This window comes from Physeter macrocephalus, chromosome 14 (genome assembly GCF_002837175.3).
Source record: "Physeter macrocephalus isolate SW-GA chromosome 14, ASM283717v5, whole genome shotgun sequence".
Taxonomy (NCBI): domain Eukaryota; kingdom Metazoa; phylum Chordata; class Mammalia; order Artiodactyla; family Physeteridae; genus Physeter; species Physeter macrocephalus.
This window is the reverse complement of record NC_041227.1, coordinates 116,736,001-116,803,259: the sequence shown is the minus strand read 5'-3', so window position 1 is coordinate 116,803,259 and position 67,259 is coordinate 116,736,001. Positions and strand designations below refer to the sequence as shown.

General features: G+C 50.7%; 5 protein-coding genes across 23 annotated transcripts in view; 2 read left to right on the top strand and 3 right to left on the bottom strand.

The window, feature by feature from the left end:
* LOC102994624 (uncharacterized protein C17orf113) overlaps window positions 1-14,209 on the top strand; it is a 31,099-nt gene extending 16,890 nt beyond the window's left edge. For 2 of the 13 annotated variants that reach the window (XR_008619111.1, XR_008619110.1), the window contains exons 2-6: window positions 1-344; window positions 1,764-3,068; window positions 5,035-5,180; window positions 6,983-7,093; window positions 8,524-8,612. The exon at window positions 1-344 is cut by the window's left edge and continues 394 nt beyond it. Coding sequence is in view for 11 of the 13 variants with exons in the window: in XM_055089914.1 (XP_054945889.1) it covers window positions 1-344; window positions 1,764-3,248 (1,829 nt within the window). In the remaining 2 variants the exon portion in view is untranslated. Of the gene's footprint in view, window positions 345-1,763; window positions 4,013-5,031; window positions 5,181-6,982; window positions 7,094-8,523; window positions 8,690-12,005; window positions 12,300-12,828; window positions 13,026-13,323; window positions 13,435-13,967 lie in introns of those variants that run through there. The other 11 variants (XM_028498332.2, XM_028498333.2, XM_028498334.2 and 8 more) reach the window with 11 other exon arrangements.
* Window positions 14,210-16,934: 2,725 nt separating this feature from the next.
* Window positions 16,935-22,050, bottom strand: NKIRAS2 (NFKB inhibitor interacting Ras like 2). Of its 2 annotated transcripts, XM_007129052.4 has the most exons (5): window positions 21,983-22,050; window positions 19,584-19,991; window positions 18,479-18,586; window positions 17,838-18,079; window positions 16,935-17,195 (listed from the first exon to the last, which is right to left on the bottom strand). In XM_007129052.4, the coding sequence occupies exons 3-5, from the start codon at window positions 18,570-18,572 to the stop codon at window positions 16,956-16,958; spliced, it is 576 nt and encodes a 191-aa protein (XP_007129114.1). In that variant the 5' UTR covers window positions 18,573-18,586; window positions 19,584-19,991; window positions 21,983-22,050; the 3' UTR covers window positions 16,935-16,955. The 2 variants fall into 2 exon arrangements, with proteins under 2 accessions (XP_007129114.1, XP_028354137.1); XM_028498336.2 differs by lacking the exons at window positions 18,479-18,586; window positions 19,584-19,991; window positions 21,983-22,050 and adding an exon at window positions 18,273-18,472.
* A 107-nt stretch (window positions 22,051-22,157) lies between these two features.
* Window positions 22,158-50,117, top strand: DNAJC7 (DnaJ heat shock protein family (Hsp40) member C7). 3 transcript variants are annotated; one of them, XM_024130231.3, is made up of 15 exons: window positions 22,158-22,269; window positions 30,134-30,172; window positions 33,192-33,280; window positions 34,618-34,742; window positions 35,113-35,226; window positions 35,874-35,948; window positions 40,352-40,470; window positions 41,181-41,334; window positions 41,868-42,032; window positions 43,079-43,170; window positions 46,232-46,305; window positions 46,681-46,827; window positions 47,060-47,212; window positions 49,309-49,371; window positions 49,779-50,117. In XM_024130231.3, the coding sequence occupies exons 1-15, from the start codon at window positions 22,193-22,195 to the stop codon at window positions 49,814-49,816; spliced, it is 1,524 nt and encodes a 507-aa protein (XP_023985999.1). In that variant the 5' UTR covers window positions 22,158-22,192; the 3' UTR covers window positions 49,817-50,117. The 3 variants fall into 3 exon arrangements, with proteins under 3 accessions (XP_023985999.1, XP_007129115.1, XP_007129116.1); XM_007129053.4 differs by lacking the exon at window positions 30,134-30,172 and having other exon boundaries at window positions 22,188-22,269; XM_007129054.4 differs by lacking the exons at window positions 22,158-22,269; window positions 30,134-30,172 and adding an exon at window positions 30,200-30,331 and having other exon boundaries at window positions 49,779-50,116.
* Window positions 50,118-51,533: 1,416 nt separating this feature from the next.
* On the bottom strand, window positions 51,534-58,763 carry CNP (2',3'-cyclic nucleotide 3' phosphodiesterase). Of its 4 annotated transcripts, none has more exons than XM_007129055.4 (4): window positions 58,658-58,763; window positions 56,707-57,376; window positions 54,453-54,592; window positions 51,534-53,107 (listed from the first exon to the last, which is right to left on the bottom strand). In XM_007129055.4, exons 1-4 carry the CDS (start codon window positions 58,658-58,660, stop codon window positions 52,658-52,660), a joined length of 1,263 nt encoding a protein of 420 aa, XP_007129117.1. In that variant the 5' UTR covers window positions 58,661-58,763; the 3' UTR covers window positions 51,534-52,657. The 4 variants fall into 4 exon arrangements, with proteins under 4 accessions (XP_007129117.1, XP_028355351.1, XP_028355353.1 ...); XM_028499550.2 differs by lacking the exon at window positions 58,658-58,763 and adding an exon at window positions 58,488-58,554; XM_028499552.2 differs by lacking the exon at window positions 58,658-58,763 and adding an exon at window positions 58,501-58,533.
* A 1,219-nt stretch (window positions 58,764-59,982) lies between these two features.
* ODAD4 (outer dynein arm docking complex subunit 4) overlaps window positions 59,983-67,259 on the bottom strand; it is an 8,962-nt gene continuing 1,685 nt past the window's right edge. The window contains exons 3-5 of the mRNA XM_055089799.1: window positions 65,107-65,207; window positions 63,377-63,461; window positions 59,983-60,931 (exon numbers count right to left, since the gene is read on the bottom strand). Of these exons, the coding sequence (XP_054945774.1) occupies window positions 60,393-60,931; window positions 63,377-63,461; window positions 65,107-65,207 (725 nt within the window). The 3' untranslated portion in view covers window positions 59,983-60,392. The remainder of the gene's footprint in view (window positions 60,932-63,376; window positions 63,462-65,106; window positions 65,208-67,259) is intronic.

The following is a 67,259-nucleotide window of genomic DNA, read 5'->3' as shown; positions in this document are numbered from 1 at the left end:
GCACCGACAACTTCCAGCGCCATGCCCTGCTGCGCCACGTGACCTCGGGGGCCCACCGCCAGGCTCTGGCCGTCAACCGGGGCCGGCCCACTTTTGAGGGCCAGGCTGAGGGTGGAGGGACCTGTCCGGGCCTGGCAACCACCGCCAGCTTCAGGGGTGTCAAGGTGGAAGCGAACGCGGCCAAGGTGGCCGTGCTGACCACGGTGTACTGCATGGCCAAGGAGGACGTGCCTGATGACCGCTGCTCTGCCCTGCTCGAGCTGCAGAGGTTCAACCTGTGTCAGGCGCTGCTGGGCATGGAGCACGGCGATTATTACAGTCCCAGGAGGGTGAGGGACATGCAGGTGGGTGGCAGCCAGGGCTGTGGGGAAGGGATTGAGGAGGGAGAACGTTGAGCCAGCTGGGCATGGCACCAGCATGCCAGGCCCCCGGGCAGCGGCCAGAGCACTTCATTCACACCTTCGCCCACGAGAGCCTTCACTGAAGGCGTACTAGGTGCCAGGCCCCTGGCCAGCTCCTGGGTGCCCAACAGTGAAGAGGCCGGACCAGGCCCTGTCCTCAGGGGCTCAGGTCCGCTCCCCTCACTACCTAGGTCAGAGGTTGCAAACTGGTGGCCTGGGAGCTTGATTGGCCCACAGATGTGTTTTGGCGGTTTTCACAGTGTGTGGTTTTTTTTTTTTTTTTTTTTTTTTTTTTGGCGGTACGCGAGCCTCTCACTGTTGTGGCCTCTCCCGTTGCGGAGCACAGGCTCCGGACGCGCAGGCTCAGCGGCCCTGGCTCACGGGCCCAGCCGCTCCGCGGCACGTGGGATCTTCCTGGACCGGGGCACGAACCCGTGTTCCCTGCATCGGCAGGCGGACTCTCAATCACTGCGCCACCAGGGAAGCCCTTTCACAGTGTTTTTAAGAAAATTTAAATTAGTCTCCAAGATAAACAAAAAAAACAACAAAAAAACCAAGAGATTACATATAGAAATGGGGATTTGTGACTTCTACTGAAAAGCTAGGTCCTGTGCAGTCAGGGCATGAAGTTCTGGAGTTGGAGAGCAGGGCATGGGCTTCCCCATTCCCTTTGGTTTATCCCTGGCCCACTTCAAGGTCAATATCACCCATGTGGCCCCTGGGGGCATGCATATTGCAGCTCTGTCCTCGGCACTGGCTGTATGAGTCCTGGGGGCTGGTAAGCGGGTGGGGGATTTGGATCTCATCTCCCAGAGAGATGATAAACAGCACACAGCTGGGGCCCTGTGTAACTGGTGGGGAGTCAACGTGTCTATCAGTTAATCCCTGAGCAGCACAGCAGAGGGAGACCCCCAGGAATAAGGCTGACAGGGGCAATGCTGTAGAAACACACACACACACACACAAAACGCTGTAGAATCTTCATGGTTCCTAAAGCATTTTTACACTTACAAGTACAACACAAAATTACATCGATGGGAATTCCCTGGCGGTCCAGTGGTTAGGACTCTGCGCTTTCACTGATGAGGGCCCGGGTTCAATCCCTGGTCAGGGCACTGAGATATGAGTCACAACAACCTTTTGAGGAGCTTGGGGGCAGGTATTAGCCTGGTTTTAGAGCTGAGGAGACAGAGGTGAACAGTGAGGTGAAATGATTTGCCCAAGGTCACACAGTCAGTAAGTGGCAAAGCTAGGATTAGTCCGACCCCAGGCCTGTGCTCTATCACCCCACCCTGCCTGCCTCCCCTTCTCAGGACAAGCCTAACTCTGTCCTCCCTCCCTTTCTTTCCCTGGCTGTCCCAGGTGGCCATTGCCAGTGTCTTGCACACAGAGGCCTGCCAACGCCTGAAGGCATCCCCGTATGTGGGCCTGGTGTTGGACGAGACCCGGGACTGGCCTGAGTCCCACAATCTGGCCTTGTTTGCCACTTCGGTGTCCCCCAGCGATGGCCAGCCTGCCACCACCTTCCTGGGCAGTGTGGAGCTACAGGAAGGCGAGGCCACCGCTGGCCAACTCCTGGACATTCTGCAGGCTTTCGGCGTGTCTGCATCCAAGCTGGCCTGGCTCAGCTCAAGCCTCCCCAGTGACCGCCTGGGGAGCGTGGGCCCGCAGCTCCAGGCCGCCTGCCCACTGCTCATGGAGCTACACTGCCTCCCCGGCCGGACAGATCCCAAGCCCCCTGCCTACCTAGGTGAATATGAAAGTGTGCTGGATGCCCTATTCCGCCTCCACAGTGGCCCCAGTTCCCACGTGGTCCCTGAGCTCCGGGCGGCACTGGACCTCGCAGCTATTGACTTGGCAGGACCACGGCCAGTGCCCTGGGCCTCCCTGCTGCCTGTGGTGGAAGCAGTGGCTGAGGCTTGGCCTTGCCTGGTGCCCACACTGGAGGCCTCTGCCCCAGCCTCACCTACAACCAGGGCACTGGCCCTCGCCCTGCGCCAGTTCACCTTTGTGGCCTTCACCCACCTCCTGCTCGATGCTCTGCCATCCGTGCAGAAGCTCGCCCTTGTCCTGCAGCCAGAAGAGCCGGACTTGGCCTTGCTGCAGCCGCTGGTGACGGCAGCTGCAGCCTCCCTCCAAGCGCAGCGCAGCTCAGGTGGGGTGCGTCTCCAGGGCTTCCTGCAGGAACTGGCAACCTCCAGCCCTGACTTGGGCCGTGGCCGCTGCACCTACCGCGGTGTGGAGCTGGTGGGCTACTCTGAGGCTGCGGTCCAGGGCTTGGAACGGCTGCGGGGTGCCTTCCTGGACTCCATGCGGAGGGGGCTGAGGGACTCCTACCCCGGGCCCTCGCTGGACGCCGTGGCCGCCTTGGCGGCGATCTTCGACCCCCGCCGCTACCCGCAGGCACCCGAGGAGCTGGGCGCGCACGGCGAGGGGGCGCTGCGCGTCCTGTTGCGCGCCTTCGCCCCCGCCGTGGTGCGCCAGCGGGCGCTGGGCGACTTCGCGCTCTTCAAGCGCGTGGTGTGCAGCCTGGGGCGGCTGGGCCCGCGGGCCCTGTGCGCCAAGCTGGCGTGCGCGCGCTCCGAACTGCACGAGCTCTTCCCCGACTTCGCCGCCCTCGCCTCCCTGGCCTTGGCGCTGCCCGCGGGCGCCGGCCTCCTGGACAAGGTCGGCCGCAGCCGGGAGCTGCGATGGTGGGGGCCGGGCGGGGCGGGGGAAGGCCGGGGTGGCCCCGCGGTGAAGATCGCGGTGGATGGGCCGCCGCTGCACGAGTTTGACTTTGCGCTGGCGGTGGAGTTCCTAGAGAGTGGGTGGGGCGAGGGGCTCCTGGGCTCGCAGCTCACGTGAGGGCGGCCTCCTCTCCTCTGTCCAGCCAGCCCGGGGCCCTAGGCTCTCTAAGGGCCAAGCCGGACTTGACTGTGCTGCACCCAAGCTGACCTCCTAGCTGTGGCCTCCCACCCACCTTCCCCGTGCTTCCTCTGCTCCACGCTGAGTACTAACCCGGCCCCGTGGGCTGTGGAGGAGGGGCTGGATCGGGGCGGGGGGCGGGGCTCGGGCCAATGGGCAGAGGTGCTAGGGTCTGGGGCACCCTAAATATCACTCCTGACCTTTCCAGAGTTTGGTGAGAGTAGCTCACCCCTTTCCCTCTGAACTCAGCCCAAGTTTTGGTTCTAGAAAAGTTGAGGGGCTATTGGCTGGAGGGAGGAAGACCGGGTCTGCGCAATTCAGGGGTTGAAGGAGAGGAGACTGGGTCCTTGACTGTTGGCCCCCACTTCTAGCAACATCTCTTCAGATGTGACTGGAGAGCAGATGACCACCCTTGTTTTTGACACACAGCACAGCACCCTCTCTGTGCACAAGCTAACAGTTCAAGGGAAGTGGTGGTGCCCTCCTCACCAGTAGGCTGCCTGAGGCTTTTCTGTATATGGCTGTGTATATCCATATAGACATCTATAAATGTAAAATAAATCTATCCTATCTTTTACAGTGTTAATACACGAAATCTAAAAGGACTTCTTTTCGTTTTGTAATGACAGGATCCAAAAGAGTCCCAGGTGGACTAAATTTATTTCTAATTTTTTTCTTCCTTAAAGTCTGGTTGCTCTCTAAGTTCCCAGTGTTAATACACGAAATCTAAAAGGACTTCTTTTCGTTTTGTAATGACAGGATCCAAAAGAGTCCCAGGTGGACTAAATTTATTTCTAATTTTTTTCTTCCTTAAAGTCTGGTTGCTCTCTAAGTTCCTAGCCTTCCCCTGCCCTTGCCTCAGACTTTTTTTTTTTTTTTTTTTTTTTGCCACGCCGGGATTTTAGATTTTAGTTCCTCCACCAAGGATTGAACCCGGGCCCTTGGCGCAGAGTCCTAACCACCGGACTGCCAGGGAATTCCCAACAGATTTTTTTTTTCTTGCCCACTGCTTGGCTCGTGGGATCTCAGTTACCCGACCAGGGATTGAACCCGGGCCCCTGCCTCAGACCTTTGAGACCAAAGACTGTAAAACCACAGTGCTGGACTGGCTGACTCCTAGGGACAGCCTCAGGCCCAAAGCAGGGATGTCGGAGGGCTTTTTGCCTCCTGAAGGAAGCAGCTGGGGCCTCACCAGAGCTGGGAACACATCCTTTCAGATTCCAGTGGGTTTCCTATCCCCTCTGTCAGCCCTTGCTGTGAACCATGTGGGTATCTGGACAGGGTAGGTAGTGAGAGGGGAGGGGGCTGGCCTCTCCCCAGGCCTCCTGGGTTTGGGTTTAATTTGCAATAAAGTGGAAACTTTATTGTGCAGTCTCCGTGGTGGTGTGTGTGTCAGGGGCCTGACTCCCTTGGCCTGACTCCCCTCTGGGCTTCATTTAGGTCGTTATGCTGCCCCTATGGGTGGGGTGGTGGTCATCCTTCTGGGCTGGCAGCCTGGAACTGTGGACTCCCTGCTTCTGCTTCCCCAGTTGTGGAGAGGAGAGGCACAGAAATGCGCTGTCATCGCCCTGGACTCGGCCAGTGCTACTTTGTGAACAGGGAGACAGGGGCTTCTGTTCTCTCTCTACACCCAAGAAGCCCATCAGCCTCTCGTTCTGGCTGCAGAGGGAGGAGTGAGCCCCATGGCTCCCCGTTTCAGACCCTGCCCTTCTTCCTCCTGCAGCAGGCCCGGCCTCCAGCACCCCCAGCCCCCTGCTGGCCTCCCTGCCCCTGCCCGCCAGGCCTCTGCAGCCCCCGCTGGACTTCAAGCACTTGCTCGCCTTCCACTTCAATGGCGCCACCCCGCTCAGTCTCTTCCCCAACTTCAGCACGGTACGGGCTTGGCTGGCGGGTGGGGGGCATGCAGCCGAGCGTGGGGGTGGAGGGGAAGGGGGGCTGCAAGGGCCCAGCTCTCAGAAGCTGGTCACCAGAGTGACCAAGTGCTCCTGAAATGGGGCCCAGCTCCCACTTAGGCCAGGGATCCAGGATGGTATCACCCCCTCCCCCAGCAACTACTGCTGGGCCCCGGCGGGGGGGGCCTGTGAACTGCAGGTTTCACTTGAGTTTCTCTATAGGGATGTCTGTGTGCACTTGGGGTGTGCCTTTCTGTTTCAGTTTGTCTCTATAGGACTTTGTTGTTCGTGGGTGTGAGTCTGTGCATGTGTGTTTATAAACTCTTTGTGCCTGGGTAGTTGTCTGTGATTAGTGTATGTGCCTGTGTATCGGAGAGTTTTTTCGTGTCTTTGTGTCGACTGTGTATGTGTTTGGTGTGTGTCTGGCCTCTGAGTGTGTGTTTTTCGTGGTTTGGGTGACTGTAAGTTTGTGGATGCGTGCAGTTGAGCATGCCAGTGTGTATCTTTCTACTTGTCTCTGTAATTTGTAACTGCCTGTAAGCTTATGCGCGGTGTGTCTGCCTACCAGTCTGTATACACGGAAACATGTATTTCCATGTGTGTATGTGTGTAAGTATGAAAATTACTTCACTACATGAGCTATAAGGTATGTCCCCTTTTTTAAAAAATTTGGAAAATCAAATATAATCGTTGATGAGCCCCACCCCATCCTGACAAGATGGTAGGAAATTCCGTCTCAGTCACCCTTAGGAGCTCCTTCCTTCCCACCCTCCAGGGTTGTGCAAACGTCCTAAGGAGCCTGAGACATTTGGGGAGGGTCCTCTGGTCTTCGGTCCCTGCTGTCACTTGCTGACATGCTCACTGTTCAGGCACATAATCCCTAAGAGGGGGTCAACCCGCTCTCGTCCTCCTACTGGGGGCCCTGCAGGCCACTCTCCTCTGAAGTCCTGTCATCTGCACACCCTCTCCCTGGGTGCTGTGGGAGTTAGAGCCTCTTTCTCGTCTCAGGGAAGTTTCTCTCAAAGTTTCTGTTCTCTCTCAGGAAGGTTTGGAAAATTCCTCTTGACAAGCAAGCCCAGACAGCTTCTGCTTTGGGCCCAACAACCTAGCCCCTGAGAAAAGGGAACATAAAAGCTTGGTTTGATGGAAGAAAAAAAATTTATTTAAAATAAGGAAAAGAAAAAAACACGCAAATGAATATGCCAGAGAAACGACCCTACTACTCAGGGAACCCTCCTCTGGCTTCCACCTGCTGCCCCTGCTGCCCCCGCCCAGCCCCCCACCGCCCCTGGGCCATGGCTGTCCCTCTCAGAGCTGGTGACGGTGGCAGAGCTGATAAGCCTTATCTCCCCCAGCCCGAAGGTCCAGCACAAGTCTGGGTTATGGGAGAGGAAATTCCAAATTCCTTTCGCTGCTTCTGCCTGCCCCCAACTCTCTGTCCCAATAGTTGTGATTCTTGCGAATGAGAAAAAAAAAGAAACCAGAGGGGCGGCAAGAGATGCCAGTGTGATCACCAGCACGTGGTTCTGTTTCGCAAGGTCATGGAGGTCATCCTGGCCATCCCCCTGCCTCTAAGCAGAAGCCTAGGCTGACACAGAAAGTCAGCCAGGGAAGAGGCTGTTTCTTTTTCTCTGTCTAATATCCACAGACATGGGAAATTTCTTCCTCTGGGCTGATCACTGCCCTCCTCAGTAGTCTTAGTTTTTGGCATTTTGCAGTGCCCGCCCCCAGCCCTTACTGAGCTGACCCCAAAGTTATTGTGCACCCCCACCCCCTTCACAGATGGACCCGGTCCAGAAGGCCGTCATCAGTCACACATTTGGGGTTCCCTCCCCTCTGAAGAAGAAGTTCTTCATTTCCTGTAACATCTGTCACCTGAGGTTCAACTCAGCGGTGAGAAGGAGTAGTGGAAACAGGCTGGGGAGGGGGCCTGGACAGGGAGCGGGCTGGAGACTGGGCTTCTGGGGTCTTTCCTGGAGGAATAGGGGTGGTAGAGGGACTGGGGTCCGTATTTTCTGTCCTTCGTTGCAGAAGAGCCGCTCCTGGTCCTTTCTCCATCCCATCCTCTCCTCTCTCCAGATTCCTCTGCCCCGTCCCATCCCATCCCCCTGGGATTTCAGTTCCCTCCCCTATGCCTCTCTCCTGTGTTCTGGACCCTTCTGCCAGAGAGAAGGCTGCCCTTCCCTACTCCGGGTCCCAGGGGCCACCATCGGCTCCCGGTCCGGAGCTGAGTTCTTAATGCACCTGAGAGTTTCCAGAATGTGTTCATGCCCATCCTCTTAATGAGTTCTCATGATACATCTGTGAGATGGATAGAGGTGCTATCATCAGCCCCACTTTTCAGATGAGGAAACTCAGCCTCAGAGAGGTTAAGTGACTTGCATGAGGCCACACAGCTGGTAAGTAGAGCTGGGATTTGAACCCAGGCCTGGCTGACCCCATAGTCCGCATGCTTTCTACCATGGCCCGCCCCTAGAGAGCGGACCTTTCCTGCTCTGGCGAAAGTGTCCAGGGAGGGGCCACCGGGGCCTGTCTTTCCTACTTTGGGGAGCAACAAGAAGGGACCCCTAGTGGACAGGCCAGATTTGGAGGGTCCCTCCAGGCCTTCAGGTCATGTGAGTCATGCAAGTGATGGACAGAGAGACTTCACTCTGAGGGAGGAACCGTTATCTTCTTCATACCGGGCCCAGCACAGTGCCTGGCACATAGCAAATGTTCAATAACTATTTGTTGGAAAAATGTACAAAGGGATGGATGATCTGAGGTGCACATTCCTGAAAGTGTGGGGACTGCTCTGTTTTTCCATTTGTGCATTTATAAATGCACATTTATAAATGCATTTATAAATGTTTTTCCATCTGTGCATTTATAAACGCATTTATAAATGTTTTTCCATCTGTGCATTTATAAACCTGTTGGTTACTAACATTCACTGAGCACCTACTGTTTGTACTAGGCCCTTGTCATTCATGTTCTCATTTTAATTCTCACAACTCTGTGAAATCAGTATTATCATCACAGAGCTTACGAGCGAGGAAACTGAGGCTCAGAGAGGTGACGGGACCTGCCCAGAGATGCACAGTTAATAAGCGGCTGAGGCAGAATTTGAAGCCAGTGAGTGGCTGCTTGCCTGGGAGCTCGTGTATGAGAATGCATTCTGTAAACCTCAGGGCCACACACACGCTGTGATGATGACAAGGATGCGCCCCCTGTGTGGCCGGAGCCGTGCCTCCCTCTGACCTGCCCCCTGCCCAGCGCCAGCTCATGGATGGGGCAGGTGGACTCAGCCAGTGAATGGTGACCCCGTGCCCTCCCCTCCCCAGAACCAGGCCGAAGCACACTACAAAGGCCACAAACACGCCAGAAAACTCAAGGCTGTCGAAGCCGCCAAGAGCAAGCAGAGGCCGCAAACCCTGGCCCAGAATGGGACGCTGGTGTCCCCATCCCCGACTCCAGCCAGTGGAGCCCCTGAAGAGCCACAGAGCAAAGGTCAGTCCTGCACTTTTCTCCCCCCATCCCACTCCAAATCTGGCTTCTGACAAGGGGTTGAGCGATTTCTGCTTATTATTATTCCTGCTTGTGTTGGAGTATTTCATACGTACAGGGAAATGCACACATCACATGTGTAGAGCACCACGGATTTTCCAGTCTGGATCTGCTGAGATGAAGAAATGTGTCACAAGCACCCCAGAAGCCCCTCCTTGGGTCCCCTCCCGGTCACTACCTTGTTGTTAGCTTCCTAGGGCTGTGATAACAAATGACCACAAACTGGGTGGCTGAAAATAACAGAGATGTATTTTCTCACAGTTCTGGAGGTCAGCAGTTTGAAGCAAGGTGTCAGCAGGGTTGGTTCCTTCTGGGGGCACGGTGTGTGGAGGGGGAAACCTGTTTCATTCCGCTCTTCTAGCTTCTGGTCGTTGCCGGCAATCCTTGGCGCTCCTTGGCTCGTGGATGCCTCATTCCGATCTCTGCCTCCGACTTCACATAGCATTTTCCCCAGTGTCTCTGTGCTTTCACATGGTCTTCTTATAAGGACACCAGTCATTGGATTAGGGCCCACCCTAGTCCAGTATGATCTCGTCTTAACTAATTACATCAGCAAAGACCCTATTTCCAAATAAGATCACATTCTGAGGTTCCAGATGGACATGAGTTTGGGGGTGATGCTATCCAACCACCTACACCCCTCCCCCAGAGTAACTATGAGCCTGACTTTTCTCACCAGAGATCAATTTCACCTGGTTTTGGTTAATGATATACAGATGGTCCCCGACTTCATGGTGGTTTGGATTATGATTTTTTGACTTCACAGCGGTGTGAAAGGCATATGCATTCGGTAGACACTGGACTTCCAATTTCGAATTTTGATCTTTTCTGGGCTAGCAATATACGGCAGCGGTCCCCAACCTTTTTGGCACCAGGGACCAGTTTCACGGAAGACAATTTTCCCACGGACCGGGGAGGGAGGGTTGGTTTGAGGATGATTCAAGCGCATTACATTTATTGTGCACTTTATTTCCGTTATTATTACACTGTAATATATAATTAAATAATTATACAGCTCACCATAATGCAGAATCAGTGGGAGCCCTGAGCTTGTTTTCCTGCAACTAGATGGTCCCATCTGGGGGTGATGGGAGACAGTGACACCCGAAGTGTGTTGCTTATGTCCTGTCTACTCCGTAAGATGCAGCTTAATTGTCACTTGCCACTCACTGATAGGACTTTTTTTTTTTTTTTAAGAAATTTATTTATTTTTGGCTGCATTGGATCTTCGTTGCTACGCATGGGCTTTCTCTAGTTGCGGCTAGTGGGGGCTACCCTTTGTTGTGGTGCGCAGGCTTCTCGTTGCGGTGGCTTCTCTTGTTGCGGAGCATGGGCTCTAGGGTACTCGGGCTTCAGTAGTTGTGGCCCACGGGCTTAGTTGCTCCGCGGCATGTGGGATCTTCCTGGACCAGGGCTTGAACCCCTGTCTCCTGTATTGGCAGGCGGATTCTCAACCACTGCGCCACCAGGGAAGCCCACTGATAGGGTTTATTTTTAAATTAATTAATTAATCTGTTTTTATTTTTGGCTGTGTTGGGTCTTCGTTGCTGTGCATGGGCTTTCTCTAGTTGCGGCGAGCGGGGCTACTCTTCGTTACGGTGCACGGGCTTCTCATCGTGGTGGCTTCTCTTGTTGCGGAGCATGGGTTCTAGGGCACTTGGGCTTCAGTAGTTGTGGCACACGGGCTTCTCCGTGGCACGTGGGATCCTCCCGGACCGGGGCACGAACCCGTGTCCCCTGCATCGGCAGGCGGACTCTCAACCGCTGCGCCACCAGGGAAGCCCACTGATAGGGTTTTGATGTGAGTCTGCAGGCAATTGATTTATTGTGGTCTCTGTGCAGTCAAACCTCTCTGCTAATGAGAGTCTGCATTTGCAGCCGCTCCCCGGCGCTGGCATCACCGCCTCCGCTCCACCTCAGATCATCAGGCATTAGAGTCTCATGAGGAGCCCACAGCCTAGATCCCTCGCACGCGCACTTCACAGTAGGCTTCGTGCTCCTATGAGAATCTAAGGCTGCCGCTGATCTGACAGGAGGCGGAGCTCAGGCGGTAACGCAGGAACGATGGGGAGTGGCTGTAAATACAGATGAAACTTCACTCGCTCACCCTCCTTTCACCTCCTGCTGTGCAGCCCGGTTCCTAACAGGCCACGGACTGGTACCGATCCGAACCGTGGCCTGGGGGTTGTGGACCCGGATATACGGTAGGTGCGTACTCTTTTGTGATGCTGGTTAGCAGCGGCCATGTGCCCAGGAGGGTAAACAACTGACACAGTTACAACCATTCTGTGCCCATGCAAGCAATCTGTTTTTCACTTGCAGCACAGTATTCAATAAATGACAGGAGATATTGAACACTTTATTATAAAACAGGATTTGTGTTAGATGATATTGCTCAACTGTAGGCTACCGTAGGTGTTCGGAGCACATTTAAGGTAGGCTGGGTCAAGCTATGATGTTCAGTAGGCTAGGTGTATTAAATGCGTTTTTTAAAAAAATTTCCTTCCTTTTTATTGATTGATTGATTTTGGCTGTGTTGTGTCTTAGTTGCGGCACGCGGGATCTTTTGTTGCGGTGGGAGGGCTCTTTGTTGCGGGGCACAGGCTTCTCTCTAGTTGTGGCACGTGGGCTCAGTTGCCCTGCGGCATGTGGGATCTTAGTTTACCGACCAGGGATCGAACCCACGTCCCCTGCATTGGAAGGTGGATTCTTAACCACTGGACCACCAGGGAAGAACCTGCATTTTCAGCGTATGATATTTTCAACTTACGACGGGCTTATCAGGATATAACCCCATCATAAGTTGTTGTTGCGTGTAGCTGTATTTTGTCCTTTTTCATTGCCATGTAGTATTCCATTGCATGACCCATCAACTCTTTTCACTATTCTGTTGACAAATATTTGGATAGTTTCCAGTTTTCTGCTGCTATGAATAGTGCTCCGTGAATATTCTAGCACATCTTTTTGGTGACTTCCACATATTTAACAGTTCCCTAATGACTGTAGAGCATCAGGGCTGGGTGGGCTCTCTGAGACCACTGGATCCAACTTTATCATTTCAGGTGGGAAAGCTGAGGCCCAAAGAGGCCCAAGTCTGCCCAGTGATTTGGTGGGGAGTCTGGAATTCAGTGCTGGTTATCCCTACACCAGGGACCCTTCCAATCTGCCGTGCCACCCCAAGAATATCTGTACTTAAAATCGTGGTCTCGAGAATCATCTTGGGCCTCACACTCTTATCCCATGCCTTCCATCTCCCCAGCAGTTCCTGCAGCCCCTCCTCCTGGTCCCAAACTCCAGCCACCCCTGAGTTCGGAACCCACGCCCAGGGAGCCAGCCCACTCAGACCTCTTGGATGCTACCTCCTCTTCCTCCTCTTCCTCTTGCCCACCCTGCTCCCCAGAGCCTGCGAGAGAGGCACCAGGGCCTGAACCAGCGGCGGCTGCTGTGGAAAGTGGTGTGAGTGGGGAAGGCAGGAGCGAGAAGGGGCGCCTCTACTGCCCCACGTGTAAGGTGACCGTGAACTCCGCCTCCCAGCTTCAGGCTCACAACACAGGTCAGTGCGCCCCCCCACCAGCTCGAGTCCCGGGGAGGAGATGGCCCTCACCAGATGTGGGCAGGCTAGAGCTTCTGGGCACTTTGCTCCAGGGCTAGGTGACAGAGGCGCTGTGCTCAGCTGTGGCTGGGCGGGCATTTCGGGTCCTCCCGGTAATGCTTGAGGAGGGAGGATCGGGAAGAGAAGTCTGAGGCAGCAAGAACTGAAGGGTCATCACAGAAGACAGGAGACACCCACCCCACCTCTCCTTGGATCAGACCCAGGGGAGTTGGGTTGGAATGAGAGCCAAAGAGAAGCCGACCTGTTCCTCTGCAACGAGGCCTTCCTTGGGGGATGCTGGCACAAAATGAGAACGGCTGGGAGGAACTTTGGGAGGGAAAGAGAAATCTCACATGGCTGGAGGGGCTGGCAGTGCTGAGCAGCCTGGAGGCTTCAGGGGGCAGCCAGACTGACCTGGTTTGGAGGGGGTCTCCGTGGCCCCTGAAGCCCCTCTTTGGTGCTGGCAAGCTGTCTTCTTTCCTCCCTCCAGGAGCCAAGCACCGGTGGATGGTGGAAGGTCAGCGGGGCACTCCCCGCAGGGGCAGGGGCCACGCAGTGCCCCGGGGAGGAGGTGGACACAAGGCCAGGAGAGTGACGGGGGTCCGCGGGGGCCGGCAGGGGCCCAGGCCCCCTTTCCACTGTGCTCTCTGTCAGCTCCAGGTCAATTCAGAGACCCAACTCAAGCAGGTGGGGCTAGTGCGGCTGGGATTGGGGGTGGAGCAGGGGTGAGGGGGGTGGGCCCAGTGCCAGGGGAGGAGAAGGGAGCCTGCGGGGAGGAGGTGGGTAGAACAGAGCCGGGAGCAGTGGAGGAAGAGGTGCGAGGCTCCTGGAAGGCGAAGGCCAGTTCTTACCTCCCCTTCCCAGGCCACTCCAGGGCCATGTGCATTGGGTGTGTGAGTTGTGGGTAGAGGAAGGGTGAGCTAGCCATAGTTTTGGGGTCCTTGGGTTCCTCATCTTGTTCCCAGTCTGTCTGTCTGTCCATTAGCACCTGAGCAGCAGGAGGCACAAAGACCGCCTGGCCGGGAAGCCCCCCAAGCCCTCCAGCCAGCACAGCAAGCTGCAGAAGCACGCGGCGCTGGCTGTGAGTATCCTCAAGGTATCTGTCTCCGGGCACAGAGCTGGGACCCAGGTCCAGAGGGGAGAGGGTTAGGGGAGAGGGTAGGCCGGAAGGGAGGGCCAGCTGGGGGGCTGGGAGGAGGGGCAGGAAGGAAGCCACCCCCTTGGAGGCTGCCTGGGCAGGGAAAGAGCTGGGGTTGGGTTTTTGGCTGTCTGGGGATCTGCTCAGAAACATTTCCGGGGGGCGGGGGAGGTGGGCCCAGGTAGTAACCTCAGGGGCAAGAGCGAGGCGTGGGCGTGCATCTCCTGGAGACCATCTCCACCCCCGGCTCCCCGTAGCCTCCTCCCTTGGCCGGTCCTAAGATTCTCCTCCCTCCAGGCAGGAAGGCAGGTGGTGGAGAAAGCCCTTTGGAATGAAAGTTTGGGGGTGGGAAGGGAGGAGGATTTAGGTTTGGAATCCTGACCGTCACGTTTTCCCCCCGACCGCAGCAAAAAGCCCAAGGAGGGGGCCCAGGGAGGGGACGGGATTTTCCTGGCCTCAGAGACTTGAGTCCTTTCCTCTCTTCTCTGCAGACTAAACTGGCCTTGCAGAAGCAACTCACCAAGACGCTGGCAGCCCGCTTCCTGCCCAGCCCGATCCCCACCGCGGCGGCAACCATCTGTGCCCTCCCAGGGCCCCTGGCCCTCCGGCCTGCGCCTACGGCAGCCACCACCCTCTTCCCGCCTCCGATCCTGGGCCCAGCTCTGTTTCGCACCCCAGCGGGAGCCGTTCGCCCTGCCACGGGACCCATCGTCTTTGCCCCCTATTAGCCCTCCCGGGGAGCCCGGGGCTGATTTCCCAGCAGTTGCCCTCCCCCTCCTCCTCTCCCCAAGATGCCTCGGTTCCCTACACCCCACAGGAGACTGCCTTTTACAGCCTAGGGGTTCCTGCCCAATCTAGGAAGAGCTGGGCTAATGCTAAGAGCCCTTCACTCAATCTGCACTGGGGATTCAACTAATGCCACCTGGCCCAAGGACCATCCATCTGCACCCTCCCTTCCCCAGGCTTCTAGGGCTAGCCCTGGGCTCCCCTCCATTTCCCATCCTGATTTATGGGGAACAAACTGGAAAATCCAAAGATCTATGTAAAATCCTAGCCCCAGCCCTGTGGTGCTCTCATTCTCCCACTCAAGACCTATACCCATGTGGCCCGAGGTCCGAGGAATCTTACCTTCTCCTAGCCCGACCTCTATTCCCATGCCCTGGGGGCAGGGAGGGGAGGCCCTCCCCATTCACTGGATTCTCTAGAGAATCACTGGTGTTGAGGGGGCCCTCTCAAGGGAGAAGCTAAGGGGACAGTCACAGCCAGCCCAACCACAGGGTCTCAAGATGGGGTGGGTTCAAGGTCACCTGGACGAGCTGACCATGGGGGTGTGGTGGAAGACTGTGGAGGAGGAAGAGAGCAGTGCTAAGTGGGGTAAAGCCAAGGGGTGGCTGGAACTGCAAGCCTCTGGGGCTTTCCATCCGCTCTGACAGGATGGGGCTACGACGGGGAGGTGAGGGTAATGTGCTGGCCGGGCCCAGTTTTTAACAGAGGAAGTGATCAGTCCCACACACGTTCTCCCCTCTTAGCCTTTCATTGATTCCTCCTGAATCCCAGCTCTCGGGGCGGGGTGGGGGGCGGCGGGAAGGGGGTGACACTGGGTCTCCCTCAGACTATGGATCCAGCTAACACTGAATCCCCCCAGGGCTCCCAAACAAAGGCTTTCCCTTCCAGCTCCTCACCCCAAACTGGCCCCTAGCACTCAATTCAGCTTTCCCTTCCCCCACGAGCACCCCAGGGCCCCCTCATTGTGACTCAGTATTGGGATCCACTCTGAGCCACTCTCAAGACCCGTTTTCATGCTGTCAAAATTAATGTCGTAACCTCCATCCCACCCCAGCAGCACTGCCACCCTCACCCCACGATATGGGACTTTGCCAGTATCCACTTGTTATCTTTTTTCTTTTTTAAAGCTGTTTCCGATGGGAGAACAAGAAAAGGGGGAGGGTGGGAAACTTTTTGATAACAGTTGTGGTTTTATTGTGTCCAACGCATCAATAAATCAATTTAAGCCCAAGCCTGTACACGCCCTAACTCGCCCAGCCTGGGCCACCTGACCCTGCTCACCTCTCCCATCTTGGGGAGAAGGGGCGTGTACTGGAGGTCACCTGGCTGTAGTGTCTTCACCTATGCTAGGTGTGTACATCAGAAGCACGAAGTGGGCACGGGAAGTTGTGGGTTACCAGCTCACTTTACAGCGTGTTGGAAGCGTAACCACCCTTCTGAGTCCCCAGAGATCTGGCAGCTCCTGAGAAGCTGCTATTGGTCGGCTTTATTCTGTTCAGGCATCTGAGGTAAGAAGGGAGGGCTAGACGAGCACCTTGCCCAGCCTCCACCATGGCGGCAGGCATATAAACACAGGTAATTTATAAATAGAAGTCCAGCTATCAGCTGAAAACAACCATAGGAAAGGGTGATGACCAGTCCCCAGGGCTGTGAGGTCCGCTGATCGGGCACTGGGCAGCCACTCTGGCAACTAGAGTGGGGAGTGCACTCCTGCCCCCTGGTGGTTGGGGGGTGGGGAGCAGTGTCCCAGCCTCCAGGGCCACAGGCATAGCACCTTGAAACAGGAGACGCTAAGGGAACAGTGCAGCCAGCCCAACCATGGGCAGTATACAACCCACACAAGGCTGGAGAGGATCCAGATCAGCTAAGCAACTGCTGTCACCTTATAGATGAGAAAACTGAAGCCCCTAGAGGGGAAAGGCCTCGCGGGGCCACAAAGCCAGCTGGTGACTCCCAGCCCAGTTGGCATTCCATTCCACCTCAACCAAGGAAATGCTCCCTGAGCAGGAAGAGGAAGCAAAACAGCTGGGGGAAGAGTTGAAACAGAAAATTATGCTCCCAGGAGGCTAGCTTCTTTCAGCCCAGGAGAGGACAGGAGAGAGGTCAGGGTGTTGGATGAGGAGGCGCCCCGAACACCAGCACACACACCTGTGCACATCCACACACACACACACACACACACACACACACACACACACACACACGATAGCTGGATGCCCTTTCTCTAGAGTCCAGGCTGGTGCCGTAAGCGTGTGAGTGTGTGTGTGTGTGAGATTGGCAGGAAACCCGGAGGTGTAAGACCCCTGCGATAGGAATCAGACCCTAGACTGGGCACTTCCACACACAGCTCTGTTTCCTGTCCAGGGCCAGTAGAAGGGACAGTGATCCAAAACCACCCTAGACCTGCTTAAAAGCAAAAACTGATCACGTCACTTCGCTGGCATAAATCCTATCAATAGCTTTCCATTACTGTTAGGATAGAGCAGGATGGGGGCTGGGGGGCTTGGGGGCCGCTAGCCTAGACTATTTGCATTTCCCAGGGTTGGGAGGGAGCAAAAGTGACCTGAGCCTGGGACAGCCCAGCTGCCTGGCCTAGTGGGGAGCTCCCCCCTTGACTGGGAAGGACAGCTTGCCTAAAACACCCCCCCCGCCTTTCCCCTCAACCCATCTTCCAGGGCTGGCAAGGCAGCTCTTCAGCCATCCAAGGAGCCGCTGCCCTTGTTCTTGCGGCTGAGGGGGAAGGCAGACTTGCTCTGGGGCTGGGTCATCTTGCTGGCCAGGTAGACGAAGGGCTCCAGCAGTGAGCGGCGGTCAGCCACCGACACCTCCCAAAGCTTCACCTTCTCCGACTTGGCCCAGTGCTGAGCCACATCCGGGTCTACACGCCGCTGCTCCTGCAGGTCACACTTGTTGCCGAGGACCACGATGGTTACCTGGGGGAGAGGGACAGAGCAGAGGCCCGTGGCTGTAGCATGGACCTCAGGAATGGTTGTGAGGGCCAGTGACCACCTTGGGCTTGTAATGGAACTACTGGAGGGGGTGCCAGATGGAGGCCAGAATTTGAACAGAGGAAGGAGAGGAAAAAGCCACCATTTTCACCTCGGAGTCCTAGGAGAGGGAAAGTCTCAATGGCTGATGTCTCATCTCTTCCTATATTAGAAACTGTGGACGGGGGCCTCCATCTGGAGGAGTTCCATTATAAGCCCCGTGTTACCAATGCCTGATCATTACTGGCAGTCAGTTAATTGCTGGCTAAGTAACGGGTGAGGAAGCGCTCCCAGAATGCCTGCAGCTTAAAGCGGGATTTGAGAACAAAAGGGCCTTCACAGGGGAGAGCACAGAACCGTTATAAAGAAAGACTAGTGGGGACATCTTAAACTGGAGAAGCCTCTTCGGTTGAGCTGCCTCAACCTACGGCCACCTCTAGGGGTGAAGACACCCTCCAGTGGCCTCCATCTCCGCCCTCCAGCTCTAAACCCACATCCTGGCAAATAAGTGAAAAACAGAGCCTTTCCAGGCCTCCCAAAGCCAGCCCAGGGCCCACTCTCTCTCACCACCAGGGTTCCCCCACACACCTCCTTCTTGTCTTTGGATTTGTCAATCTCCTTCTTGAGCAGCTCCACGCGCTGAAAGGACTCTCGGCTGTCCGTGCTGTAGACCAGGACATAGCCATCAGTGCAGGAGAAGCAGTGCCGGGGCAACTCAGCCCCATCTCGGAGCCCCCGGGTGTCGTAGAAACGCACCTGCTCCCGCACGCCCCGGTCAGTCTCAATGGAGCCCACGTAGATGTCCTCCTGCGTCTCAATCATCTCAGAACCTGGGACAAAATGAGGAGAAAACTTGTTTCTAGGGAGAAAAGAGATTGGGAACATGAGTGACTGAATATGTCCTAACAGGCCAACCAGACAGGGAGAGAAAGGAACGTGGGGGCTGAGGAGAGAGGGCCAAAGACTGTGAGTCTGGCCAGACTGGAATAACTTGCGGGAACAGCTCTAATCTCAGGCTGATACCTTGCTAAACACAGTGTGACGCGGAAGTTTTTCCTTCCTATCTCGGACATTGGGTTTTCTCTTTCCAGATGTCCTCAGTGTTGTAGAGTGGGGATCTTTCGGTGTAATGACCAGCAGGAGCGATCTTTAGCCTTTTCGTGTTGTGATCAAATCCTCTCCTCATTCTTCCACTTCCTCCACCATGCCTCACGCCCAGCAACACTCACCCACTACGTGGTTTCCGTACAGAAGCTGCTCCAGGATTGAAGTTTTGCCCACAGAAGCCTGGCCACACACGACCACCTTGCAGCTCTTCCCCATGCTTAGCTTTCGACCTTGAAGAACGGAAGCACACTCGGTGAGGCAGGATCAAAACCGAGGGCAGACTTCCCTTGACTGAGCACGCAAGTTCTGAAGTGGATTCATGGCCTCAGGGGTTCGGCCCTGTCTGCTACCCTAGGCTGGGTGTACTGAAGTGATGTGTCTATATCCACTACTGGACAGTTAGCTGTATATTATTCATCTTATTCCCAGTACGAGGCCAGTAACTGGCAAAGAGCAGGTGCTCAGTAAGCGTTGCCATAAAGGGGGAAGAGAGTCACTGGTTTAAAGGACCCACTAGCCAGGTTCCTTTCTGTGCACAGGATGTGGAGGACCAGTTGCTGAAGTGAGCTCTGGCTCAGCTCCCTCTCTAACCATGACCCCATGGAGAAAGAAGCAGGGCTATTATGTCGTGTGGATCTGTCTTATACCACTCTTCCTGGGGAGAGTGAACAATTAGGAAGGACATTTTGCTTTCCCGTATGGCTTATCAGACAATTAGTTCCCTCGAATTCCCAGTCAAGGCCATGGCTAAGATGAAAAACATCAGACAAGAAACAAAAGAGTGAAGGAATCTAAGGAAAAAAACGCTTCAGAAAAGAGAAAAATTTCGTTTCTCTTGGACTGACAAACCCAGATAAGGCCTAGACACAGAAATCCCTTCTCTGTTTGGAGGTCCCAAACAGAGATCTCCTCGAAGGCATCCCAAACACGGGCTTCCCAGAAGGAGCCGCAGACAAGGATCCCCCCGCCCCCAGAGAAGAGATACAGAGATCACTCCCCAAAGGGATCTTAAACAGAAACCTCTCCAGAGGAAACTCTTAGTACAGCTCCCCCTCCCCGCGAGGGGCCTCATATAGTGAGCCCCGCAATTAAGGGATACCCCAAGAGAGACTGCTAGGCGGGCCTCTGGAACAGATTTCCCCACGAGAGGGCTCCCAGAGGGAATCGGAATCCTGCCACCTAAAGCGTCCGGAAGCAGTGGTCGATCCCGGCCTCCCAGCTCCGTACCTCCTGGGGCCCTCGCAGCAGCCCGGCCAGGCCCCTCTACGCGCGCCGGGACCAGGGGTGGGGCAGCACGGCCGCAAACACTCGGATCTTCCTCCGGGTCCCTCCGGGCTCCGTCTGGCCCCGCCCCGTAGCTTCCATCCCGCAAGACCTATTTTGGCGGTGGAGAGCGGGCGCCAGCCGAACAGCGCCTCCAGAGGCCGGAGGGGAAATGACGGCCGGGACCTGGGCTGGGTGGTCGCCAGAGCACAGGGTTCTAGGCTCCCTTGACCGGCCGGGTGCTGTTTTGGTGCCTCAGATGCCCATCTGTTCTTTCTCTAAAGGCTACTACAGTAACACTTTGTTTACTCAGTCATTTATTCATCCAGTGTCTTCTGAGCTCCTACTCTGTGCCAGCTACAGGACCACGTGCTGAGAAAAAAACGGAGGAATTAGACACCGTTGCCGCCCATTAGAACGTCACCATCTAGAGGAGCTAGACATCTAAACCAACAATTACAGTACAGCATGGTAGGAGCTATTACTGAGGTGCTATGGGAGCACAACTAAGGGCATTGAACTTGGGGGCAGTGGGCATCACGTTCTCCGCGGAAACTTCCTAGAGGAGGTCAGGTCCGTGTTGAAGTTTGAAGGGTGTGGGAGGAAAGGGTGGAGGAAGTACGGCAAGAGTCATGGCATTTACTGGAACTACAAGTATTTGGCTTCATTATTGATGGTAGAAAGGAGCCAAATAATCAAAGGCCTGTGTGTTGGCCAAAGAGTTCAAACTGTATCCTAACAGCAGTGGAAAGCCATCGATAGGACTTATGCCAGCGAAGTGGCATGATCAGTTTTTGCTTTTAAGTGGGTCACTCTGGTAAAAGAGTGAAGGTTGGAGAGAGGTGAGACTTGGGGTTAGTTAGACTATGGTAGTATTCCAAGTTTTCCAAAAAATGATGAGAATCTGAATTGGGATGGAAAGGAGATAGATTTGGGAGACATTTGGTAAGAGAATCAACAAGACTTGGTGATAACTTGGGAGTTTTAGTTGCTGAGAACACAAAGGAGGTAGATGGTTAAAGACAGATGGGCCTCCTGCATTAGACTGTAGACCATGAGCCATTGGCTGGCAGGTTAGATGGTCTGAGTACGCTTTCCCAACCCAGCACAAAGTAGGTACTTTGGAGAGGGCTGTTGAATGACTGGCTGGATGAATGACTTCTCTCTTCCAAACCCCTGAGCCTCTCCCATCCTCCACTCCCCAGTGCTAGGTGTGATTTCAGCTCCCTCAGCACTGTGATAGGAAGAACCATGCAAGCGGCCTATGGACAATGGCACAGACTGTTTTACTGGAGAAGCAAGGGCGTCAGGGGTCTGGGGGGCGGGGTAAATCCTTTTAAAATTCCCTTGACCCATTCTTATTTTAGTACCCTTTAACTTTAAAATTTTAACCTCAAACTCCCCCAGTTTAACCTCAGGAAACCCCAATTTAATTCAAGTCCACAAAAATTATTGGTTTAGGGGCTTCCCTGGTGGCGCAGTGGTTGAGAATCCACCTGCCAATGCAGGGGATACGGGTTCGTGCCCCGGTCTGGGAAGATTCCATATGCCGCGGAGCGGCTGGGCCCGTGAGCCATGGCCGCTGAGCCTGCGCGTCTGGAGCCTGTGCTCCGCAACGGGAGAGGCCACAACAGTGAGAGGCCCGCGTACCATAAAAAAAAAAAAAAAAAAAAAAAAATTATTGGTTTGGGTGAAGGGAAGTACCACGAAGGGCTGTGTCCTTGCCCTCTCTGAGTTCCCAATCCAGACTGCATTCGGCAAGACAAGCGTGCTGAGCACAGAGTTTATATGAGGGTTGGGAGCACTGATGACACTGTGGAGCAGGGACCTCACCCCGCGAGCTGCCTTATAAACTTCAGGGCAGGGTCTGGGGCCCTGTGCCACCCTCCCTAGGCTTAATGCTGAGATGGCATTCCCAGGAGGCTGACATGAAAGCAGCCTCATAAAAGGGTCAGTGTCATTAGGGTGATGAACCAGTTGGTGCCTGGAGATCCAGAGGGGATGAAAGGCGCGGTGTGAAGACGCCCTGCGTACCCCTGGCTTGGTTGGTCAGAGCTTCCAGGGGCCAATGAACGCTGGGGAAACTGGATTCAGAGTGTCTCTTCTTGCCTTTCGCAGGAGGAAGCTGTGGACATACTCCAAGGTCGGGAAGGCGGTAGTGGGGGGCTCTTTCTCTCCAGGGCCCTGGGTCACCGCGTCCCTACCCAACTCAGACTCCCCGAGCCTCACAGGAGACTCTCTAGGATTGGAAGTTGTTATGGCAACGAGGCTCTCAGAATACTGAGGAAAACCAAAGCCTAGAGAGGCGACACCCTCCTGTATCCCCCTTCCGACCCACGGGTAAAGTGGCGCCCCCTACGCACAGAAACCGTCCTTGGGCCCCCGCTCCGGCGAGGAGACCACCCTGGACCTCCGGGGGCGGGAGGCCGCTCTGGCCCCAATCAGAGCCTCTCGCTGGTAGACGGGCCCGAGGGCGCCGCTCTGGGCGCAGCGCCGCCGAGCTGCTCGATGCTCCGACCGGAAGTGCTCTTCACCGCCGACCTCCCACCCGGCTCTCTGGTCCCGGCGGTAAGATGGCGGCTGCCGCGGAGTGCGATGTGGTAATGGCGGCGACCGAGCCAGAGCTGCTAGACGACGAGGAAGTGAAGAGGTAACCGGGTGGCAGGGTAGGGGAAGGGGCGAGCTTCAGCTCCATGGCTCCGGGAACCTCGTCTTGTTGTGGTGCAGCCCCTACAGAGGCGATGCCCCGCCCTCTGAGAATCCCCCCTCCCCCATCTGAGATTGAGTCCGGATGGACCCCCTGAAGGGGCGCTCTCGGAGGTTTGCCCTTCCCTCCTGCTTCCGCCTGGCTGCGGAGCTGAGGCATGGCGTTGTTGCCCAGCAGAGGGGAAGGTTGTCCTCATTGTAGAGGCCGGGTCTCTAAGGGGATCTCGGAGGTCTATTGCGGGGTGGGGGTTGGGGCGGCGCGGCTGTGATGAGGCCTTCTTACATCGCCCCCGACCCCTTCCTTCTCTTGTTAACTTCTGTATCTTGTGTCTCAGCCCTTTGCGTCTCCGAAGCTCTTGCTGTCCTCACCCCCTTTCCTCCGTAATTATACCCCAGCGAGCGCTAGTCTGGGCCCGAGGTATTGTGCGTCTCCGTTATTGACCTGGTGGCCCCTCGGTTACCCCAGAAGTCGAACGTGATAGAGAAAGAAAGGTGAGGGGTTTTGTCTCGTGCTCTACACGTCAAACCCTCTCCTTCCACCCTTTCTAAGGTCCTCGTTCTTTCAGGGCTGTTTCTTAAATTAAGTAACAAGGAGGAGGGCAGCTGCTTGGGCGCTGTTGGCTCTGCTGGGCAGCCGCAGTGGCTCGAGATTGCCAGTCCGGACTCGGCAAGGGAGCTGCAGAGTGAGTGGTTTTCGAGAACGCTCTGGATTTTGGCTACAGCTAAGGCAGGTTTTTGGAAGTGGGGTTGGAACACAGTTGTGGGTAGTCATACTTGTCCTAATTCTGGAGCAGAGTTAACGAAAAGCTTCTGAAAGTTTGGAGCCCTGTCCTCATCAACCGCGGATTAACTGACTACAATTCTCTCAGTCTCCTTCCCACATATTTCATGTCTTTATACCAAGCCCATTATGGCTTCAGTCTGGAGGATTCGAGGTGGTGATTAGTTCATGAGATCTGAAATCAGGATTCCGAGAATTTTTTCCTTTTTTAACTATCCAGGTTTGAAACATCAGAGGTACTCAGGGAGGCAGAATGAATAGTTATCAAGCTTAAGGGTAGTTACTACAGCCAGTGTCCCAGGTTCCTGACCTGTTGGGAGCAGGAGCTGAGAGCTTTGACAAAGTGTAGTAGGTCCCTGGGATAGCAGAGAAGGCAGGAAACCAGAGTCCAGTCTGTGTCTGTTTCTGGTTTTGAGGTTTCACAAACCAGTTCTTTCCAGGTATTTAGAATTAAGCATCATCAGCATCATTAAGGAACTGCAAAACAGGACGCAAAATTCCCACCAGTACAGGCAGAACTTAAATTAATTGTCGGGATTTACTTTACTTGTGTTTGGAAGGAGTTCAGTGGTTCTTTGTTCTATAAATAGGGAGTTGGGCTATATATGTAATTTTAAATAAACTCAGCCTACTTAGTATAAATCTCTGACGTAGGCACTGTCCTTAATTTGAGTTTCCCTTCAAAGTTCCTATGTAAAGCAAATTCTTTTCCTTAAAAAAAATCAGCCTTTTTATGGTATTCTGTCATAAAAAACATAAAACAGGTGATGCCGTAATGTGACCACATCAGACACAAAAAAAGTACGGTATTTGGTAGCAGTAAACAGAATGAGGGAGGGTGTTGACTGATGTTAACTGCCGTATTTCATGGAGTTTTAAGATGTCATTGGTTGTAAAATGCACGATTGTTTTCTTTGCCACCAAGAGAAAATAACTGTAAAACGCATTCTTTTGAAATAGACTTATATGTAAAACATACTTACATAGATCTTTTTTAGACATAATAAAATGTAGATGTTTATTGTATACCACTTATGTGAAAAAATCAAAAGGAAAATATAGTGAAATAAAAATATCACCACTTGACTTTCCGCCATATAACGCATCCATAGGAGGGTAAATACTGGGCTCTGTTAGTAAGAAAAAGCCTTGTTTATGTGTAGCTTTCCAATGCTGAAAATGGAGTGGTGACTTAGAAGTTTTGGAGGAAGATTGTTTTACATTTTTCACATATCCTGGAATCCTCCCGTGTAGCCACAGCAGAGGGCAGGGATAGGCACATCTCTTACAGATGCCCTTTACTATCTGACTTGGTTAGTTATTTGGCCAAGTTCGTGTCTCTTGTTACAGTCCTACTCCCAGTTCACTTGGGGACACAGGAGTTGATGGGTCTCTTGGGTTGTTTTTGTAAAATCCAGCAAGGAGCCCTTCCTTGCATCGTGGCCCAAGGGCATGCTGCTGCTGCTGCTGCGTTGTCACAGCCCCACGGTGGGGGCGGGGGGCGCCGAGTGAGAGGAACTTTCAAGAAGTTGGACCTCATGGTTGTAGCATTTTGAATGGCTACATGTTTTATTTCCTTAGCTTTAGAGTCTCTACAGAAAAAGAAATGGACTTCAGTTTTTTTGCCTGTCACTCTGGACAAAGTTCTTTTTCCCTCATAGCAGCTGAGAAGCTAAAATAAAAGATGTGTTAGTTGGCACTCCAAAATAGATCAGGGTTCTGGACATGAAGATGATTATTTCTCTTTGCCCACCAGAATAGATAAAGCTGCTTGGGGAGCCAGAGGACTAAATTTCAGAGGTTTTACATTTCAGCTAATTTAAGAACTTACATTTTCCTGGGAAGTTGCTGATTGTTTTACCTAATATATGAATGCCTGTCTTGAGTGAAGGCTCTCTGGTCACATTTCCTGGACTGGGGAGCAGTTTGTTCTCCATAGGTGGTCTTTATTATGGTAAAATAGAAGGATTTCAAGTTGCTAATCAATAGAGGCAGTACTTCTGTGTCTCAGCAAATATCTGGCCTGACTGGGCAGTGAGGTCCAAAAGAACCAACGGGAGCCGTCGACTTAGGAGCCAAGGGCATCCTTACCGGGTTCCTTGGGCTGATGATCTTCGCTTCTCAGTGTCTGTTTGCCTGGTGGAGGAGAGCAAGAACAATTATTAATAGGCCCTTTCTAAGTACCTAGGTACTGTAAACTCTTTGGGATTTTGCCTTTTATTTTTCTATGAATATTGTTGGTGGGAAGCACTGAACCCTGAATCCATATCCCGGGGGCTGCTGTAGTTGCTATTAACTGCAGCTTCTTGGGGTGTTTTGGAGTTTGTGGCCTTAACTGCAGAGCTTGTGGGATTACTTTTCCCCCTTCTTCCCCACTCTGTTTCAGATTCTTAGGTTTGTGTCCCCCTAAACTTCCTTGAAGTTCCAGGGCAGGCAGCTAGACAAAGCCTGCAAGCTGAATGGGAATTTGTCTTTGACCTTGAGCCCAAATCAGTGAGAAACAGTGCTTTCAGGCTTCACTTTCATTTTGGTATACTTTAAGTGTGGGGTCAGAGATGAAGAAGTGGGACAGAAAAGTCACGCTTAAGAAAAGGATAAAGCTAGGAATACAGAATCCTGAATACCAGAAAATAATTGATTGAACCCTGGTATTAACAAGTGGCAAAATTGTTAAATAGTCTTTACTGGAGCAAAGGTAGAGCACAGAGAAAGGGTCTCTCTGTTCCTTGCTGGTTTAATTCAGATTCACGTATTAACTGAAGCCAGGTAAATTGAGCAATTTTAATAAAACGTTGGGCCAAGTGAGTGGCAGTTGCTCTAGTGTCTAGTTCATTCCCAACGACCAGAACTCTGATTGGCTTAAAGATCAGCCTTATTGTACATTCCAACCAATCAGGAATTGGCTTAGTCTTTGAAGCTAGTATTTTTTAAGTTTTTAAAAGCTGCATACTGGGCAGTTGCCTTTGCTTTCTTTCTCTAGGACTTTAGAAGATTGGAGAACAATGGTCGGTGGCTGCCTAGGTGCCTTGTGGTCTGACACAGAGTCTCTCTGAGAGCCCATTTCTCCCTTACTCCACTAATGTTTGGTCCCCTTTCTCCAGTGCTGAGTGATGTGGAAGTTACTTAGAGGTCGTTCCAGGTATTCTTTTAAATTGTCTGGATTTCAGCATTAAGAACAGGATTCAACATGCAAGTTTTTTCAGTAGTTTATTCATTTTATTGGATTGACAGTTTTTTTCTTTCCCATGCAGATCCAAATAGCAGTTTCTATGTTTATCCCACCTTGGCAGGGGTATGAGTGATTGAGGCTTTTGAGAATGGTAATATGATCAGGAATATTTGACTTTCAGAGTCCGACTCTGAGACCTAATACTCTGTTGGCCTATGACTTTGTGTGGGGTGGCCAGATTGTCAGATAAGCAAAGTGTTAACTGTCTTTTCTGATTCTAATATTAGGCTTTTGGGGAGGGTGTGTGAGGCAAGCAGGGCCCTCTCTTATTAGAGTTTCTGTCCTGAGAATTCTTCCTCGGGCAGTTTGCTCTGAGACAGTCAACCACCTGATGAACTAAAGAACCGCAAAAACTTGGGAAGCAAAATAACAGTTGACAGTCTAGACTCCTGACTCTAGTTCCCATCTCCATCTCCCCCCGCCTCTCCCCCACTCCCACCAAAAAAAACCCCCCCAAAAACTCAGAAAGCAACCTTTTTCCTGATTATAGTTCCTCAGTTCTAGATTTTTTTTTTGGCCGCACCACATGGCTTGTGGGATCTTAGTTCCCTGACTAGGGATCAAACCCGGGCCCTCAGGTGTGAAAGCACAGAGTCCTAACCACTCGACCGCCAGGGAATTCCCCGGTTCTGGATTTTTGATGAGTGCTAGTGTCCCCATGAGGGTAGTGGACGATGTCACAGAATGGGAAACCAAGGGATAGAAAATGGTGCGTTTGGGGAGATATTATGAAAACAAGTCTCTGGCTAATGCCAAAAAGCCAGTGGCTTGTGTCCTCAGAGTAGCTTCTGAGAAGCTTATTTCTCAGAAGCAATTTCTTGGTTGTGTTTCCTGTCCCCAGGGGTATATGAAGGTTAGGTAGATGCCACAGATTGTGATACCTCCCATTTAAGGAACTAGCAGAAGTTTTTAACACAGTTGAGGCTGCTACTTCTGTGTGAATGTCCTTCTGCCTGCAATGATGGAATTTCCGTCCGGATTGATTGATTGCTTGCTTGCTCTTTTTCCCCACTGAATAAGACAGCCACCTCCAGTGCGTTGCCTGGTGTCCTTCCCTACTTGAGCAGTAGAGAGTGCTGCTGCCTTGTGTAGTCTGTATCTGTGACTGCACTTGGTGCCTTTTGGTCTCTTCTGGCTCTGCCCCTGTTGAGATTCCCCGAGTGTCCAGACGGAGGACAGTTTGAACTGGTATATTTTTTTCATCTTCATCTCCTTCTCTTTTTGGGGGGAGGCTGGGTATTTTAACTGGACTTTTAAGTGAAAGCAGAAGCTGCCTATTCTATAGGAAATCGGGTAAAGGAAGCTGGGTAGCCCACCCTTACCAACAGGTAGAAGTTGGATAGAGTCCACCCTCTATTTTCTCTGGACCTTTATGAAGCCTTTATTTGCTCTTAGCATCTAGCGCCTTGCATTTAGCAAACACTCTATCTGTGGAATTGTTCCCAGTCATATATGGCTTCCACCTATCCATATGAAACTTAAATTGTTAGATTAGAGGATAAAAAAGAAAGAAATCTAAAAATATGCATTTGGTAAGATGGAGCAAAAGTTAGGCTCCTGGGCTCCTTTTACTTTACTCTCTCATGAAGGTCAGAGAGAGTACAACATGAAACAGGCCCTGTGACATGCCTTTGGGGACAAGAGGTCTTGTACTGTGGGAAGGAGGAAGGAATTTCTACTCTGAGACTGGCCAAGATCCCGTCAATTCTGAAGGGTGGAGGGCATTCCTTGATCAACGGGCAACTAGTAAATTTGACTGAATAAAAGAAATGGGTGCAACAATCTAGAGTAAGGGTGACATTTTGGAAGTAGTAAATATAATAGGAATGCATAAAGGATATTTGACTCGTTGGCAGTATAAAGTATTATTATTAAAAGCCTGAGGGTAAAAAAAGGAAAGATATCTTTCTCTAAAGTTCTTCCTGCCAGTAAAATAGTCTCCAGGTCAAAGGCCCCTAAACACTCCTCTGCTCTAACAAATTATGTTGTCCTGAGTTGTAATTTTAGTAGATTTCTCTTCCACTTCTGGAGTAGTAGACTACATCAAGAAAATGCAAAGAAAAAGAAAAAAAAGATCTCATTCAAGCTGCTACGTCTGTTTTGATTTAAACTGGTATTAATGGCTATTGGAAGAGTGGAACGTTATTAAAAATACATTATTCTAGACAAATACTTGAAATAAATAAGAGCACTGTGGTTCACCCCCCGCTTCCCCCTCTGCCCTTGATCATTCAAAAATCTAATCAGTATTTCTTCAGTTGCAAATGTAGAATAGTGAAGCCATGCTAGTCTTTATTTTTCATGCAGTGGAGTAGAATAAATCTAAAAATGGTACATTACAAATATACATGTGAAGTAATTCCAGAGAGAACCCAGAGATGTTGAGACATTTAAAAAAAAAAAAACTACTTGCCCGTGAATCCTGCATTATTAGTGAGAGTTGAGTAAAGTTTCTAAATACCTTTTTAATTTCTAGAAGATAGACTAGTTGGCCTAAGACAAAGATATTGCTTAAGTGTTCAACTTGGAAGTATTTAGAGAGAAAATGGAAGTTTTTATAGAGCATCTAATTTGGGGCACATTACGATTTCAACTATAGTGTTTTGTTTTTTTTTTTTTAACTATAGTGTTTTAGTTTGTTTTTAATTTAGCTGTAAATGTGCAAAGTTGGCTGGTGATCATAAGCCCAAGTTGTCTGATTTGATCACATGATGCTGAGCCCTGCTAAGACCTGTGTGATACCAAATGATTTCCTTGGCAGTATTTGTTGGAGTAATTAGCATCCGTGATGAATGAGTGCTAAATTGGGAGAGAGAGAATGGAACTGTGTGATCAGAGGATATACAGATTTTTCACGCACATGTAGTGTTAGAAGAGCAGGTTTTCATACTGCAGTTTTCTGATTGATGAGGTTATTTCTGAAAAATAAATACATTTTAAAATAGCAAAGCAGAGCAAGAGTAGAATGTATTCTCCTTACCTGTGTCTGTCAGACAGAAGGCCGGCCTGGCCCTCTGGCGCTGATCCCGTTGTTGACACCCTCCCATCATACATCCAGAGGGCAGAGTATTTGGAAAATCTTTCACGAGCTGTTTTCACAGGAATTTGTTGCTGGCTATTAAAGCGAAAGGACTGGTCTGGTAGAGGTAGTCATTCCCAGCATCTCTTGGTGAATCAGAGAAGTGAAGCTTTTTCTGCTTAGAGTTGATGCGAGGATTGGGTGGGGAACTGGATAAATTAGTTTTAATCCAAAAACCTTGCCACTCACAGGATCTAGCAGGGAAAACATGGGACTCTAAGATTTAGGAAACCTGTGCAGCCACCTTGGTTGGGTGCCTCACTAGCTCTTCATCTGTTGGAGGACACGTGATATTATCACCATCACCACTTCAGAAGGCCGTTGTGAAGACCCTCATTGGAAATGTTTTGAAAATTTGAAAATGCACTAGAGGTACAGTGTCTGTTAATAGCATCATCGGGTCAGTTATGGCCAAGTCTGTATTTTGATGTGGTGTTAATATTTCAGGGTTTAGTCTGAATTTTATTTTGTGGCCACAGAAAATAATCTGTAGTTTAATGTAGTCCCTTTTGGAATCTGTTCCTTTTTTTTTACCTAATCCAGGTGAACTCAGTTAATCCTAATTCTTCCTTTCTTAGTACTGATGTGTTTTAGTTAGGTACATGTTGTAACCTCACTTGGTTCTCAAATGAATTGACTGGCAGTGAGTGGAGTGACAGATGCCACCGCCAGATTGCCCTCAATTCCAGTGTTAACCAGCTCTTCTCCTTCTTTTCCAGTCCTACGCCTTTGACATCTCATCCTTCAGTCCCTTTGCTGTAAGGGCAACTTGAACAAGCTTCAGCCCTTTCTCAGACTCCCAGGCAGGACTTGAATGGATTTGACCCTGGAATTGTTCCTGATGCAGCCTTGTTCAGTTCTTGCTGCTGCCATGCTGGATTCCAAAGATCCGCTCTTTCCTCGGCTGGTCTCGCAGGGTCAGGCCCATTGGTTAAAGCTTGTCGTGTATTTGGTGGGGAGGTTCAAGATGACGGAGGGACTCCACTTTGGGCGTTGGACCTGGAGGCAAAAAATAAGCATTCAGTCTAAAAGCACTAAGTGCCCATTGTTTAGGCAGCTGTTAATCAACCATGTTTCTATGAAAATAAGTCCTTTTCATGAGGCAGTTGTGTGGGAATAGCTAATTCTGGCCTGATGCTGTGCAGTGTGAGGTTAAAAACATGGTAACGTGTCACAACACAATTCTTCTTGTTCTTTCTGCTGTGGGCTGACTCTACATTACTCGCTTTGTTTGCTCTAGAATGGAATCTACTCACCATTTACTAAAATGAAATGCATTTCTTGGGGGAGGCAAAGTCCAGTTCACTAGGTCTTGCATCTTAAAGGGAAAGGAGCCCTACTCTGTCTGTGACTGATTGTTAGGAATGTCATTTGACTTGTTTAAATCCAGATTGCATTTCTGGAGTTGGATTTTATACACTGGGGCTATTCTGTGTTTTAGTTGAAAGAAATTCATATTCATTGTTCTTAGCAGTACAGATTAATTTTTAAAGTCTTAGGCAATAGGTAGAGGTGAGCATTAGAGAGAGAGCTTAGCATAGTAGATAGGGCACAGCTCTGGGATCTGCAGGTCTGGGTTGACACCCTGACCCTCTGGACAGTTTTTAATCTCTAACCCTTAATTTCCTCCGTTGAAAAATGGGAATAATGAAACTCACCTGATAAGATAATGTATGGAAAGTACCTGGCCTCAGTAATAATTACTGATTTACCACAGAAGTCATCCTTTACATTTTTGCTGGAAAGCCAGTGCTGAACTCATGGCCTCCACTGGAGTGAGTGTTTCAGGAAAGAAAGGGCATCTCTCTGTATTTGTACAGATTGTTCCACCTTTGACTCACAAGCTTTATATGCTGATACAACGTCTATCCAAGTGCCCAGATGCCTTTGGTTTTCCTCAAGGATTTATGTGGTCTTAGCCACTAGCTGACTGAATAGAAGGCTAGATCTTTTCAGGTACAGTTTGGGCCTGTTGCTTTTGAATTTACTACTCCATTTCTTCATAGTGGTTTAATTCAACTTCTGACATCCAGTGTTGGGGAAGCCCCTTCTTCAAATCTTTTGGCATGTCTGCTCTTAAAGGATAGTTTCTTCATAGTTCTTATAGTGCCTGGCTTGATTTAGAGTTGTTCAGCATGTGGAAAGATTGTGCTTGGTCTTATAAGTCTTGCAGTTGGGGGATCCTTCTTGAGAACTTTTAATAGCAGATGGCCTCTTTACAGCATTGTGACAGTTGGTGTAATAAAATTATTCAAATCCATCACAGTTCAAATCTGTCAACATTTATAGGTCATTTCCATTTTCCTTCTCCCTTTTTTTTGGCCATGCCACACGGCTTCTGGGATCTTAGTTCCCCTAACAGGGATCGAATGCAGGCCCCCTCAGTGAAAGCGCCGAGTCCTAACCACTGGACCACTAGGGCAATCCCCCATTTTCCGTCTCTTTTCTGGTAGCAGACTTTTCTTGTTAATAGGGCTTGCCAGGACAGTGATGGAGAAGAATGGAAAGGGAGATCGCCTCAACAAAAGGAGGGTGGTTTTGCCAGTTTGTAGTTTAAAATACGTGAGTAAATAAAATCACAAATCTTCCCGTTGCCGATGTCCATGGGATCAAGCTGTAAACTCCTATACCATCACCAAGGTTAAGAACCGTATTTTTGTCTCCACTTCAGGCAGCCCATGGACTGGGCTTTTAGCATGAGTGGAGGACAGAAAAAGAAACAAAGATTCTTCCTTATAACAGAAATGCCAGATATTTAGCTATGTTGCGGTAATCATTTTGGTAAAGAATTATCTTTGTCACTCAAGTTGGGCATTAGAGTGATTTGGGGTATCTCTGATAAAGGTTACAAGTTTGTCCTTTGAGACATTGTTGGTCATGTCTGATTTGATTCTAGTTCTTTGGTCAAGAATATAATTTGCAATTATATATCATTGTTTCTTTTGGAAGGTACAGTTTGTCTCATGCACAGCTTCAAAAAACTGGATCTTGGAGTAGGGCATTCATAACCACGCCATTGGGTGGTTATACAAGGTATTAGAGGGATGGTTGAGGAGGCAGTTAAGTATCCACATAGATGTGATGGGCAGAGAGCATCAGTAGGTGGGTACTTGTTAGAGCATGGCACTGGCAGTCTATATTTTGTATGTCCCTGTCATCCAAGTTCTTGATCTCTGCTGTCACTCAACTCTGTCCTCCATCTTAAACACCAATATGCTATGCTTTTAACACCTTTGCCATCTGCTTTTGCTCTGCTTGTCCTTCCAGTGACAAATGCATGAGCCAGTTTTCAAGAGAATAAATCATTACAACTCCAAGAATATGATCCATTTCACATTGAGAAATCAGTTGCCCCTGAACGGCATTACCTATAACTGACTTTTTGTAAGTTTGCTAAAGAGGCAGAAGTTGTGACACAGTGGAAAGGAAATAAACATAAAAATTCTGTCTCTGAGAGAATGTCTAAATTTGCCTGTCCTAAGGGGAATGATTACAGGTAGGAGTAGTGAGGAAAGGTCAGGCAACATCAGAGAGGTTTCTTGATTTAGTTGAATGTATCTAAGTGACAAAAAATAGCATCTGAGGAACTTGGATTCGTTCATTAGCACCTCCTTTTGGTCCATCAGCCCATCAAACAAATCTATAAATTCCTTCAAGTATCACATTAACTTTCAGCTCAATGTGCCGGGGGCTCTAGACCAAAAGATTGTTCCCATGAGATTACAGGGGTTATTCCCTTGGTATAGTAACATGATTCTCTTTCTCTTTCCTTTTCAGGGAAGCAGAGTCTTTCAAGGAACAAGGAAATGCATACTATGCCAAGAAAGATTACAATGAAGCTTATAACTATTATACAAAAGCCATAGGTGAGAAGGGATACACTGGAAAATAATTTGCCGAATATTGTTGTTGTTTTAAATTTTTATTTACTTATTTTTTTGGCTGCATTGCAGCTTCATTGCTGCGCGTGGGCCTTGTCTAGTTGCGGTGAATGGGGGCTGCTCTTCGTTGCGGTGTGCTGGCTCCTCATTGCGGTGGCTTCTCTTGTTGCGGAGCATGGGCTCTAGGTGCCCGGGCTTCAGTAGTTGCGGAGCGTGGGCTCAGTAATTGTGGCTCGAGGGCTCTAGAGCGCAGAGTCAGTAGTTGTGGTGCACGGGTTTAGTTGCTCCGCGGCATGTGGGATCTTCCCAGACCCTTCCTGGACCAGGGATCAAACCCGTGTCCCTTGCATTGGCAGGCAGGTCCTTAACCACTGCACCACCAGGAAAACCCCCGCCAAAGACTGTTATAAATAGCTCCTCTCTAAGAAGTAGTCTTTCTGCTTAGTGGGTTGATAACTGTTACTGTGTGAAATCTTTCGGGTTTAATGACCTTAGTGGCAGTGTTCCCCAACCTTTTTGGCACCAGGGACCAGTTTGGTGGAAGACAGTTTTTCCACGGGGCGGAGTGGGGGGGATGATATGGTTCAGGCGGTAACGCGAGCGATGGGGAGCAGCAGATGAAGCTTCGCTCACTCACCCGCTGCTCACCTCCTGCTGTGCAGCCCGGTTCCTAACAGGCTGAGGACCGGTACCGGTCGGCGGCCCAGGGGTTGGGGCCCCTGTTATGAGGGATAACTTTTTCTAGCTCAAGCAGGTAGTTCTTCATTTGGCAAATTAAAGGCAGTTCCAGAAATTCTAGATACTATGGCAATAAGATACCCACCTAAATGCATCTCGGCCATTGCCAGTTCGTTTACCATCTTAGAAAATGGCCTTGGTAGATATTAACAAGTCTTAGTTACCTCCGTGCTCAATTTGCCAATATATTTTAATCCCATGCCAGCATTTTTCTCACCTAACTTGTTTACAGGCTCCCCACCCCCAACTCAACAAATGCAAATTCATTTTCATGTCGTATTACATAAAACACAAATCATTAAGAAGACAAATATGCTAACCCCTTAACCCATAAAGGATAATCAGTGCACTTTAAAGCTAAGTATAAATTATTTTTAAATAACTTGTCTTTGTAAAGTGGTTGCACCATTGCTGCTGTCCATTTGTCCAAGTAGTCAAAAATATGGCTGTGGCCTTTTAGAGTATGTCAGCATTCCTGTTATAGTTTGATTGCCTTGATATAGTTCTGAGGGAGACAGCCCTGGAGTTTTTGAAGCAGTGACGCATGCCAAACTTTGTTTCACATTATTCTGCCTTTCCTGTAGATATGTGTCCTAAAAATGCTAGCTATTACGGGAATCGAGCAGCCACCTTGATGATGCTTGGAAAGTTCCGGGAAGCTCTTGGAGATGCACAGCAGTCAGTGAGGTTGGATGACAGTTTTGTTCGGGTATGTAATGGGGCTGTTTGGGGGGGTCTGAGTTGCTGTAGTTGAGTTCCTCTAGCCCAGGGTTTCTCAGTTTTGACACTTAACATTTGGGGCCAGATAATTCTTTATTGTGGGGAGCTATCCTGTGCATTATGTTTTCAGCAGATGCCTGGCCTTTAACCACTAGATGTGAGTAGCACTCTTCTCCCTTCCCAGTTGTGACAAGCAAAAATATCTCTGACGTCGCTGAATGTCCCATGGAGGGCAGAATCACCCCTGGTTGAGAACCGCTGCTCCATCCCTTGTTGGTTTTGTGTGCGTGTTGCTGCTGTTGATTTCTTTTGGCTTGGCCAATTATGCTCCTTTTCTTCCCTCTTTGTGTTTCTTCTAGGGACATCTACGAGAGGGCAAATGCCACCTATCTCTAGGGAATGCCATGGCGGCATGTCGTAGTTTCCAGAGAGCTCTAGAACTGGATCACAAAAATGCTCAGGCACAACAGGAGGTATGTGTCTGATGCCATCTGTATCAGAAGAAACAGCAGGGTGGTATATTTGGGAGGAATAGTGACTTGAGAATCAGAACTGAGATCTTGTCTCACTTCTGCCATCAGCCACACCTGGGTGACTGTGTGCAAGTCTCATAGTCTCTGAGCCTCAGCTTCCTTATCTGTAAAAGGAATTTTGAATATGATTTACAGCTTTGAAAATCTGTGAAATTTGGAGGGTTTCGAAGATAGCTGGGGGGTGGGCAGATGCATCAAGGAACTGATTTGAGTGAGGTTAAAAAATTTGAATTCAGATCCTGGTTAAATTGGTAGCAGCTAAAAGATGTTTTAGTTGCATCTTCATATGTACCCAATTTACTCCTGGATGCATTTAGTGAGAATTGGCACTGAACCTCTGACAGTGCCTTTTATTTTATGTATGTCGTGTCATGGCTCCTTTGTTTCTGACCTTAAGTTCAAACTGAGGGTAAAGGTTGGGCCTTAACCTTTCTGTTAAGGAGTCTTGGCTACATCCTCACCAAATTGATTTGTGAAAAGTCTGTGGTTCTGATTTTCTTGAAATAAACTCATCAAGTCCTTGTTGGTTTTTCTAGTTGTTGAATCTGCAACTTCATTAAAACTCTCATATGATTTTTCTGGTATAGTTCAAGAATGCTAATGCAGTCATAGAATATGAGAAAATAGCAGAAACGGATTTTGAGAAGCGGGATTTTCGGAAGGTAAAGTACAACTGTGAGGAAGTCTCATCTACACTTTTCTCACAAAGTTCTGTGTGTGTGTGTGTGTTTGAGGTAATTAGAGGAGTAGTATGGTACAGAAGATCTAGAATAGTAAATTATCACTTTAATTTGGCATTGACCTTTCCTTTCCCTGTTTTGGTTTTTTTTTTTAAGACTTTTATTTATTGTTTTTAGAACAGTTTTAGGTTCACAGCCAAATTGAGAGGGAAGTACAGAGATTTCCCATATATCCCCTGCCCCGCACATGTGTAGCCTCCCCCACTATCAGTGTTCCCTAGAGGTACAGTTTGTTACAACCAAGTTTTTGGCAATTATGAATAAAGCTGCTCTGGGTATCTCTGTGCAGGTTTTTGTATGGATATAAGTTTCAACTCTTTTGGGTTAATACCAAGAAGCACAGTTGCTGGATTCTATGGTAAAAGTATGTTATGTTTTGCAAGAAACTACCAAACTTGTCTTCAGAAGTGACTGTATCATTCTGCATTCCCACCAGCAATGAATGGGCGTTTCTGTCGCTCCACATCATCAACATTAAAAAAAATTTTTTTTGTTAAGTTTCTTATTTTCTTTCTTTTTTTTTTCTTTTTTTTGCGGTAAGCGGGCCTCTCACTGTTGTGGCCTCCCCCGTTGCGGAGCACAGGCTCCAGATGTGCAGGCTCAGCGGCTATGGCTCACGGGCCCAGCCGCTCCGCGGCACGTGGGATCTTCCCAGATCGGGGCACGAACCCGGTTCCCCTGCATCGGCAGGCGGACGCGCAACCACTGCGCCACCAGGGAAGCCCTTATTTTCTTAATTATATTTCACTTTATAATAAAAAGCAGTATGAGTTTGTTACTTGAGTTCGTTCCTGTTTCTGATATAAGGTATGCTAGTTAGTAGAGGAAAAGCCAGTTGGAATTAAATATTAGGTTTGGATAACCCACTTTTATTAGAATAATGAGAGCTACCTTTAACACCTGCTTTGTGTGATCTAGATGGAGCTATAAATAAAACATAGAGGCTCCTTTTACATTTTTGAATAGTGTACATAACCTGTCATCATACCTTTTTGATGTTAAGCCTTTCCACAGAAGCACACTAGTGTCCTTTATGGAGCTGTGTGATAGTACATGAAAAATGTACATGCCAAAGGGATTGACCTATGTGAAACATGGGAAAGGTATCCAAGTTCCAGGTATCTCTCTAAGTCTTGTTTGTAGTGGTTATCTCTCATCTGAGTAATTCCTGATTCCCTTCTTTAGATGGAACTTGGAAGTAGCTTTCACTAGAGTTTCAATAGGGGAGGTAAGTGGCCTCCAAGGGGGTTAAAAACCACTCATCAGGATCAGTTTTCAGGATCACTTAAGATTGTATCATCCAAGGGCTGGAGTTGTCCCTTCATATGTGGGAATTTGCTCAGTGCTTTCTGTAGCAGGTACTCAAATGCTTGATAAAAGGGTACGGTTAAGAATCATTCTTAAGTCACAAACTGTGACAGTCTTTTATTTGGTAATATCTGATTAGCTTATACAGAGTCCCGGCATTAACTTATTAGCGTCCCTCTTCTGTCCATTGGTTTTAATAACCACAGTGTCTTTGTAGTGCAGTTCATACTTTTTCTTGTGTGTGTGTGTGTGTGTGTGTGTGTGTGTGTGTGTGTGTGTGTGTTTGGAAAGCAATTATGCCTTGTGTCACATTTTTAGAGGTTTGCATAGGCAAAAGCTTTGTCTCAAAAGGCGGTCTTTTGGGTTTCTTTTCTTTCTTGCCCACCCTGGAGCCAGAATCCCTAGTCTGTGACAGAATCCTCTGTTTGTGACATCCCAGCACCCCCACTGTAGTTCATGGTGATGTCACAAATGAAGAATTATGATCCTGGCAGGGGAAACAGATGAACTTGGAAGAAACAAAGATCTTCTTTGCCTGCAGCTGTCCATAGTCATGGGGATATGGGGGTGGGAAGTGAAGCCCTGAGGCTCCAACTGACACTCCCCACCATGAGCTGAACCATCTCCGTATAGAACGTCACAAAGGCAGCAGGTTGTGGCTGCTTACATTTTGACTGACTGCTCTCCTCCCAATTCTTTTTTTGTTTAAGGAGGGGGAAATTAGCACCATGACTACCCTACTCAGTACCTGCATTTTTATATTGTCCTTAGAACATAAGCTGTGCCATTCAAGGAAAGGTGTCCCCACCACTGCTCTGTTAACACTGTGGAAAGCCTTCCCAGTGCAACAGCTCATGGTGTTTACCTACTTCCCTTTATTTTTAAATTTAAATATTTGAGTAGGTACTATTCTTGGTTTAAAAGCTAGAAAGTGTAAACAAATACTCAGTGATAAGTGCTTCCCCCAAACTTGTCTTCCATCTGCCTATTTCTCACCCTTTAGGGTAACCACTGTTCTTGTTCTATTTACTGCCACAGTTTTGTTCTACATAAATAAATACAAATACAGAATTTTTTTTTTTTTGGCCGCGCCTCATGCCTAGTAGGATCTTAGTTCCCCGACCAGGGATTGAACCCTGGCCCCAGCAGTGAAAGCACCAAGTCCTAACCACTGGACAACCAGGGAATTCCCAACAAATACAAAGATAGATTTGGATTTTTTTTTTTTTTTTTTTTTTTTTTTTGCGGTATGCGGGCCTCTCACCGCTGTGGCCTCTCCCGTTGCGGAGCACAGGCTCCGGACGCACAGGCTCAGCGGCCATGGCTCACGGGCCCAGCCGCTCCGCGGCATGTGGGATCTTCCCGGACCGGGGCACGAACCCTTGTCCCCTGCATCTGCAGGCGGATTCTCAACTACTGCGCCACCAGGGAAGCCCAAAGATAGATTGTTAATTTCCTTTCTTTCTTTTTCTTTCTTTCTTCCTTTCCTTTCCTTTCCTTTCTTTCTTTTTTACATGCAAGGTAATAATGCTCTGCAAAGTTCTGTACCTTGCTTTTTTTTTTTTTCCCATTTAATAGGCCTTGGAAGTCTTTCCAAATTAGTATATGCAGAACTTCTTCATTCTATTTTAGCTCCACATAGTAGTGTTCTATTATATGAATGTCTACATTGCCTAACCAGTCTTCTGTTGATAGAATTTGAGTTATTTCTGCTTCCATTTTTCAGACTTCATCTCTTTCTGACCCCTATGACGAGATTCTTAGAGGGAATGGGTGTCCCTTAACTCCAGATTTCTCCATTGGGTCAGTTATTCTTGGAGGAGAATATGATTCAGGAAGGATTTCCCAGGAATAACAGATAAACCAAAGTGAAAGCTCAGAGAACAAACTCAGAAAAAATAGGAATATATAGAAGTCTTTATGAAGCTGAAAGACTGAAATAATCTCAGATCTGTGTGTGTGTGTGAGAGAGAGAGAAAGAGAGAGAAACTTTTTGGTTTGTATAGCAATGTGTTAGGTATAGTTTAGGACTATTGAAAGCAAACTAATTATTGGATATTTCTGTACTAAAGTGGAAGTGGAAGAGTGGTCACCATGTGAGGCTCATGCCACAGGAAGGAAGGAGGGAACTGTGAGCAATTGCAGTAATACAGGGAGTAATGAGATTCTTTTTTTTTTTTTTTTTTTTTTGTGGTATGCGGGCCTCCCTCTGCTGCGGCCTCTCCCGTTGCGGAGCACAGGCTCCGGACGCGCAGGCCCAGCGGCCATGGCTCACGGGCCCAGCCGCTCCGCGGCACGTGGGATCCTCCCGGACCGGGGCGCGAACCCGGTTCCCCTGCATCGGCAGGCGGACGTGCAACCACTGCGCCACCAGGGAAGCCCATGGGAGTAATGATTCTTTATCAAGTTCTCTTTTTGGTATTTCTTGTCTTACTTAGTAGGCTAAGCATGATGAATTATGCAAAGTAGCAAATAATAGTATTTCTACTAGAAGAATGTGAGTTTTGATCACAGTCACTATTGATATGATTCCCTGTGGAGGCACCTTAGCATGGTGATTAAGGTTATACGCTCTGGAGTCTTCGTGTCTAAGATCAAATTCTGTTCCTATTTGGTCCAAGGTCCAAGCTTTGGACCTTGAACCAACCTTGAACAAGTTACTTAATCTCTGTACTTTAGTTTTTTCATCAGTAAAATAAGGGTATTAATATTACCTGCTTCAGAAAATTGTTGTGGGCATTAAATGGGTTAATATATAAAGTACTCAGTAAATGTTTGCTGTCATCATTATCATCTGGATCAGCTGCTCTCCTCATTTCAGTGGTTTAATCAAATAGGTGTGTGTGTATATGTATACATATTTTTTATTTTTATTTTATTTTTTATTTTTTTAAACAGGTATATTCTTAAACTCTGGTATTACTTCCCTTTGAGTCTGTTGCCTGTGACCAAACTAAAGTCAAGACATTTCTGGAGTCCAGGATGAAGAACCTTACTTGCTTTCTTCTTCCCCATAGGTTGTTTTTTGCATGGACCGTGCCCTAGAATATGCCCCTGCCTGCCATCGCTTCAAAATCCTCAAAGCAGAATGTTTAGCAATGCTGGGTCGTTATCCAGAAGCACAGTCTGTGGCCAGGTATGAAGTCAGGCCAGTTTTGTATTAAAATGCCAGATACCACTGGACGAATGCTGTCTGGCAGTTCTCTACAATAGGAGTTAACATATCGTCCTGTAGGTAGGCCAGCCAGGGTGATCAGACCTTCCTGGGACTTAAAGCCAAAAGTTAGCCCGGGTATTATTCCGAAAATCCAAAGGTATTTATATACGAGTTCAGTAGGTACTTGAGCTATATGTGAAAGAACAGATGTGTGGATTTTTTTGTGTGTTTTTGTTTTTTTAAATGTCCTTTTCTTTCTACTCAAGGGGTTTGCGAACTCTAAAGGGCTGGATAGTAAATATTTTAGGCTTTGCAGGCGCAGGCTGTGTTGTCTCTGTTAATAATTCAACTCAGTCACTATAGTGTAAAAGCAGCCATAGATAATAGATAAGTGAATGGTGTGGCTGAGTTTCAATAAAACTTTATTTACAAAAACTAGCAGCAGATAGGATTTGGCCCTGTGGGCTGTATTTACCAACCCCTGATCTAATAAAGATTGTGAGACACAAGAGTATATAAGGATAGATACAGGTGATTTATTTGGGGACAGGTTGGGAAGAGTGCTTGGGAATCTACCTTTGGATACTTTCCATATTAGACACATGGTCAAGAAAAAAACTGGCCAAATGATAGTAATGGTGGGGGAGATCCAAACTACAGCTGAATGTGCCCCTTTCTGGCTGTTGCAGTGACATTTTACGAATGGATTCCACCAATGCTGATGCTCTGTATGTACGAGGTCTTTGCCTTTATTATGAAGATTGTATTGAGAAGGCGGTTCAGTTTTTTGTCCAAGCTCTCCGGATGGCTCCTGACCATGAGAAGGCCTGCGTTGCTTGCAGAGTAAGTTCTAGGCACCAGATCTGGGTAGGAAAGAAAGCTTTCTTTTTGAGCCTTTAAGAGAGTTATGGTGGAAGGTTTTAGAATCACAGGGAATGTGATAGCACTTCTTCCGTCCTTGCCAGGATGCTTGATCCTTTCATGAGAAATTATTTCAGGACAACTTTTATTTGCCTAAAGGTAAATGTGATCTATAGGGTCAGATCCTTTTAATATCTAAGTGTGTTTCTCCTTTTTTTCTTCCTTCAGTGAAGAAAAGATAGTAATGTTTATCCTGGGGAGTGGAGGTAAACCCTGGGTAACACAGGTCTCATTGGTATTCTTTTATAAATCTTGGTTTCCCCTGTCCACTCTGTAGGAAGCACCAGTGAGCAACAAATAGTCCAGGTTGGTGGGGTTGGGCAGGGTAGAGGGCCATGTGATGCTAAACTGCTGGGATCTAAGAAATTGAAAATAGACTCTGGCCTCTCTGTGCAGTGGCCTCTCAGACGAGGCTTTCTGGATGTGAACTGACCTCCCCTTGCTTTTCTCTGTAGAATGCCAAAGCACTTAAAGCAAAGAAAGAAGATGGGAATAAAGCATTTAAAGAAGGAAATTACAAGCTAGCCTATGAACTGTATACAGAAGCCCTGAGGATAGACCCCAATAATATAAAAACAAATGCTAAACTCTACTGTAATCGGGGTACGGTTAATTCCAAGGTAAGCACTTGGTCTGGGGCTTGGGGCCTATGGAGATATTTTTAAGGGCCAACGAAGAGGTCGTGGGAAATTTGCCCAATGAGGGTAAGCCAGATGAGAAAAGGTTGATATTTCAGCTTGTTAGGAACTTCCTTCTGAGAGGCAAGCTTTTATTTTTTCTGTGGAATTTAGGGGCACTTGAGGGACAGTTTGGAAGGATATTCCCACCTGTTCTTCATCAAGTTTCTTTCTTCCAGTAAAAGAATGGCTAGAGGCTTTGGGACAATTTTTAAAGCAAGTATCGCTTCTTTTTGCCTAAGCAAGTGATTATTTCTTTTTTAGGAGTGATTTGGAGGAAATTCGAGTATGAGGCAGGCTTAGTTTTTTTGTCCAGTATAACTGATGGTCACCATGCTCAGTTGAAAATGTCCTAAGTTCTGTCCCACACAACTGTCAGAAACAAGAATAGGCTCCTTGCTCTTGCACAGTCCTAGTAGTTTAAAAATCACAGTAATTCTGATCCTCCAGTTGGCCTCTGGAAGAACCACCCTTACTCTTCCCATGTCTTGGTTGGGCACTAACCTGGAAAGGTAGAGGTGGTTTATCCTTGCAGATAAGTGTGCTTTGCTTCCATCATTGAGAAAAGAAACCAATTTTGAATTTGGTGTCCTTAGCCCTCTGAAATACTGGCTTTCCGGTGACCAAGAATGAGTGTGGCGGTTAGGGGGCCAGCATGACTGATCAATCCTCTTAGAATTTTATATTAACTTTTTTTTTTTTTTTTTTGCGGTACGCGGGCCTCTCGCTATCGTGGCCTCTCCCATTGCGGAGCACAGGCTCCGGACGCGCAGGCCCAGTGGCCATAGCTCACGGGCCCAGCCGCTCCGCGGCATGTGGAATCCTCCCGGAGCAGGGCTTGAACCCGCGTCCCCTGCATCAGCAGGCGGACTCTCAACCACTGCGCCACCAGGGAAGCCCCCTCTTAGAATTTTGAAGCCATGCCCACAGCTTTTGGGCTCCCTCAGTCACCCAAGATGTGAAGTATGACTGCTCTCTTTTTCCTGAAGCTTAGGAAACTAGATGATGCAATAGAAGACTGCACAAATGCAGTGAAGCTTGATGACACTTATATAAAAGCCTACTTGAGAAGAGCTCAGTGGTAAGTTCCTCTGGTGGCTGGGGGGAAGAGGGAGTTGCTGCTGGCCTGCCAGGGGAATTGTATTATGGATGATGAAGCAGACCCAGGGATGTTGTGAGGTCATTTGGTCCTTCCCCCTGCCTCTAGGTGGGATTGTTCCAGCCCTAGACTATCTTTATAGACCTCCAGCGAAGGAGATTGCACAAGCTCCCTCAGTCTCCCATGCCAGTGTCTTACGCCCCTCACGGTCAGTAAGTTTCCTCTGATGCCTGACCCAAATTCCTTTTGTTAAAGTTTAAATCCATTTCCTTTGGAGATTTTATTTTGTGTTGTACACTTTTGCTCTAACTTGGCATAGTGCTTGGTGCTTGGCACACAGTAGGTGCTCACTCAATTAATGTTTTGTTGAATGAATGTATGGTGCTTGGAAGAGGAGGAATAAGGTATCTCTTGTGATAGTTGAGAGTTGTGCCTATCCTGTATGTTCTGGGTTAGGGAAGACAGTCTTTTGATAGGAAGGGATTTAATCTGGCTCAGCCTCCCAGCAGTATCTGGAAGCCCCTTTTGAAATATCCTTGTCTGACTAGGTGATTTATGAGGCAGGATATTCCTGCCTGGATCTAGTGCTCAGATTTGCCTTCAGAGTCAGGTTGCTCCCCAGCATACTTGTTCATTTTATTCTTGAACCCACTAGACTCTTTTCTCTGGACAGGAACGTGAGCAGGGGCTAGGAGAGACCTCTCCCCAAAATCCATCTTTTCTTTTTTCAGGTTAATTTCCCAGCCTGAGAAGAATGTCCTGTCTTTAAAGTTCCTAAAGGAAGACCTATTTGTTGTATAACAGTCCTCCAACACCCATCCCATTCCTTGTCATGAAATGGCATAGCCAGAGAACAGGTGCTGTTACTGCTACCTGATGAGCCCATAGTTCTTCAAGCTTCCCAGTCTCACCAGTGGTGCAGAGCATGGGCTACTCCCCATTTAGTTTTCCCAAAATTATCCACGTTTGTAAAAAATAGGAAAACTCCTGTGTGTGGTGCTTTTTTTTTTTTTAAGTGAATTTCTAAGTAGATGACTAAATCTGTCCAACAAACATACATGGAATTATATTACAGATTCTATGAGACCAACTGTCAGTCATCTCATCTTTTCAAACCACTTGCAGACACACGTGGAAGCTTTGGAAGACGAAACCGTACCCTTTGACCCAGCTAAAAACTTATCTTATCAGACACAAAATGCTATATACATGTTTACTGCGGTGTTATTGTAATAGCATAAGAGGAGAATCTCACCTAGATGTCTAGTGGGAAGGGGGTGGCTGGATACATAATGCTGTATCAACTCAATGGAACACTCTGTAGTGTTTGAACAGGGTTGGGAAGAGAACAGAAAATTCTGGATTTGTTAGGAGGGTAATGGGATGAAGGATTTTATTTTTCATATGTGCAATAAATAAAAATCAGGAATTGCTTTGATCGGATAGTTCCTTATCTTTGTGGTAGAAACAGAACTGTTCTCTGAGTGGCTCTGCCGCGAGGTCCTGCCTCAGAGCACAGCGTGCACTGTTCGGCACAGTCGGCTGAGGGCTTGGCAGCAGTCCCCTCCGGCAGCTGGGATTGACGAGAAGTACTGGAGATTAGCTCAGGCCAGAGCCTTACGAGAGGCCTGACTGCTGCCCCAGTCCGCCTCAGTTCACCCCTACAGGTGGGGAGAGGCCAGATCTTTGCTACATTTCCCATGATGGGCTGGAGTTTTCAGTTTGCCCTAAAGCTGTACTTTTCTACTTTTTCTTCAAGTTAAAAAAATATATTTTAATGTAAGGATGTCCTTGAATTAAAAAAAAGTGTGAAGGAAAAGTGCAAATCACTAATATAAGCTTATTTAGTACATTATGTAGGGCCTGGTAAGTCCATCAAGGCAGCTTGTTTGTCACATCATTTCTATACCCAGAGCTGTCAGTTATTAATTTTGTTACTTCAGTTTATATTATTATACTCCATCCTGCAAATGGGTTCTCTGTACTCCTAGTAGCATTTGTGCCTTGCGTCTGTGGGGCATTGGTTTTGTCACCACTTTTAAAAAGTCATTAATCAAGATGTGGCCAGAAAATCAGAGATGCCTGAGATGTTCTGCTTCACTTTTGCCAGCCACATCAGTAATGCTCCCCCTGCTCTGGCCTCTAAGCCTGCTGGGGCTCTGTGATGTTTGCAAAGATCGGCTTGTGTGGCAGCAGTGTAATAAATTGAACTTCTTTGTGCAGTGGCTAGCTGCACTGCATGGTCACTTCCCACTCCGCAGCTGATGGTGACTGTCTGGAACTGCTACTAGAGTCTGTTTAATCGGTAGGCCAGTCTTGGAGCCAGTGATATTATCAGGAAAATGCCACTTTACTTCTGTGGAAGAGACACTTAAACGGTCTGGCGATCAGCCTGTCAAGCTTGTTTCCTCCCATCTCGGGCCAGGGACCCTCCATTCTTCTGTGCTATTGAAATAGAAGCAAGCCTGTGTTTACAGTCTCCTTTTCTATCTCATTAACCTACATCTCTCAGATTGATTAGACTTAGTGGAAGCATTTGCCAGCAGCCACCACCTTGAACTTGATCCTTCTAGTGGCTGACGAATCCCACATCTGCTCTGGATTGGAGCTGGCCCTGCATGTTTATGGCACTCTCTGTTTCCAGGCTCTTCCATATCCATTGACCTTACTTGATAGTTTTTCTCCTGTGTTTCAGTCCCAAGTAATCAAGTAGGTACCTTCACATTTGTCTCTCCTGAGGTGATACAGATGCCTCTCGGTGGCTCTGAGTGAAATCAGAAGGAACTTTTTCCCCTTGGTTGCTGTCTGCTCAGAGCAGAGTATCACTTTGCTGGTTAGGTGCAAGTGGCATGAGACCTCTCTCTCTCTTTTTCTTGAGGAATTGGTAGTTCATTTTTCTCATGGCTAGCTTAAGGACTCCTGTTTCATGAAGCATCTCAACCAAAAGTGTGTGTCTCTTCCTTGAGCCATGCCTCTTCCCCTAGAGTGATACTGAAGGCCATTGCTATTTATGTCACTGTACTACCCTGTATTTCCTTCTCAGTTACATGGACACAGAACAGTATGAAGAAGCAGTACGGGACTATGAAAAAGTATATCAGACGGAGAAAACAAAAGGTAAAGGAGCTTGAGAGAATGTTTCTCAGGGAACTGTGTGGTCTGACTTGTAGGTCCTAAAACTGGACATAGGAGTAGTTTGATTCAGGGATGAACCTGGAGCTTATTTGAAGAAGTGAGCAGAGACCCCGAGAGTGGGACAAGGCACCTGTTTTCTGGTCCCCAGTCCTCCCTGTCACTTTCACTTCCTTTTCTGTGTGATGAGGCCAATGTGAAGAACATACCTAGGAGTAGATTTTTTTAATCTCCAGAAGAAAACACCGTAAAAGCCCCTGGTATGGTTAATGAGGCTTCTGACTCCAGGGCATCTGGGTGGGGCCTGGTAAGGGAAGCCAGAATAAGGCTCGTCCGTTGACGCCAGATGTCTTTCTCCAGAACACAAACAGCTCCTAAAGAATGCACAGCTGGAACTGAAGAAGAGTAAGAGGAAAGATTACTACAAGATTCTTGGAGTAGACAAGAATGCCTCTGAGGACGAGATCAAGAAAGCTTATCGGAAACGGGCCTTGATGCACCATCCAGGTAGAGCGGGTGGGGAGGGGGCTCAGCGGGAGGAGTAGGCTAGGCCAGCCGCTGCCAAGCTCAGTCCAGCACGAAAGCCTCAGAGAGGCTGCTCAGCTGGAATAAGGTGTTGCTCAGTTCCATACCCTCCAAATTTGGGAAGTACCAGATTCTAAAATCAGACATAATGTGGTCTTTCTCTTAAACTTTGTTTTCTTGAGGCTCTGAATTCTTCCCATACTCCTCCCTTTAGATCGGCACAGTGGAGCCAGTGCTGAAGTTCAGAAGGAGGAGGAGAAAAAGTTCAAGGAAGTCGGAGAAGCTTTTACCATACTCTCTGATCCCAAGAAAAAGACTCGATATGACAGTGGACAAGACCTGGATGAAGAGGGCATGAATATGGGTGGTGAGTTGGGAGTTGGTTGGGGCAGCCTAGGATGAATCTGACAGCTGCGGAACGTTAACATTTTTTCTAAAGACACTCCGGAGGGAGAGTCTTATGTAATCAGCCAGTGATGCTCCGCCGTTTGTAAAGTGCACTCTGATGAGCACCTGTGATGCGTGAGGTACTCTGATGGGTGTGGAAAATAACAAAGGTGAATCAAAGAGATTCCCTGATGTCCGGGAACCCACAGTCCAGGGGTTTGCAAACTCTGGCCCATAGGCCAAGTCGGACCCCTGGTCTAATAGACATGGAGTCCAGCGAGGGCAATAAAGTATAGCAGGTGTCCAAGGTGCAGAGTGGGTGCCGGGGAGGTCAGCACTAGCAAGGGAAGGCTTGGATGTGCAGAAAAGCATAGCACCTTGTGGGAGCTACCAGGGGCTCGGCTAGGAGGCTAGAGGGTGCTCGAGGCACAGAGCGGTGCGAGCTGCACAGAAGCTGGGTCAGACCTCAGCAGGCCTTAGAGGCTACAGGAAAGAATGTGGGCTTTTCCTTTTGGCTGGAAGTTCTTTCTTCCCCCACTGCGAAGTGTTTGCTGACTGATATTTATGCATCTCACACATTCCTGTAAGCCCTCACAGACTTCAGTTTCCCCAGAAGACTTAGAATGAAGTAAAGCGCAGCCGTGAGCATCATTGCTCACTGTGAGCTTAGCTGGAGATAAAAGAAGCCCTGAACTATGCACAGTTCTCAGACCACTGCCTCTGATGCCAACCTTTTCTCTTCCACTGAGAAAATCTATTGGAATTTAAAGTAAGGTTGATGATGCTACACAGATCTAACCTTGCCAGTTCGGTGGGGGTGGGGGTGTGTGTGTGTGTTTTATAAAACGTAGGTTTGGACTTCCCTGGCGGTCCAGTGGTTGGGACTCTGCGCTTCCGCTGTAGGGGGCATGGTTTTGATGCTGTGAGGTGCAGCCCCACCACCGCCCCCCACAAAAAAAAAAAAACAAATCCTAGGTTTACCAATAATAAACATTGCTCTGCCCAGGAGAGTTGAGAAGAGTTGTTAAGTAGTCGAAAGCTGTTGAAGGGATATAAGTCGGGGAGCCATGGACCTGATTTAGGCTCTGGAGATATATTTGTGATGGCAGTGAGGCGAGCTGGTTTGGAAAGGGCGAGGAGGAGGGAAGACACAATCACTAGGAGCGGATCGGAGGGTGCAATCGGGAGACAGTGTGAGAATCAACAGGAGTGGCTGCAGAACGTGTTGGGAGAGGCAGAGGACTAAGTCAAGAGTGGCTTTGGCACAGCTGACCTGATGGGGCTATTCCCTGAGCTGGGGGACCCAGGAACATGAGCGGATACACAGGCAAAGAAAAATTCACTTTTGGACACGATATGCCTGTGGGTGGGATTGGCTGGTGGAGATAAATCCTGTGCAGCTTAGGGAGTTAGGCAGACTGGGGATGTGAGACCTGCTGTGGCCTGGTGAAGCAAGCACGGCGCTAGAGGCACACAGGAGTTGACAGTGTTGTTTTGTTGCTTTCACTGGCCACGTGATCTTGGGCAAGTTACTTGAGCTTCTGCTTAGGTTTCGTTGAGTATAAATTGGTACTCAATGATATAATGTATGCAAAGTACCCAGCACCGTGATTGGCACCTGGTAGGTGCTTAGTAAACTATAGCTTTTTTTCTGGCATACAGTGTAGACAGAGTATGGCATCAAACACATGCAGTAAATCATAGGTCTCATTCTTATATACAGTCTTAGTAGCACTTAAGTGATACATTTTAGCCTTTTCAGTAGCAGCCCCAGCATTATAGGGAGACAGTGTGGAGAAAGTCTTACATCGTAAAGCGCAAATGGCATTTCCAGTTGTTGAGAAGGCCCAGTGAAGTGGGTTGAGGCAAAGCAAGCTTTCCTTTGGGACCATGCCTGGAAGAACGGAACACATCCCAGGAGTGGGATCACCTCTCGTCGGTGAAGTTTGGGGAAAGGAGGGAAGTATATTATCTGGGAAAGCTTTGGAGACCCACTAGAGAATGGGTCTCTCTTAAGTTCCTCTTCAAATTTTTTCACCTTTTTGTGCCTTCTCTGCTTCTCACCTTGCTCCGCAGATTTTGATGCAAACAATATCTTCAAGGCATTCTTTGGCGGTCCTGGGGGCTTCAGCTTTGAAGGTGGGTGTGCCTGAGTTCCCAGACCACAAACCGACACAAGGACTCCCCAGTTAGGCAGCTCGAGGGGCCCAACAGTGGAGGCAGCAGAATTCGTGTCCAGCAGGACATCTGCATCCTCCGGTGCTGCTGAGGATGGAGGAGGGGTTTGCGGGCACACCTGCACAGGGTCAGGGAGACGTCGCTAAGCTCCCTAGTACCGGAGCTTCTCTGCAAGAGTGAAGGTGTTAGAACTACGCACATACAACCTGCTTGCATGCTCCCCCTACACCCCGAGGCCCAGCCTGTTTGATACCCTTAGAGGTTTTTCTGTTTGAAGTAACCCTTAAAGACTCTCCATAATCAGGGCAAACTGATCTTTCCCCAGAAAACTCACAGAGCCAGCTAACAAGCTTTTCTTTTCCCTACAGCATCTGGTCCAGGGAATTTCTTTTTTCAATTTGGCTAATGAAACCATCCCGAACCCAGAAAATGCAGACTTGCTCAGTTTAACCTCGAATGTGGACACAGTTCACCACCCCTCTTCATTAATGATCCACGTACTTAGAGCAGTTTCGTTTTCTCAGTTGGATACCCGGTGTCTGTGTGAGTGGGGTGAAGGAACGGGAGCCAGCGCCGAAGACTGCGGGTAGGGGAGGGAGGTGGGGGGTGGCCAGGGCAGCTTGTGAATTTTTGTTTTACTGTTTAACTTTATTAAAAAAAAAAAAATTAAGAGAATAAAATGTTTTGACCCTTTCTGGCACTTTGCTCTGGCAGCTGCTTTGTGTCACTCCAGAGTCAGTGGGCCAGAGCTGAGCCCCCAGCACGGAGCTGATGCCCACGTGGACTTTAGGCTCAGCAAGCCACCCCACGAGGGGTGGGGGTACCTGGGGGCAGGTGGGGTGCTGGCTGCCCCCGAATCAGTTTAGCACGGGAGTGCTGAGCAGGCCCTGGGCATGCTGCCGTACCCAGCCTGATGCCAGTCATGGGGCAGCGAGTTGAGAAAACACATTTTACGGTAGGGCCACCAGAAATCACTAGAAGCTGCGTGTGTCCAAAGTGGGTGCCAGGTGTCAGGCTGGGCTAACTCAGAGGTTTACACGGGCTCTCAGAGTTCCCACTGCTTGAGGGAGATGGTGACAAGGACAAAATCCTGCCTTCTTGACCCTCAGACCCTTTCCAAGTGGGACAGGCAGCTCCTGGGCGCAGGGATCTGGGCGCTGACGTCAGCTCACTTAGCTGGAAACACCATTCTTAGCAAATGCCCCTTGCCTTCTCCACTGGTGTCCCTTCCTGTATGGGAGGCAAGCTGGGGGAGGAAGCAGTGGTGTATGCCATGATGTTCAGGTCAAGCTTTGTGTTTGTGGTGAATAATCTCAGTTCCAGGCAGACACACCTGAAGCTCTGGCTGAAGCTCAGATTTTTGGTGCTTTGGTAAGTAGAGAGAGATGGCTGGGTAAAGACCTTGGCCCAAATAGCTATTTCTCTTCCATCTGAGCCTCTGCCCCTTTCTTTTCAGTCTTCCCCCTTCAGTGCCAAGGCCGCGGTGAAATGCTGACTGCGTTAGGCCTGGGAAGGTCCCATGTAGCCATCCAGGCCCCTGTTGGCTTGGAAGAGGAGTCAGCTCTTCCCTTGTGTTTGAAGCACTGGTCGTCATTTTTGGTGCTTTGGTAAGTAGAGAGAGATGGCTGGGTAAAGACCTTGGCCCAAATAGCTATTTCTCTTCCATCTGAGCCTCTGCCCCTTTCTTTTCAGTCTTCCCCCTTCAGTGCCAAGGCCGCGGTGAAATGCTGACTGCGTTAGGCCTGGGAAGGTCCCATGTAGCCATCCAGGCCCCTGTTGGCTTGGAAGAGGAGTCAGCTCTTCCCTTGTGTTTGAAGTGGCACTGGTCTGAAGGTGGCCTTCCCTAGAGAACGCAGGCACACCTGTGGGCCTGTGCCCAGCTGCTGGGGGTGGCAGCTCTGTGCTCCACGTCCCTCACACGGGCCAACTCCCGCTGCCTGTGTGCGTCCAAGACCAGCCTCTCTCCCTTCTGCCGCCTCATGAAAGCCAACACTGTTCCACTGCCCAGCCTCGCCACAGCTGTGCTCGGCCCGCAGAGGGGAGACAGGACCGATGGCCCCAAGCTGGGGGACAAAGGCAGTCCTAATGCACCCTGCCCTTGCCCCAGGGAAGACTGAGCTGGGCAGAGAGGGTGAGAGAGACTGCACGCAGCTAGGATTAACACGATTTATTTCATTATCAGTCTTACAAGTTGCTGAGGTTGGGCAAAGCCAGGATAGTAACTAAAATCCCGGGCACTTCTGTCAAGTGACAACCCGATTAGCAAGGCCCTGTTACTGAGCAGAGGGCAGCGGAGGGCACCCCAGGAACCACAGCACCTGCAGCGATGTTAAAAGCCCCTTCCCAGAGGCACCGGGTGGGGCTTGGTGCGAAACAGCTGGGGGGGCCACTCCATTGGTTCTTGGTACCCACTGACCCCCTTTAACAGAGGCCTCCAGAGGCACCATGGAGGCAAGATGGGCTGGGCAGACAGCAAGATTGGAGCTCTCCCACTGAGGCGCTGTCTCTGGCCCTGATCTCCCCATCCACACGGCAGAGCTACGCCCCTGGAAGGATGGCAGCCCACCCGCTTCCTGGGGTGAGACCTGTAGCCAGCCTGGGATGTGGCTGCTGCTTATTCTGTTTTCTTCCCTAGTATCAAACTGTTACCTAGTTACAGTGTGAGGAGGAGGGGACAGGCACTTAGGACCAAAGGTGGAAGGTAAAAACCCCTTTTCTACCCCGGTAAATAGCCCCAGGCTTCCTGGGGCTACACTGATTTAAGAAATGGGATCAAAGCCCAGGGATCATCCCGTCTCAAATCCACCCCTAGTCTTCTGTGGCCATGGTGACCACCCCGCGAATACGAGCAGCCCTGGGGTGTCCCTCCCCACTAGCCGGCCCTGTGTGGGGCAGTGGGCCTAGGGGCCCAGCAACTATAAGCGGGGCTTGGGGTCGTGGCTCCGGTCCAGGCCCAACTCGGCCCAGCCTCGTCAGCTTTGGTCCGGGTTCCTGAATGGCGCCTACCCACGCCCTTGTGTTGAGAGCTTGAGCGTTAGAGGGGAAGTGGGTGGGCAGGAAGAAAGAGCAGTTATTTCACAAGTTTTTAAAAAGTTACAAGAAGGTTAACTTTGAGTAAAAAAAAAAAAAAACAGAAAGAAAAAAAAAAAAAGAAAAAAGAAACCTTAAACCAAAAATCAAGCAGAGGGATGCTTCCCTCTCCTCCCCATTCCCTTGTAAAGAGCGGGGGCCCGTGGCCCGGGAACACTCAGATGATGGTGCAGGACTGAAAGGCGCCACCCTTGCGGCCGCCCCGTGTGGGCACGGCCTTGCCCTTCCCGTAGTACCCCGTGAAGATGGCCCTGACCTCCATCTTCTTGGCCAGGTTCAGCATCCAGCGCCCACTGCCCAAGGAGTAGAGCTTGCCCCGGCTGAGCTCACCCACCTCCTCGCCGCGGTTACCCCCCTTCTCCTGCTTCACAATCTCTAGCAGGTCAATACCCGTCTGCACAGCCTCCACATCACCCGCGCAGCCCAGGGTGATGTGCGCGCGGCTGCCCCGCGACAGGCTGTCAGAGGGGGACAGCTTGTCCACGTCGTTCGGCCACAAGGCCAGCTCCTGCTCGCTCAGCTCTACCCGGGCTCCCGTCGTCTTGGGTGTCACAAAGAGGGCAGAGATGGTCAGTGTGAAGGCCTTGCAGTAGGATTTCTTCACCACCTACAGAGAGAGGACAGAGGACTGAGCTGGAGGTGGTGGCATCGAGAGAGGGACAGTGAGTGCCACCGAGTAGAGCCCGCAGACAGACATCCACATCCATGGCCCTGTGCTGGGAGGATGTCTTTCCACCGACACTGTCCAGGCTGCTTGAAAAAATGAAGGTGCCAGAGAGGCATGAGAAAGCAGGCGTGAGATGCAAGGCTTCCTGAGCTCAGGCCGGGCTCCCCACCCACTAGCTTCAGGGCTCATTCACCTGTAAGAGAGAGCTGAGGCTAGAACCTTCCTCAGCGTGAGGACTGAAGAAGAGCCTGGCAAGGGCTGTTGTCGTTACTACTCAACTCACCCTGTAAAAGCACCCTGGTATCCCAGGCACTATCCTGGAGGGCGGGGTGAGGTCAGAAATAAAGGACTTTGATCTAAATCTACTCCATACACTTTGGCTTACATTATATCTGATTCTCTGAAAAAGCCCATCTCTCCGACTTTGACCATAAAATCTTCCCTATTTTGCTCACAACCCCTGGTCCTAACAGTATCTAGTGCATAACAGGTGCTTAATAAACATTGCTAAATAAATGAACAGAGATGGGAGTGAAAGTGCTGTGTTCATTCACGCAGCTGTGGTAGGTGCTAGGGATACAAGGTGAACCTCACTAAATGGTGCTGCGCCCAGGGAGCTGCCATTCATGTGGGAGGAGACCAATGAATAAACAAGCAACATGGCTGCGTTAACCTAGGCCGAGAAGTGGGGGAGCCGGCAGAGGGTCGGGGACGGCCTTGCTGTGAAGGCAACCCAAAGGAGGCTGGAGTCGGCCACGCCCGGTGGTTAAGGATCCCACGTCAGGGGCTGTGGGCGGGAGACTCGGGCCGTGCGGCAGGGACGGGGCTGGCACCCCCAAGCCGATAAGCCTCCGTGTCGACACTCCCCACTTCAGTGGTTAAGGATCCCACGTCAGGGGCTGTGGGCGGGAGACTCGGGCCGTGCGGCAGGGACGGGGCTGGCACCCCCAAGCCGATAAGCCTCCGTGTCGACACTCCCCACTTCAGAGCACAGCCAGGCCTCAGACTGGGGGTAAAGGGACTTCTAGCCTTTGGAACCGAACATAGGCTTAGAGGCCAGAGCAGGAGCTGCTGGCAACCGGCATTCTCTGCGCATCTGCAGAAGGAACAGGCTCCGGGGGGCCGGCCCTGGGGGGCGCTCCACAGGCTGCGGCGAGCTGGGGATGGAGCCGCCTCTCTTCCTGAGAGGCTTTCTGGTTTGTGGTCGCTGCCTTGAGCCGGGACCCATCTCCAGAAGACCCTGCCCTCTCCCCACCTCAGCCAGGCGTCCCCGAGGAGTACTCACATCCTGCTGGGCGTACTCCTCTGCCCCGGCGGCCTTCCCATAGTCACAGAACTTGGTTGTGCAGTGCAGCACGCCCGGGGGTCTCTTCCCAAAGTAGGTGACCAGTTCAATCTTCTCCCTGGGCTCATCCCCAGAGACAACTGAAGGAAGAGAGTGGGGCAGTCAGGGCGGGAGAACAGGGGCACTGCAACATCTATCACCAAGACCACGGGAGACCCAGAGGAAAAACGTCGGACATTAAGTATAAATTTCCAACCACTATAATCGAGCGGGAGAACAGGGGCACTGCAACATCTATCACCAAGACCACGGGAGACCCAGAGGAAAAACGTCGGACATTAAGTATAAATTTGCAATCCACTGTAATCGAGCAATCCACTACCATTCATTAGTTGGTCAAATCAATAGCAACTTTGGAGCTACGAAAAGGAGTTGACATAAGTTCCCTGCTTTACGTTCTGCAGATTTTTACGTCTCTTACCCAGACGTGAAAACTAAGGCACTTGTAACCCAGGGGTAGGTGGCATATGCCAAGGGAATCTGAACTTCACTAGCTACACATCTGAAAAGAGGAAAGCAGGTCATGAAAAAATGGGGTAGAAAGAAAAAAAGAGGTTGGGAACTGTGTGGTATGATGGAAGGAGCCAGAAACAGCATAATTAACATCCAGCCCACTTCCGAGCCTGTGGACCTGGGGCAAATGATTGACCCTAATCTGTCAATCAAATACAACTGGGGGTGACCACACATCCCAGTTTTCCCAAGACCACCTAGGTAACTATTAGTCATGCCCCATTTCACTCAGGGGCCACTTGAACAGGAAGTTACCCGGTCACTGTAATAATAGGTAGCTTACAGCCTCGTTTGGTGGAAGAAAGCCTATAATGGGCCTGGTGCAGGAAAGGTCTTGGGAGATAACAGGATGACATTATGCGGCTGGTAGTTTCGATGAGACTCGGGATATCTGTGATGTCTACTTCCAGACTCTAAGCCTTGTGGCTAGCTTCAGAGTCACTAGGCTTTTCCTGTTTACCCCCAGGGTTGAATCCCCGTGAAGGACGTCGCTCACCCTCCACAGGGGAGGGAGCCCTCTACTCTGAGGGCAGGCCTTGTTTGTGGCCCATTACACTTCTCCTGCTGTGTCCTGGGCAGAAGGATCCCAGCTTTTAATGGTAAAAGCAGCTTCAAGAGGCAATCTCCAGGGCAGAACCAGCTCTAACTAGGGGCCCTGCGTTGGGAGCTTCTCGGCCACGCTATTCACAGGTACAGGGCTCACGCCTGGCTGGTGCAGGCACCACAGTTCCCCGGTTTCCCAGCATTCAAATTTTAGGAACCGAGATAAGAGTTCTCTGAGAACTTATACCGGCCCAAGTTACCTCTGTCAACGCAAAGAAACACGGCTGGGGATATTTCAAGTATAAAGATAGTCTAAAATCAGGGGGAACTAGGAATGAGTTAAAGGAAGAACAGATGACTAGTGGGAGTGGGTGACATATTCCCCAACGGGCCACTGGAGAAGGAGGGCCACCAGGGTCCTTCCCTATCCCAAACCTCCCCTCTCAATGGAGCAAACAGCCCCTGCAGGAGCGAACCCTGGTCCAACCCAATAAGGGGAGGCCCCTCCAGAGGCAACGGAGTCGAGCTCTCATTACAGCTTTGGGCAAACCCCGCAACCCTTCTGGGCATTTTCCCATCTGCAAAAGCGAGGGGCTAGACTAGGGAGACTGTTCTCTGGAGCTGAGGGATGCCACAGGAGGTGCGCTGGATAGCTCCAGGCCCGGGAACCATCGCCAGTGGAGTCACAATCGTCCGAGTTGTAATTTTTCTGCAGCCTAGGGCTGCATGGCATATTCTATTCTAGAAAATAGTTCTGCTGCTAAAAATGAGTTTGAAGACATCGGACCAGATTCTCCCTCCAAGTTTTTACGAAATGTTGATGTACTTCCTGCTATGGCAGGAAGTAATTTGGCGGGAAGTAATCTGTTTTTCCCACCTCTAAGAGGGGGTCAGTGACCTAGATCCAGGCTGGGAGAGCGCAGATGGGGAGCAGAGGGCAGGAGGAAGGGTGCGGTGAGAGGGAAGGTGCCTGGCAAACGCCTCTCCCAGAACCCACGGAGCGTCCACCACCCAAAGCGGCCGCTCCCGGTACCAGGTGAGCCCCCTGCCTCCCCCAGTGCTTTGAGAACAATGGTCCCGTGCACGCAGCACCCTGTGCCCAGCAAGAGGGCCCCCACCCGCCCACCCCGCCACCTACAGTGTCGCAGCTCCTTCTTGAAGGCCTTGTGGTTCCCCAGCTCCTCGAGGAAGGCCTGGCCGGCTTTGCGGAGGCCCTCGGAACTCTTCTTGGTCAGGAACCAGCCGAAGTAGAGCGGCAGAAAGTCCTTCTCCAGCCCAGGCTTCAGCTTCTTCAGATCGTCGGCTGACAGCTGCCACTGGTTCTTCTCCTTGAGCTGGGCACAGTCCAGCCGCCACGCCGTCTTGGGCTCCACCAGCACCACCTGGTACTGGTACTGGTCGGCCATCTCAAAGAGCTGTTCCAGCCGCTCCCGCTCGTGGTTGGTGTCATCCAGCACGAGGACCCGGACGTCCCGGCGGCAGTAAGCAGCCAGGTCCTCGTCCAGCCGCTTGTACTCCTCGGAGAAGGCCCCCCGGGCACCGGGGGTGATCTTGTAGGTGTCGGCGGACACCATCTTGGTGCCATCCCGGTACCTGTCCACGATGACCCGGGCCAGCGTGGACTTGCCACTCCCGGGCAGGCCGCGCAGGATGAAGAGCGTCTTGCATTCCTGCAGTGTGGCCACCGTCTCCTCGTCCTGCAGGAAGGGAAACTGCAGCTCTGGCTTGTCCTTGGGCCCTGAGGATGACATTTTGCGGAAGAAGATCTTGGGCAGGAACGTTTGGCTCTTTCGGGAGAAGCCTCTATTCTGTGTGAGGAGGGGAAGACAGACATCAGCCAGGTCACTCGGGGCCACCCCGCCAGCTTCGCCTCCTTGTCTCTGGCCTCATCCTAACCGGGAAGCCCAGCTGGCTCAGGTGCTACGGCCCTGATTGACAGGCACCCCTGGTGCCTTGGGCACCCTCCCAAGCCGTGGGTTGCTGGACTGTCTCTCCTCGGACCGATGGCTTCTGGCTTTGCAGGATGGAGAGGGATGCTTGTCTGAGCGGTCCCAAACTCTCTGCTCTAATGAGAACTGTAGCCTCAAGGATAAGCCTCAAGGATCGCCCACTGCTGCCACCTCGAAAGGAAAACGGTGCTGGAAGTGCCTGCAGGGGAGGGCCTGAAGCCTGCGTTTCTAGGAGTGAACCCTAACTTTATATTCCTGGCACTTATTAAGGAAGACCTCTTTGGAGGTGGGGGTCTCTACGTCTGGGCAAAGCCACAGCGGCCGTGGCCCTGAGGGCACAGAGCAGGGTGAGGGTGGAGAAGGGTCACCCAAAGACCGCCTCCCTTCCCCCAACAATGCCAGAGACAGATAATACTCTCTTGTCTGGGATGGGGGGGACAATGGTCCCACAGAAGGGCTGGCGGGGGGCAGGGCAGGAGAGCGCTAGACAAAGGGCTTCATTCAGCACGCCTGCCACCTCCTCCTCCTCTGCCCTGGGCCCCCCACAAAGTCGTGGTCTTTGTGCCTGCCCCAGGACTGGGCGGTTCAGGGCACCTGCGTCCAGGGTCTAGCTCTGCTCACCCCTTGCTGTGTGTCAGCAGCAAATCTCTGAGCCACTTGTTTTCCTGCCTACTAAAAGCCACAGGTGACAATCAATAGTTTTTACTGTACAGCGCCTTCTCCTCTAAACCGGGAGGCCCCACCTCCCGCCAGCACCCTGAGCGCTCAGCTGGCGTACATTTATCTCAGACAACGCCCTGGGGAGGGGGGAGGGGGGAGGGCGCCGAACGCCAGCCCAGCGCGGGCCCAGCGCACGCTACCCCGGCCCACCCGCCCGCCGGGTCTGCTCCGGGGCAGCACCTTCTGCAGAGCGGTTCCCTTCCTCCTCCAGCGCCGTCCGCACTCCCCACTCTCCCAACACCACCCCTACCTCAGGCCTGTACCAGACAGCCAAGAAAGCCCCGACTCAACTCCGGAACCTCGGGTCCTCATTTGCATGCCACTTCCTCTCCCAAATTCCCCAATACTCCCGTTTTCCATTAAGGTGCCACCCCGGCCCGGTCCGTTTGCTCCCCTCCCGGCCTTCCCGCGCCCACTCACCATGATGAGGAGGGGGCGCCGCCGTCACAGCACCAGCTCTCCGGGGCCGCCCGCCTGCGCGGAGGGACACGGAGTGTAGCGGTGACGCGACCCCACTGGGGGCCTCCTTACATAGCCCGGGGGCGGAGCGCGCGCGGGCGGGCCCCGGGTGGGCCGAGCCCGGCCCCCTTTGCGCAGGCGTGGCGAATCGAAACCCGAAACTGACTCGGCGCTGGGGCGCGGCGGCCGTGCTGCTGGCCGCCCTGCCGCACGCCCGCCGTATGGGTCACCTGGGCTTCGAGGCACCTGTGCGGCGGCGGAGGCTGCGGGGTGGGGAGCGGAGGGCTTGTGCGGCCTCTTCTTTTACAAGGTAATGATGAACTCTTTGCAGAGGCAGGCAGTCACCCCTCCCGGGTCCCGCGCCGAGATTAGGTTGAGGCGAGGAAGGCAGGGTCGTGCAAGTACAAGGTCGAATCCTGTCTTTATTTTAAATTTTGACATTTTACTCATCATCGGGTTTTGCCTGAATTTTTTTTTTTTTTTTTTTACAGTATTGCGTTAAAATACTTTCTCTTCCTTATGGAGTTTTTTGGCCCTACGTTCCTTAAAAGTTGCATCTGAAATGCCTCACTTGCCTCCCCCTAGTCCGGCAGGTCTCAGCCTCTGCCCCAACCAACCCCAGCCGTTTCAGGAATTATGGAGACGGGACTAGGATGGCAGTGGCCAAAGGGACAGATGAATAATGTAATGAAATCCTAACTCGCGTCCTCAGCTGCTCAGCCACCCCCTCTGTGAAACCACTGAAAGCTCAGTGGGTGGGTATTCAAGAGCTTCCTGTGCACCAGGTGCCGTGCTAAGCACCCATATAATCTTTACACCAATCACTGAGGCAAGTACTCGTTATACAGAGGAGGAGACAAGCTGGAGGAGCCTGGTTTACTTGACTGTACCGCCGCCCGGCCCTGGGGTGGCACAGGTGGGTCCAGCCGCAGCTCCTATCCTCAGCTGCTCCCTGTTCTTGGGCAGACACCTTCCTTCTCCCTCTGGGCTCCTAGAGCCCCACCAGTGCCAGCGTGCCCTTCATTCTGTTTTCAAGGCTTAGGGGTTTACGAGTAGGTCTCCCTCACTGTGTGATGGCTGAGGCCGTCCCATCCTTATTTCTTCCAGAAAGCCTCCCACAGTGCCCTGCACACAGTAGGTACTCAGCAAGACAAACCAATGGCCAGCAGCTGGGCAGACATACCTCTACTCCCAGGCCTTTCTCTTTCCTCCCCCCTTTAAGCTTTTTGAGTTCCTTGGAGCTCATCCATTTCTTCACTCTCCTGAAACCCTTTCTTCTTAGCACCTTTCTCATTTCTTCCACGAGGTCCTTGCACAGGGCCTGGGGAGGAGGACCGCATCTCACACCTTGGTCACATTCTGGGTCAGGCCTTGTTTGGGGGTCTCCGTGTTTCTCACCTAATCAGAACATCAGAGTTCTGCTTGGAAAGTGGTACCCCAATGCCCGCTCATTCATTCTCTAAGGCTCTTCTGAGAATGGGTGGGGGTAAGGAGGCAAAATGACAGACTCAGGGTTTGTAAGCATGAAAGATGCACATTTAAAGGGAAAACAGTAATAGAGACAGAGGTGACCTGTGGGACCCAGTCCACATGTTTTCCTATTAGAGACAAATCTCAGCTTGAAGGTCCAGTTTAATAATATCTCCGCGGTCCCTGTGAACACCAGCCTCCTGATCCTAATGCCTACTCGATGGCTTCATTCATCTTCCTTTTCATCTTTTTCCATTTTTTCAGAATCTTCTGTTATTTCCGGTTCTCTTATTTCTGCCGATTCTGTTTTCCCCAGTGCTTCTGACCCTCTTCTGCCGATTTCTGAAAGTGTCTTCTCTAGTCCTTCGGATTCCCTTGTCCTTGATTCTTCTGAGAGGTTTTGGTCCAGTTCTGAAGGCCTCCTGTAAATTTCTCTTGTTTCCCCTCTGTTCACTTCTGTTAGTTTCCTGCCTGCTTCTCCAGATTGTCCCTTGGCAACATCTCCTGGACCTCCCTCCATCGCAGCTGGTCCTTTTCTCCTTGAGGGGCTGGCTTTTTCTACTTCTCCTCTCTGCTTATGTCCTTCTGGTCCACTAGCTGTGATCCCCAGGGTTTCGTTAGACAAGTCACCTTCGGTCTCTTTCTCACTCTCCATTTGCTCCGGCTCCCACTGCTTTATCACCTTCTCGGGTTCATCTCTCATTCTCCTCATCGTTTCCTTCTCCTTTGCCATCACTGTTATACTATCCAACGTAGTGGCATCTTCTGAAAAACAAGAGGAAAGGAGGGAAGAAAGGTAGAAATTTGTCCATCTCCGGGCCTGGGGGAACCCCAGCCTGTGGGGGCCTGTGCCTCTTAAGAGACAGCACCCCTTTCCAAGATGAGAAAAGCGATCGTCATTTACTGAGCACCAGCTTGGTTCCTGGCATCATGTGAGCGGCATAGATTATACCGTTCGGTCATCCAAAAACTGCATAGTGTTACTGATTCGAGTTTGCAGTCAAGGGACCTGAGATCGATAAAGGGGAAATCACACACGATGGTTACATTGCAAATAAATAACTGGCAGAGGCAGGACTGGAACCCAGGACAGTCTGCCCCACACCACATTCTTTCTTTTTCCCTACCAGAACTAGCACAGGTGCTGGGAAAGGACAGAGGCTTTTCCTCCAGCATCCCCATTCTGCATTTCCCTTTGTCCCTGGGAAGCATATTCATCATTTGTTGGGAGGTTCCCCGTAAAAATGTGAGCAGATTGTGGTGGAAGTTCAGATGGAGAGCAATTTTACAACCCAAGGGATCTTTGCTCGTTGTTTTTACCAGCTACAGAGAAAAGTTACCAATCCCTTCCTGAGTCTCCACATTCTCTTCCTGGAAGCCCTGGTTTCTAAGCCGCCTATAGGGGCTCCGGGTTCAGAGCAGGAAAATGACGCGGTTTGGCCAAGACACATGCAATGCTGCCACCTCCTGTCCGGGAAGGGAAGTGCCCAGCAGCTGCCGTCGGCCTCAGGGCCTTCCAGAGGAGTTTTCGGGATGCCTTTCCCAGCACTCCGTCGGCCAAGGGAGGAGGATACTTGGAGCATCTGCCATTTCCCTGCTGTACCCTTCACATTATTGCTTCTGTGGCTTCTGAGAGCAGTTCCAAGGGTGTGTGGAGGCAGAGGCAGATCTTCTCTGAGGGGATCTGGCCACCACGTGGCAGGTGCTGGATAATAAAAGGCTGTCATCTGGCTGCTCAGGTGCCCAGAAACCCCATGCCCAAATTCCCGCTGCTGTACCTGATCAGAGAGGGTTTCAGCCTCGGTGCCTGCAAGGGGCTCTGTCCCCCGAGGAGCCCGGAGCCCCAGCCCCAGCTCCAGCTCCCCTTTACTGCGATTTGGCTGGAGGGAGGGCCCCTCAGAGGGGCGGACAGAAACTGCAGAAGCATGGGAAAAGCATGGGTTCCAGAGGTAGGCTGCTGGAGACTGGAAACCGCTGTGGGACTTTAACCCCTCTGCCTCCATGTCCTCATCCGTAAAATCAAGCATGGAATGCTTATTTCTTAGTGCTCTGGGAGGGATCAGATGAGTCGGTATGTATAAAGCTTAGACGAGTGCCTGGCATGCAGGAAGCACTGGGTGGAGGTCAGCTTCTCTTATCATCCCTGACCCTCTGGGGCCCGTCCCTGGTCCCTGTCGACTCCATGGGGCCTGGAGTCCCAGCCACTTCCGCTTCCCTCACTCCTTTCATGCGAGCCAGTCAGACAGCCTAGAGCAAGGGGGGGATCAAAGGCCTCTCTACTCCCTGGAGCCCTGGGGAGAAAGAATGTGATAAGGCTAGACCGGCCAGCAGGAGCACAGCCCTGCCACCTATGCACCTCAGCTGGCCCTCGGGTCCCCTGCCCCGACCCCTGCGCTGCCCACTGCTGGCCCTGAAGAGCAGCTGCCGGCAGCGGGGGAGAGTGTGGCTCTGAGTCAGACTGTTGTGTGACGTGGGCAGATCACTCAGGCTCCAGTGCCCCCAAAACAGTACCTGCCTCCTAGGTGGTGAGGACCGAGTGAGATCATTCTGTCTAATGCTTAACCCAGTGTCGGGCCAGCGGTAAGAGCCTCCGCAGCGTAAGCTACTGTCATTCCACCTCTGTCTTTGCGCCTGCTGTTTCCCACCGGAAATGCCCTCAACCTTCCATGTCGTATCTGGAAAATGCTTGGGCATCTTTTGGAGCCTGAAGTGGAAGATTCTCCCTCTTGGAAGCATTCCCTACCTCCCCACAGAACTGGGAGCGCCCCTGCCCCGGCTCTCACAGCAGAGCACTGTCCCCCTGCACAGCAGGCTCCAGTGCAGGAGCCCTGGTCGCCAGCAACTCTCATTGCCTGGCTTTCCCACTGGGCTGTGGGCTCCTCCAGGGCAGGGACCGAGCTTCTGTCTCCTCCCAAATCTCACACCTTCCTGGCACGTGACAAGCGCTCAACAAATAGCTGATGAATTGATTAAAGAAATACGGGAGTACTGAAGAAATAGGGCAGACAGCATGGGTTCTGACCCCAGCCCGAGGTCTCCCTCCCCTGTCCCAGGAAAGGCTGGGGTTGGTGGCGGCACTGAAATCAGAATACTCGGTGAGCAGTGCCAAGTCCCCGACCGAAGGAGCGGCAGGAAAGCGTGGCGAAGACGGCCAGTAGGAAAGCAGAGGGAGGATTCTGAGGGTGCTGTCTTCGGGGCCCCAGAACTCACCTTTCTCCTTCTCATCTTTGAGTATCTCCCTGTAGTTGGTTTTCTTCAGCTCTTCAATGATGCCCTTGTTGGCATCGTCCAGGGCCTGTGGGTGGCAGAGGAGCTGGTGAGCTCTCTTAACCCTGTGTGACCTGTCCTTTCCCCACCCAAGCCCCAGCGCCAGGAGGCAGGGCTGTGCAGAACCCCGCCGCCTCCCCCTTCCCCTGCCTCCTCTGATGACTCCCGCCCTGAGGTTAGCGGATACTATGCACTTGGAACTCCCCACACTAAGTGGTAGGAGAGATAGCGCGGCTTGCAGGCAACTCACACTCATTTCCCTCGGGCTCAGGCCTGTTCTGGGGGGTTGCGTCTGTCTACTGCGTCCCACCTTTTTACCTAAAGCTTCTCTTGGCTTCAGCCAATGTAAAAGAGACAAGGCAAGCCCTTCAGCCCTCAGCCAGGCAGCAAGCCACGGAAGGGACTCAGCCACACACTGTGGCGGGGGGCTGGCCTGCCTTCCGAGGGGCTTCCACGGTGTCTGCAGGACCCCCGGGGACCTGGAACTCAGCCTGTGTGCATCTTGAGGGCAACTCTGCGCTCTTCGTCGCAGCCTTCCCCCTGACTCCTCCGGGGCGGAGCACCGCTAGACACTCAGGAAACGTCTGCCGGGCCTGGACTCTTGTGCAGCGTTGGTCTGCCCCCCCTCATAGGCTTTCCTGCCTGGAGATTCCATTCCAGGGGGTGAAAGGTCAGGGGCCTGGTCCCATGAGGAGCCACTTAGGGCCGTGGGTCCATTTGGCTTGACAGGCGCTTCTCTTTGCCTCCTACTTTCAAAACGTGCCCAGCCTCCAAGGCGACCTCAAACCCTCCTTGAGGGGAAAGGCCCAGCCCTGCCTACCCGCTGAGGCTCTCACGCTGAATCCCCTAGTCCCTGTCGCACGGGTCAGGAACGAGGGGGTTGTGTTTTAAGCTTCCTGTAGACACCACACTCCCTGAGGGCCGGGACCACGGTCGTCACCTTTGGTGCAGTGATGGGAAGACTTTAGATCTGCACCGTGTGGTACCCAGAGGCCTCACGTGGCTGTTGAGCACTTGAAACATGGCTGGTGAGACTGCGGAACTGAACCGTAACTTTTACTTACTCTTAATTCCTTTTACTCTAAATGGCTGCACGTGGCTAGCGGCTGCTGACCAAGCAGCGCAAGTGAGTGAGGCAATCACACTGATTTCTTATTGACTCCTGGGAGCGGGTGGGGGGATGGGGGGGGCTGGTACTTTTCAAACTGCAAGTCCTAAAGTCCGCTTAGGAGGGCTCAGCCAGCATTCAAGAAAAGGAATGAAAAGAAAATAGAATAGAGTAGGAAATATCAGTGTACATAGTCAAGGTAAATATGTTTTGTAAAACTTTCTATTTTTTGTCTGTTTTTCCAAATAAAAATATGTGTAGTGAGGTGAATTCCCTGGCAGTCCAGTGGCTGGGACTCCGAGCTTTCACTGCCGAGTGTGCGGGTTCGACCCCTGGTCCGGGAACTGAGATCCTGCAAGCTGCGCTGCAAGGCGCGGCCCAAAATAAAGAGTTCACAATATGGGTATTGGTTGGGTTGCTATATAAACTGATGGCAGTAACAAACAGTGGAAGGCCACTGCCCTACCCAGAATGTGCCCTGTGGGTGGGGGGTGATACATATCTGGGGCTGAGGGCCCCGGGGCCCGCCCAGCCCCAGAGCCGGCCCAGCGGGGGAGAGGCTCACGTTGATGATGGCCTGCTGTGCCTGGTGGTTATGGGCGAGCTTCGCTCTCTCCAGGGCCTTCTCAAAGTTGTTCACTGCCGACTCGAAGTCTCTCAGCTTCACTGAAGGGCACGAGGGAGACAGGTAGATTGTGACATCGTGTGCTGCACGATGCAGCTGCCCTGCAGGTGCCAGCAGCCCTCGGGAGCAGCCCCAGGCGGGCAGCGTCTGGGCCTCCCAGCACCACCCTTTCCAGACATTCCTGGGTCCTCACCCAGGATATTTCTGGTCCTCACCACTAAGGACCAGAACCTGAGAAGCTGAGCCTTGGATTTCAGGTGCAAAGAGTCGGTGAGGGAAGGGGTCTGTGCCCACGTCATGCATCTCCAGGGGGACCACTCCATCTTGCCCCATCTTTAGATTGTTCCAGAAAAGGGGATTTTTTTTTTTTTTTTTTTTTTTTTTTTTATGTTCACTCAAATTTGTTAAGAACACTGTGGAGACCTAACACATCTGGATGGGCTGGCTGTGACTTGTGGGCCAGTGGCTGGGACATCAATGCCCACGCTGGTACAATCTGAACCCAGAGAGGAGGCAGCTCCCCCGAGCTCACTCACCGGACAGGTTAGTGCTGGGCCAGGGATGATGGTCTATGGACTGACTGACTGCCCTTGAAAAGAGGTTAATTTCAGGAAGGAAGGAGAAAAGTACTCACCCGCCAGGGTCTGGGAACACCACACTCCACTTTCTTTACACACCACTGCTTCCTCTTATAACTGAGTACCCCAAGATCCACCCCCCCCCCATGAACTGCTTTGGGATCCCCGGGGAAAGAAGGGCCTTGTGTCCGGAAGTCAAACTGCAAAAGGCATTATATCTGAAAAGCAATTCTAATATAGTTCTGAAAATCTGTGGAGTCACAGTGAATGAGGTCAATACATATTTCTTTTTCAAATACACATTTGAAAAGAAGGAAAGTCACTGTAATCCCTCAGAGACCACCCTGAATAAATGTCAATGTCATTCAGACACCGCAGGTCGGAATAGGAGTCATAACACTTACGGGAGTGAAGCAGTGAAGGCCATTCCTTTTTAACTGAATCTATAACCTGAAGTTATCTTCATTCTGGGAGCCCTTTTCCTCTTCTTCTCCCCCCTCTATGTATCCACAAATCCACACATTTATATCTACATTTTTCGTTGAGCCATAAATCAACTTTTCTAAGGATTGTAATTGTTTCTCATCTGTGTTAGAAACACTTATGGGAAGCGGATGAGAGGGCAGGAAGGAAGAAATGAGTATTTCTGGAGAGCTCGCTATATGCTAGTTCTTGTTCTAAGTGCTTACACGCTTAGGTATTACCTTATTTCTTCACACCAACCCTCTAGGTACATACTATTGATATAATTATCCCTATTTACAGAGGATGAAACTGAGGCACAGAGTGGCACTTGCCAGGAGGGCCCGGGGCCCAAGATCTGCCCACTTGGCTGTGTTGCCTCTACAACCCAGTGGCTCTCGGGCTGCTGCACTTGATTGGATTTTTCCACCCTAGAGTGGGGAAACTGAGACCGGCAGCGAGTGGCCTGTTTCTCCAAAGGCCCTCAGGGCCTAATAAGACCTCCAGTGATTAGGACGGGGCGCTTTCACAGCTGGGGTCTGGGTTCAATCCCTGGTTGCGGAACTAGGATTGCGCAAGCCCTGCTGCACAGCCAAAGAAAGAAAAGTCCTCACGGGAACAGGAAAGAGTTCTAGGAAAAGCCACAGTAATCATGTCTTCCCCAGTTTACAGTTTGCAAGTGGTGTTCTCTATGTTTTCAGGAAAGAATCTACAATATGTAACGAGGCCCATGAGGCCCTGTGGATCTGGCTCCTAACCAGCCTCCTCCCTCCAGACTTTCCTGGCCCCCAGGAGCTTGACACTGGTCTCCTTCAGTTTCTTAAATCAGCCAAACTCCTGCCCACCTCCCTAAATGCGGTCCCTTTGGCTGAAAAGTTCTGCCTTCAGATCTTGGAACAGCTGGTGCCTTTGCATTCTTAATGTTTCTGCGTAAAAGTTACTCCTCAGCCAGGGGGGCAGGAAATAGTGACCAGTTTTGCTCCCTACTGTATGCCCAGCTTTGGTGCCTAGAAGGTGCCAGGTAAGCATCTGTGATGTGAATAAGTGAATGTG

What these genes read in the sequence shown, in the direction of transcription:
- CNP (XM_007129055.4), bottom strand. An exon ending in CAAGAAGGAGCTGCGACACT is followed by an intron (nt 54,593 to 56,706) that starts GTAGGTGGCGGG and finishes CTCTTCCTTCAG; the next exon opens with TTGTCTCTGGGGATGAGCCC. An exon ending in AGGAGTACGCCCAGCAGGAT is followed by an intron (nt 53,108 to 54,452) that starts GTGAGTACTCCT and finishes CTCTCTCTGTAG; the next exon opens with GTGGTGAAGAAATCCTACTG.
- DNAJC7 (XM_024130231.3), top strand. Translation starts at nt 22,193, where the DNA reads ATGGCGGCTGCCGCGGAGTGCGATGTGGTAATGGCGGCGACCGAGCCA. An exon ending in CATCCTTCAGTCCCTTTGCT is followed by an intron (nt 30,173 to 33,191) that starts GTAAGGGCAACT and finishes TTTCCTTTTCAG; the next exon opens with GGAAGCAGAGTCTTTCAAGG. An exon ending in ATGCTCAGGCACAACAGGAG is followed by an intron (nt 35,227 to 35,873) that starts GTATGTGTCTGA and finishes TTTCTGGTATAG; the next exon opens with TTCAAGAATGCTAATGCAGT.
- NKIRAS2 (XM_007129052.4), bottom strand. Translation starts at nt 18,572, where the DNA reads ATGGGGAAGAGCTGCAAGGTGGTCGTGTGTGGCCAGGCTTCTGTGGGC. An exon ending in GTACGGAAACCACGTAGTGG is followed by an intron (nt 18,080 to 18,478) that starts GTGAGTGTTGCT and finishes ATTTTGTCCCAG; the next exon opens with GTTCTGAGATGATTGAGACG. An exon ending in AATCCAAAGACAAGAAGGAG is followed by an intron (nt 17,196 to 17,837) that starts GTGTGTGGGGGA and finishes CCTCTCCCCCAG; the next exon opens with GTAACCATCGTGGTCCTCGG.